The following is a 68,225-nucleotide window of genomic DNA, read 5'->3' on the forward strand; positions in this document are numbered from 1 at the left end:
ATTATTGCTCAATATACTGTAGTAGTGTAGTAGGAAACCTAGGCAAGCAGTTGCCTTGAATGGTTGAGAAATAAGTAGCAATTTGCTGTTATGATTTTATTAGTCAGTTTCTCAATGTTTGTGCATAAACATGTAGGTTGAAGATGATATTGAAGAATTCTCAAGTAGCTCACAGGTAATATCTAGTTGACTTGTTTATATAATTTGGAATTCCTTGAATCAATGATGATGGAATTATTATTGCTGTAGTAATGTGCTGCACTCACATGAATGCGATAACTATGATCATATTCATCTAGTGCTGTGGTTGGCAATAACATGCCATTTCTTTTTTTTCCTTTCCCCTCTTTCTTCTATGTGGAAGTGACTTTATGCATTTTGTAGGATACTGATTGTAGTGATGAAGAGTGGGCTGCTTGAGATCGTAGTGACACGGTTGATACAAGATGGAGGATATGGAAAGAGTTTGATCTTAATCTTTATTGGGGGCACTTGTAGGTAGTCATGTAGTATGTTTTAAGTTTTTGAATTTCGATGTAACATTTGAATAAATAAGTTCTTTGACAGAAAAACAGGGGAAAAATAAAGGGGCTACTAGATTATTCAACTCATCTCAAGCTTTTCTTTCTTCTTTCTTCACATTGCACAACGAAAAACATTAAATCAACATCATCAGTTCCATGATCGAACGAGCTTTGATATCATGAAAAAGCAATTTGGGATTTACAATCAAAACCAATTGACAAGCGAGACTCAAATCTTTATAAACTCGGCATTCTCAACAGATAGCCTTGCTAGCGCCCACACATGAAATTTTATAAAAAGTGTACAGTTCTTTATGAAAATGACACATTCATAATTTGTCTGAGAATTTTTGCCGAGTATGTGTTCTTATCCCACGGGGTACAATAACACAATGTTTCATAGTTTCGTACACAGGTTAACAAGGATAAGTAAAAGTAAATTAACCAGGGTGCAGCAGCTAGCTAACATTTGATCCTGGACGATGGACTTAATTCGCACCTAATGATCATATATTTACTACTGATGAGGCAGCCTTAGGATCCCTTTAAGAATTTATCAACCCTAGTATTATCTGCCCTTGACAAGAACTTCATGCAAATTGGTGGCTTGACCCCTGCAAGGGCGAGTATTGAAGCAGGCAAAGTCCAAATCCCATCCCCACAGATCATACCAGAAGCCACTGCAGGTACAAAAGCATCTGCCTTGGCCTTGTTTATCTTCTCCCACACAAACTTGATCACGCTCCCAAGGCACATATCAATCGCAAAATATGGCCCTATATAGAAAGGTATAGCCATTGCCATTGGTAGTGGAATGAAGCGTGCCTTCTTCTTACCAATGCAATCCTTTATCAGGTTTATAAGAATGGCTGCACCAAAGAACACGCCACAAAGCAAGAGGCAATTCTTAGGCAGATAATCGAGACCTTCTACTGCCAAAATAGCCATGTTACGGTACACAACAGCATAGGGAGCAGGATATGCACTGTTGGGTTTGCCCATGTCAGGGAAGGCCTTATAGAAGAGCCAAAACACACTAGGAGAAATCACACAACCCATTGCTGTCCCAATAATTTGGCTTACAAACATTGATCGGGGAGAAGCCAAGGTTAGGTAGCCGGTCTTGAAATCTTGGGTTAAATCAGAAGCTGTTGAAACGATGTTCATCATGACTCCACAAGCTGCTAGTCCTGCAATAACACCACCGTGGGAGGAACCTGCCCATGCCCCAATGGTAAAGATGGCGACCTTTCCATATGTGGATGCCAGGGACCAATCAGTGAGCCCACACCCATATGCATTACAGAAAGCCAAGGTGGGTGCAATGAGGTAGATGACCAATACATAATACCACTTAAGTTGGGGAAATATGTGTGGTACAGTGGCTATGGAGATGGCAGCAATTCCAACATAGCCCGCAGCAGCAAACCATGCTGGAATTTGGTCTTTGAGAAAGAGTTGGGTTCGGCGCTGGTCATCATAAGAGAGCTGCTCCAAGCTTACAGAAGAGGCTTGATCTGCCACTGGAAGAATGCCGCTCACATCTTTTTGTCGGAGTTGAACATACAAGGCAGAGAGAGTTCGACCTAGCACCTTGAAGAAGTTGTATAGTCCGTCACCAAGGATCATGGCAATGGCAATGAAGACCTATGTATAAAAGTTAATCCAAGGTCAGTTTGATTGCTAGCACAGTGGCATGTAGTATTGAATATATATGGAAAGTTAATGAATGTGGAGTTAACTTGCCTTGTAAGCTTGAAGGCCATTCATGCTTGTTGGGCTAAGCTCTGCTTTATACCAATCACCCCTCTTATTCCATATGAGAGGCCACATCAAACCCCAAGAAATAATGCCTCCAAGAAGCACCGATATGTTTACAATGTAGGGGCAAATCATCCCTACTCCAACATATGTTGCTGAGAAGTCGAAGTAAAACCTGGATGGAAGGCAACATAATTGGTGAAAGTACCGTACGTTAACAAATAACCTTATCCATAAACTGAAAGTATATATTATATACTAAGTAAAGTAGAGATTTAGATGCAATAATTAGAATATCATTAATTGTTGCCAGAAAAGAAAAATGAAGGTGGATCGGTTGGGTTGACATTGTAGTACGTACTTATTCTGATATGCTTTAAGACCGAGTGAAGGGAAGTTTGAAAATCCGCAGTCACCTTCGCCAGTATAGAACCATTGAAAGAAACCCCACAAGAAACTGAAAGAGAAGAATTTTCCCAACTCCTTGACTTGTTTCCTGAAAGAAGAGAGAAGCCAATCCATGAGATGGAACCATTAACAATAATAAGTTTGTAGGTGATGGATCTCCATTACACATACTTTGCTAGCTTGGCTCCTGCAGGAGTGTGGAAACTGTTGATGAGAAGAGCAGTTGCAGTACCACTGGGATATGTCAATTTGAAGTCTATGATCATAATCTGATACCAAATAATTAAGAGGTCCATGTTAGAATTGAATCCAGCAAGGGCACACAGAGCAGTAGAGCACTAGGCTTTGAAGAAGAGAGAGAATACGTGTTCACCTTTCGAAGAGGCACGACTGAGAAGAGGCCGAGGAAGCTGACAACAAAGAGAAAGCCAATAATCCACAGCAAACCTGGGTTCTTGGTATCACCGGTGTCACTAGATTGGGCTGCGATTCGATCACTCAAACCAAAGAGATAGCTGCCGAAACCTCCGCTGAAGGCGATGCCGGAGGAAGCAACGATGCAGGTCTGGATGACGGTGTTCTCTTGCCTGGTGAAGGGCAGGGTCAAGAAGCCTGCTTTGCTCAGGATCTTGGTCCAAGTGCTCACGAAGAAGAAACCCAACAGCCCCGCCGACACGTTCAGAGATGGTATGATACCGGTCGTCAGGTTCAGCTTCATCACTATCACGCTGAACAGCACACTCAGCAGGCCGCTTATTATGAATGCTCGGAACGTCAGCTGCCTCGTCCATGACGGCACTTCTTGCTTTGCGAACAGCCTTTCCACCGATATCACCTCTCCTTCTTCCTCCTCCTCCTCCTCCTCCTCATGATCTTCCTTGCCGCGCTTCCTCTTCTGGTTCGGATCCTCGTCTACTTGTTCAGGTTTTTGGTACTCTTGAGACATTTCGATTCTATGTTACTTCCTAGCTAGCTGCTTGGAATCTGGATTACATATATATATAGTGGTCGATGATCAGTATCTAATTAAATGCCTTTGGCGTCTGTGCATACAACTTTCTCTATCAAGAAAGCAAAGCAATGGTTGTTTTTGTGTTGTCTTGTCTAATTCGGTTGGTGTTTCCGATGGATGAGATAGGGATGAGCTGTAATCTTGGAATATAATTATGAGCCTTAGCTAGAGTTCAGCAAGTTGATATCACCCCACTTCAACATCGACGTGAACGTGAACGTGAAGAAGAAATACAAGTTGAGGTTGACTATGTGATATCATATGATTCCTACCGCCCGGCCCGGCCGGAATCATATAATATCACATAACAGTACTACTGTAAAATCTCTAGTGATGGGCTGTAAATTTAAATTTATCACTCATCGATGTGATCTACATCTACTAGCTAGGCTTGGAAATTGGAATGGCTGGACGACGAATATGATGAATTCTGTCTTTAGTGTGTGGACTGTGGACGATGCTAATTGCTAAGCTAGACTTTTCCTTTTTCACACTCTTTGGACAAAAATTGAAAGGGACTAGGGACAAGTGGACAACGTCTTCGTCCGGCGCTGCTAACCTATACCTTTATTTACAGCCTCCTTGCTTTCATCCAGTCGAATGCTCATTTGTATATATATTATTTATATCTATGTCACTACCTCGTCATGCTTGGCTAATTACTAATCAATCATATACATGCATGATTGATTGTGAAAACAAAGTCATTTCAATTTAAAAATCTGCATTCTCTTGTTCATATAAAAGTCCCCGTAGACTTGTTGCTTATCAAATATATAAATCGGAGTAAGTATTACGGTACATTGTATCATTGTATGGATTAAGTCAATGTATTGATATGAACCACTATCCTTAAAATTCATTCAACTCATTTAGTCTTTTTTTTTTTTTTTTTTTAAATGAATAAAGATAAAGTTATTGGTTCAATTCATTTAACACCACCATTATTGGTTCATTTTCACAATTTGTTTCACATTTTCACCATGGGAGTAGGAATGAAATCTTTTGATCCTCTTTTGAAACATAAAATATATATATATATATATATATATATATATATATATCCCTTAATTTGTTCAGACCAAAAATTAGAATAAACTGCCTAGTTAGTTTGAAGTTCATCCCATGTTTCCAATATTCAATATCGGCTACTGACTAGCACTACGCACTTCAGTGAAATACTAGTCAAGACGCTCACTCTTGGACTTCCATGAAAAATTGGCCTACATGTTTACTACTAATGTTAACAATAATCAAGGACCTGTACTCGCGTGGGACATGCACAGCCCACACCAGTAGACTGACTTTGTTGTACAAGAGCATACAGAGTGGACTTTCTTCTTTGATGGATTGTTTTGAAAGATCGCACTTCACGGTTCACGCATTCACATGGGAATAGCCTATAATTATATGTGTGTACGTGTATGAATGATATACATTATATTACAGATTTGTACTCCTCATGTTCGATTGTCAAAGATACTTAAAATCTTCTTACTTGGAAGATTCAAATAGAATATCCCCCAGGATTTTTTATTAATCTCGACACCATATTATATTTTTTATTCAATCATAGCAGAGCAAGTCGGAACACACTATATTCTTGTATTTCTTCTACAAATATAAATTAATTATTAATATGTCATATCTAGTTGTTTGAGCCCAAAAGTAATTGGGTGCGGCTATTGCCACCCTACTATTTTCTTTATTCACCATACTTGCTCATTACACCATACATTTTAATTTCAATTATTAAATTTACTTATCTAACCCATTTCTCTTTCTAAGAATATCCTTATATGGATCTAATATTCTATCAGATATCTAGCTAGGCTCTCTCCCCTCGAAAACCCTAAGGCTACGCCGTTCAATTTCTCGATCTCGTCCGGCGGCGCCCGGCTGTTGGGATAGCCTCTGGCCTCCCGCCGTCATGGGGTTGCTGCCGGACGGGAGAACTACTGCCCATGGTGACTTCGTCGGAGGAGGAATAAGCTCTGGGTTTTTCAGTTTGGTTCGGCTGGGATGGTTTGATGGTGGTGGTCGGACTGTATGGGCTTCCTGGATCGCAGACGTCAGGGATCTCGATCGATGGCGGTGGGGTTTTGGGCAGCCTGGATCGGGGATTTGTTTGGTCCGTAGTGATGCAGGTCGTGGCGGCGGAGCTTGGGCGACGTGGTGCTACAGGTCGTGGCAGTGACGTGGATCAGGAGGTCGTGGCTGCGATGGTGGATCAGGCGATGGGGGTCGGACGGATCTTGGACGACGATGCAGTGCGGCGGGGATGGGAGAAGCAGGACTGGCCCGAACCGGTTGATGGACCGGGGCGAATTTCCTTGAAGACTACCATGTTGGGCTGCAAATTGTTGGGCTAGGTTTCTGCCCTAGTTCAATGTTTATTTGGGCTAGGGTTTGGGGCCTAGGCCCAATCCTATGTTTTTTTAGTTTATCTAAATTACAATAATTCCTTGTATTAGGAAACTAAGCACCAATGTGCACTCTATGTCTCTTTAGCGTCTCTGGAGTAGTACCGAAGGAGGATATCCGCTATCTCTACGATCTGAAATGTATAATGAGTGGGTCTATTTCTATGTACCATTGTGGGTACTACCACTACCTTCTTGTCTGTCTATGTCCTTAAATGACAGCGGAAGGGTATGTAATGGCCTATTCTGGCTTGTGATGAATATACTATTTCGCCCTGTGGGCTTGATTCAAAAAAAAGAATATCCTTATATGACATATCCAATTGAAAAAAATGTTTTTAACGAAAATCTCTCATTTAATTTATACCAATAAAAAAACTAAAATATATTAAAATTTCCTAATAAAATCATAATCTATTTCAAAAAATTAAATCATAATCTAATGTACCTTCATTTTTGTTATAAAGTAGAGAGAAAATAAATAGAGAATAGTTGGGAGGAAATAGAAGTGTTCTCATTCAGTCTCATTAGCCTCCTTTATATAGAGGTAGGGTTTACATCGAAGTACATAACTAATGAGTATTTACATGGACATCCACATAGATAATAATATTTACAACACTCCCCCTTGGATGTCCACCAATGAATGATGGCGTTGGACGCGCTTATTGTTGCCTCGTTAAAAAACCTTGCCAGGTAACAAAAATCCAGTGGGAGAAAAATAACCCTGTTCGAATGACAAAAAGAGCACAACGCGCATATGTCTTAGGTAGCATGCTTCTGGATGCTCCCCCTGATGAGAATCTCCCCCTGATTGTTGCAAGCCTCATTTATGTATGCGATAAGCTATATATACCATGTATAGTGGTTTGATGTGTTTATCACTGAAGTGAGACCATGTGTGCTTTGCATATAGGGGTTCATCACAAAATTTCATACCTGCAAAGTTTAAGCAATACCAACAAAGCTAGACGATTTTCAATATAAGGTAAGGCATATGATAAGGTTAGAAACAATCTCATATGCTCAAATTCATACACAAAGTAATAGTTAAACAATATAAAGAAATTGACACATTTAACTTTGTATAGTTTAAAACATTGAAAAATCATCATGGCATACATAGCCATACATTGCACATCAATATCTTTGTGTATTGATATGTCTCATACAAGCTCTTCAAAAGCTCTAAGTAATTCATAACTTCGCGAAAGTTAAAATATGTTGCAACACAATAATCATAATTCGAAATCGATAGTAGTCTCGTCATAGTACTCATTAAGACAATTTAGATCTCGTTGACTAGAACGAAATGAGTACATATGAGCTAGCTTTAGACTCTTTGATTCCATGAGTGAGCTTTAGGCTCTTTCAACCTTTCATGGACTTGCATTTGAATCATTCATGTATTTGAATTCCTTGAGGATTGATAAGCAATACGCTTATAATGACACTTTACTTTGGAGATTTTGCTTTTAGCAATGTGTCTTTAAGATCTTCATAATATACAATGACAACGTGCCATAAATCTCTCGTCAATATAACAGATATATGTAACATTGTACTTATAGAAAAATGTCATTTGTATAAGGGAAGGTATTCATAATCTCATGTCTCTATAAATAGACATTGTGTCATAGTGATTTATCTTCACTTTAGTAAATACCCTTTTGTACCATGTAGGGTTAAAGGTCCAAGTATTTTATCACGTTTCAATTATTCAATTTCATTGGAATTGCATCTTTCCAATTTGGCCAATAATATACTTTGTCGACATTCATGGTGAAACGTGGTATAGCATCCATACAGCCCTTAAAGATTTTTTGGTAGCTACCAAATGTAAATTATCATCGATGATCAACAATCATAGATCCCACACATTCTTATATGCATGCATTAGCTATAATAAGCTTATTGATATTGGGTACCCATGCCACTTCTGGGGCATACATTGTCGTTTCTTGGACAATCATCTCTCATAGATGAATTATGTAGCGAATGTGGATCTTTTTACTTATAATCTCATATAGAGCACTATAAGGCTTGTATGATCTTCCCTTTTTGGGAGGTTAAAACTTTAGACCTGGTGGATATAATGCACACAAATTCACGCCGTTATTCAAATGACAGTAGTCTTTCCTCCTGTTTGGACCCAAAATGAACATTTTGGCCTGACAAGGCGTGTCTTGGAGAGATTGAGCCAATGTCAGTGGCTCAAGCTATATATTGTCGACAAGCTCGAAATATATATTTAGAGGCTAAATAAAGCCTACTATGGAAGTATGACAAGTCAACTTTAGCATATTTTCCTACTTCGGCTAGAAAAAACCGAGCTAGACAAGGAAGGAGGGGTGGCAGACTAACCAAATGAAATCAAAATGTGCTGAAACTTTCCAGATCCATTCTAGACAGCCCAAGGATCATTTCTTATGAAGAGTGCAAGAGTTTTTTTTGAGTGGAAGGCCTTCAAACAATCAGCCCAATTTTCTACAGAAGCAAAACTGGAAAACTGGACCTGTAAGAGGTCCAGCAGCGTTTTCGGCCCAACCACTATACCAAAAATTCTGAAATTTTGCCAGGGTGATCTACACTCATAATGGAACATTTTTTATGAAGAGGTCATAGTGAAATTCGGAATGCTTGTTGGAGAAATAATTGAAGGAATAAAGAGGCAGAAACTGACCTAAAACCAGCTCAATATTCACATGTTCATGTTTCCTACCCACATGAAGAAAGCTAGATGCTTTTCTTCTTTTCCTTGGATATATTTTTCAAGACAATCTTTTTAATAGATCATCATCACTTCCATGTTGTTGCACCTTCATGCCTTGCTTTCATTTCATCATTTCTCTATCTTTTCCACATTTTACAAATCACTTTCATATTCCACTTTCATTATTTTTCTTCCACTCATCATTTCACTCTTCTTTTTCTTCCCTATATAAACACCTTCTCTTCTCATTCTAAAACACACATTCACATTCAACAACAACATCTCTAAGATGATCTAAGTTCTCTCTAGAGCAAACTTCTCTAAGAGCAACTCCTTTCCTTCTCTTTCTCTTAGCGGTGATCACACTCCTAGTCCTAGTCTTCTCAGAAGCCGACATTCAGTGCCACCAAACCCTCTGTCAACGTGCTTCGGTCCTAGTCTCCTCGGGAGCCGACGGTAGTGCCGCGACCACAACGGTTACAGAACCAGCCAAGCAAGGGTAACGCCCTAGCAACCCAGCCAAGCTAAAGTCACGCTTTAGCAAGATCTCAACATTTTCCGGTGATGTCGCTCTGCTCTATCTACAATATTGAGTATCGATTGTGTTAACAAGAAGCTCAGCAAAAGTCCTCGCCACGAGGCACAAAGAATCCCACGACGAGGTTGGTGCTCTCCTCGTCCACAATTGCTTGAAAGAAGTCAGGTCAAGGGACACCCCCGACGACCGCACCCGAACGGTGCTGGCACGCCCGCGCAGAAAAGAGACTGTTGACCAGCTGCAGCAAAATTGGAGCCAAACACCTCCTCCTAACGGCGGGAACATTGGCGGAGCCAGTTCAGGCCGAGTGGGGGCCACTGCCCCCACTGAGATTATGAATTTTGTGTACTGAGCTGCTTTTTTCCCCCATAGGTGTAGACTAACTTAGCTTCTTTTAGCCCCCAGAGCTATAGATTAGACATATATTAATAGGAGACAATGATTCGTGACAAAACTAGCTCTCAAACTTTTTTTATCAACTATGGCCATTCACATAGCCACACGTATCCTCCACGGCTCCACCTACTCTCTCTTATCCCAGCTCCTCTTCAGCTCCTCTTCTCCGCCTCCTTCTCTCTCATCTCCTCCACCCAACTGCCTTCAGCCTTCCTCAGGCCGTCCCTCCTCCGACTCTCATCCCTAAGCTTCCTCTCCTCCACGCCGTCGTTCACCGCTCGCGGCGGTCCATTCCGGCACGAAAACCTCGCTCAAACAGGAGTTGTGGCCTCGTCCAATCTTTGCATTCATATCAAGCGAAGTGTCCTCTGTGGCTGGATGTGAATAAGGACCAAAAAATTTTGAGATTTAATTTATGAAATTGGTTTTGGCGTGGTGTGATGGAGATTTTGATGATAATCCACTTTTTTTTTTTTGCTGAGATTTTGTTCTTTTGGTTTGAGTCTGCAATTTGAAGATATAGATGAATTTTATTCAAATCAAAGCTCGAAGAGACTAGAAATTAGATGTTTGGGAAAGAAAGATTGATGTGGATTCGAAACTGAGGAAGAATGGATAGAACGGAATAAAAACCATGAGAGAGAGATCTTTCTGAGTTCACGGGTAAAGAAGAGGCAGGAAAGGAAAGAATTTTTTTTGCCCCCTTTCATATATATTCCTGCCTCCCCCGCTGGGCGGGAAGACTGTCTTATTTTGACCATGCTCAAAAAATGCGTTCAAAAATCTATCACTTTCTTTGGAGTGAAGATGTTCATTGGTTGGTGGCAAACCCAAACCAAGATTTAAGTCAAAACATGCTTTGTTCATTAGCATCAACCATATTGATTTATTATTGTATCACCAAGACATCATTTCCTAATGGCGTACCTACACCCTTTGTATGTGTAGCCATATTAGGAGATGTGATATTGTTTAATGACATTCTCTTCAGGAGAATCATGTCAATTGGATACACTTGCATCCCACAAATCAAATGGAGTCTACATTGTTTGTATTAATATGGTTGGTCTCTGGGACTTTAACCCAGGCAGATGCCTTTGCATTTAGCATATAATTTTGTCACTTTCTTTTATCAATTCACTAGTTTTGATATTTCTCGAAGTCAAAATGAGACGGTGGATAAATATCTCACACCAATTCATGTCGTTCTTCAGGAACACTCTTTCTCCTCCTCATGGCAGGAGGATTGTCTCATTAAAGTGACAACTCGCAAATATGCGGTAAATAAACAATTTCCTTGTGTGTAAGGTTAGCAGTCATCAAAACTTGTAAATGATTCCACGCAACATGGTAGACAAAAGATGACGCAACTTCACATGCCAAAATAGTGTATTTGATTCAATGAACTTCTGGTTCATGACATTATATGCCTCAATTTACTATACAAATTTGACATGAGAGAGCAAATAGTATTCTCTAACCACATTGGAGACACTTAGTGCGACAATTCTTCAAATTAGGTAACATGATAGTAGTTCATTCGGAGCCACAAAACAAGATCTACAACTCCTGATATGAGCGTTACCTTAACTTTAGTAAACATCAATTGTGAAATATCAACAATTGCAATGGACCAAATTTATTTTGAACTGCTGGCCAAAATGATATACTCGAAATTTCGAGTTGAAGACTACAATCCATAATAACAAGTAACTTTATCATGTGGAGAACCTCAAGTTCTGCGTCACATATAAATGTGTAGTCATAAAGAGGAGGGACTTCAGGCCCTCATATAATTGGAGATCCAAGAAACTTGAGGTTTCAATTTTTTTCAATTTATAACAACCTCTTAAGGTGCATCAGGTTCCTAGATAATCGGATTAAGAAACATTTAGTTTCAATGGGAACTCAAGAAGTTACAATAAATCTGAGGAATAACACATTAATAGTGCTTTCAACTTTGCTTATTGTAAGCAAAAGACGTCAGGGATGTGTGATAATCTCAATGTTCTTACTAGTCAATGCAATTTAATTTGACTAGTGCCATTTTGAAAATGACTTGATAAACATCCACCATATAGTGTACCATAGATGACACACGTGCAATTTTTAATTTCCTCACATGTGTGGATATTAGGGCAGTATTTACATTGACTCCTGGTTTCTCTCTTGCCATGATCCACTTCTGGTGGCATTTCATGGTATAGCCATGTAAACCGACTTTCTAACTATAGAATGAGACCATGAGAGGGCTAGATTATACATCTTTGATGATAATATTATGTGCTCTTCTAGAGCCATCAATCAGATATATAAGATCTGAGATTGATTATTATATTAGCTTCATGACCATAGCTTATGAGTGAAGGACTTTAGATGGTCATCTAGTTAGTATGATCATTGAGGAACTTCAGGTCCTCATGTAATTAAGGATCAAGGAACTACAGGTTCTGATATCTTATAATTACAAAATCCACGATCACAAATTTGTTTAGTGGATCATTTTCACAAAACTTAAGATAAGGAAAAATTTGATATTGACGTAATTAAATTAATGAAATGACGTACCTGAATTCAAAGGGTATACTCATACTCATTCGTCATAAATCAATGGTTGAATATTTGCTTACGTATAAATTGGTGTCAATATAATTCCCTCAAAGCTTCAGGTTTGAGGTTGACCCAGATTAAAACTTAATCATAACTTATAAATGAGGGATTTTAGATTAAACAAATACACAAAAATATTGAAAAACAAATCAATAGTTCAAAGTCTCAAAGGATTCGCAAATTATGTTGTTTTGAGAATAGATTTCAATACAAGAAACTCATAGATCGTGAGAGATAGTCAGAAGCAATAAAGTTAATTGCACCATAAGACTCATAGATCATCATGGAGTGATAAGAAAATAGAGCAAGCGTGCTGATAACGTGTTATAAAGTAGAGAGAAGATAGATAGAGAATAGTTGGGAGGAAGTAAGATAGATAGAGAATAGTTGGGAGGAAGTAGAAGTGTTCTCATTCAGTCTCATTAGCATCCTTTATATAGAGGTAGGGTTTACATCGAAGTACATAACTAATGAGTATTTACATGGACATCCACATAGATAATAATATTTACAACAATTTTTTTAATTTTTTTTTTTCAATTATTAAATTTACTTATCTAACCCATTTCTCTTTCCAAGAATATTCTTATATGACATATCCAATTGAAAAAAAATGTTTTTAACGAAAATCTCTCATTTAATTTATACCAATAAAAAAACTAAAATATATTAAAATTTCCTAATAAAATCATAATCTATTTCAAAAAATTAAATCATAATCTAATTTACCTTCATTTTTTTAATTTTTTTTTTTTCAATTTCAGTGTTCTCTATTTCAATCCATGTAAAAAGATTAGTACGTTTCTTCAAAAAAAAAAAAAATTAGTTAGTCTAGAACTATGAGCAATGAAGATGATATTGATTTTTTTTTTTTTTTGTGTTTTAAATTTTTAATTTCGGTGTTCACAAATGGTATTACAAAGATTTTGATAAAGTTAACACTAATGGTTTTGTGAATTGAATAACGAATTAACGATGAAGAGGCAACAAAAAGACAAAAAAAAAGTAATAAATTCAAATTTGGGTGGAGAAGATAAAGATTAATGTTATCCAATGAGAAATTAAGTAATCTTTGTATTTAATTAATTACTTATGTATTTATTTTTCCTCACATTTTTGGATTTTAGAAAATTAGTGTACTTATTAGTCATTTTGCACTTGGGTAATATAGTTTTTCAATAATTCAAATATTTGTAGGGTGAATTAAGAAAATGGGGGTGACAATAGCCGCGCCCAAGTAATTTTGGCAAGATCCTTAAGAAGGTTTAGCTTGCTAGGCCGATACATGCGGTCTAAAAATAAGTCTACTATTATTTTGGGTTACAGCTTCGCCCATACCAGGATCCATAAGGAAAACGAGTCCTTATGCGGTTCAAGTAGCGAAGAGTTGAAGACCAATTAGGAATCCATCATTCAATAATCCTTCTACAGCAAGGAACTGCTGAAACCCTAGGTATATATACTAGGTTTCAAGGGAAAGAAAGACACAACCTCTCAATCAACTAATCATACAGATTGATAAAGTAATCTGGGGTTCACATCCAAAACCAATTGGCAATGGATGGAGTGGCCCAAACCCTTATAAACTCATAGGCAATGTCCCATTTTTCCCATGTGGGATGTATATATTCTCAACACGCCCCCGCACGTGTGGCGAATTTTCAAGCCATACACGTGGACAACTTTGGGTGACGTGGAGCCCGTGTGGCCGTTAGACATGCACACGTGGGTAACCCGCTTTGATACCAGGATAAAGTAATCTGGGGTTCACATCTAAAACCAATTGGCAATGGATGGAGTGGCCCAAACCCTTATAAATTCATAGGCAATGTCCCATTTTTTCCATGTGGGATGTATATATTCTCAACACAGATTACCCAAAGTCTCTCCGGAGCAATCTTCAACTTGAAACCAGCGAAGCTAAGGTTACACCTCAACAAACTAGTGAAGCTAAAGTCACGCTTTAGCAAAACCTGTGTTTTCTCCTCTTTCCCGGTGATTGCTCTGCTCAACCTATAACGTTGAGTATCGATTCGGTGACACAATAGATCACATCAAAAGTCTTTATCCGTAAGGCAGAAGAACCTTGTGACGAGGTTAGTGCTCCCCTCGTCCACAAGCTTGAAGACAGAAGTCAGGTCAGGGACATCCCAAACGATTGCACCCCACGGTGCTGGCACGTCGCGCACATTAAAAAAGAGACTGTTTACTAGCTTTGCTTGGTCGCAGCTGCCAAACACTAGTCTCTACCTATATTTCTAATTCACAAACATTTCAAGTTATTAGGTTTACGAATGTCATCACATGATGAATAGTCCATTCATGTTTATTAGAGCAAATGCACCCCAAGAGTCTATAGGCAAGGGCAAAAGGCAAAGTTTTGCCTCTCATTTGTGCACTATTCACTAATATTGTCTTTGCCTCCTAATTTTTTCATGCACCCCAAATAGGCAAAGTCAATGCCTCTCAATTATTCACTATTTAATCCAATGGTTCTTATTCTTTTAGATGTAATCCATTGGTTCCATGTGATCCAATCATTCACTAGTATTCCACCATGTTTAACTACAAGACAAAAACTATCAAAAGCAATTAACTTACATCAGCTTCCATGTGAAGCCATGTGCCATATTGGTCGACCAAGACAAAGTCCAAGACTTGCCATTGAGCTTGGTCGGGAAGGCCTCTGGTCGTCCAACAAGTTTGGCGTGCATGCATCTTTTTTGGTTTTTTGCCATTTTGGCTGGTCTTGGACGTCCAAGATGTATGGGGTGCATTTGCTCTTAGGGGCAAGCCTGCAAAAGAAAATTTTTCATTCTTACATTTGCTAATACATAAGAAGATGATTCTTTTTTTTAAAATGTATGGTCTTTCTTTCTTTTTTTTTTTTTTTTTTTTTGGCAAAGAAATAGAGATTTCATTCAATCACAGGGTCAGAACGACACGTATGGAGTCTCTCAAAAAAAAAACCCAACACTTATAAAGATAATCTCCATATACTTGTGCCATAAATCAGTGGTCAAGCAAGTAAGGGAAAAAATATATCATCCACTAATAAGTTTTCGCTCAAATATTCAAGAGGCTACAGAACTACAAATCTCAGCTTGCACTAAGAAAATTACCATGAATCTCTCTTTGTCATTGCACTCAATTGTGGTAATCCAAAAAATTCATTAACTTTGTGTAAAAAGAAACAATAGTAGTGTAGACTTACGCTCTCTACACTAGCAAGCCCAGAAAACTAGGGTGCACAAAAGTGCATAGCTCTCCCTAAAAAACTAGGGAATTATTGAAACTTAGAAAAATCTTTTAATTAAGATAGTAACAGCCTAGTGAAGCCCAACAAGAAAGAGCCTAAGCCCAAAGCCTGATAAAAACTTATCCAAACTTAGGCCCAGCCAGAACTCCCTCAGCACAGCCACTTCCCTACCACTGCCCAAACCAGGACTCCTGCAACCATCTTCAAATCCGGACACTTGTCGGCGTCTACAAACCCGGACGCCTGCCGCCGCCAATCCAAGAAGACGTCGACCACCACCCAATCAACCAAACGCCGCAAAACCATCCAGAGTCGGCGACGCACAAGGAATCGGTGAAGGCTAAGAACCCAGATGTCAAAGCAATTAGGCACAACACTTCCAATCCAAGCCACCACCGAGCACTAGCACCAAAGAAACACCCGTCCGGCAGCAAACCACTAACGTCAGCAAGGCCAGAAGCCAACCCGGATGTCAGGCCGCCACCGAACGAGCAAGATCTCGCAAATGAACGACTCTAGTCTTAGATCGGCTAGGGTTTTTTTTTTAATTATTTGACCCTAACTTGGGTATAGAATAGTAAAAAAAATGGCTACTTCATGTAACACAATTTGAGCGTCGACTAGTCTATAATAAAGAAAAATACTTCGCCTTGTAGGCAATCTATTCTACTTGATAAGCATAATAAATTATATTGAGTCATTATAAAGAAAAAAAAAACTAATTTTAAATAGTGAGATTTTTTCATTTCGACTCAGATAGAGCCAAATTTGAAATTGAAGCCAAAACACAATTTCTTTGGAAAATGAGATTCTGAGGCTTATATAAAACCACTGAAACATTTCTCAACCATCGAAAATCCTCCCATTATGTGGAAAGGGGAGATGGAGATGGTGGGTGCTAGTGCCACGTACGAGCACCCTTTTTTGGATCCAGATTGGATCGGAGATGCAGTGAACGTAAGCCAAGGGCAAGCCTTGGCGGCACTTCGCGAGAGAGAACCGCAGTCATTCAGACAATAATGACAACAACGAATCATTTATCTCCGAAATTTCTTTAGTAGACTAGCAGAAACTGTGTTGAAACTTGAAAGTGAACTACACATTTACATTTGCATTAACAGATAAAATTTCATGATCTTCTAAAGCACTCGAGAGAGTTGCATTATTTTTTATTTTAGTCACTCAAATGCTGGAAGGAAAAGCTTTATGTACATATGGAACTAGCTTATAACTTATAATTAAAGGTACATAAATTACCTGTCTCCCTGCATGAGGTTTGATGCTATCCCAATATAGCATATCTCAGTAGGAAATTGAATACCACTGAATGATTTGTTAAAACGAAGATCTGCACTGCCACCAGCTAGCGACGCCTAGAAAGGAAGAACTCATAGTCTGGATGCCTGTTTACAGATGTCATACTTCCTTTCTTCACAACAGCTCTTGCCATAAGAGATGCCGTTTCCTCAAGTGTTCTCAAACGCTCCTCCAAGACTCCATTATAACAGTTTAAGCCTGGCCCTGGTGTTACAGTTGTCTGCCTCCGTCCCGAGTGCCTTGGCTGGAACCAGCATTCATCCTGTTCATGTGCCATATTAGATTACGCCTCAACACACCATACAGCATGCATAATTACATGTCAAATCCACATAAAAGCTACATGATATTTCTGCAATCAATGCAGTATTAGGCATGACTACCTGAGCATTGTAACTCTGAAGACCCACAACTGGAGATACTATACATGCATCCACACTTGGAGACTCAAAATTGGCACTTCTACAGACCAAATGACCAAGAGAATGGTAAGTCAAGAAGGCCGCACGCAAGTTTCCATGAGGTATCCTGTAAATAGGATACCATGCCACTGAATACCTGAAAATGGTGGCCCTTGAAAGTTAAGTACAATGTAGAATTCACTGGATACTTACAATTGTATTTGTTCAAGAGTATATGAATGGTGTGAAACACAGAGATATTAGTTTTACTTCATCATATGATATTAACAAGGATATATTACATTCTCACAAAAAAAAAAAAGGATATATTGCAAACACATTTCAATTTTTAAAAAGTTGGAATCGTGTTTCATTACTAACCAGGATCTGGGATGGAGATCATTTAGATTTATCGTTTCTAGAGTAGTTGGATCTCCATAAACATTTGAATATGATGGTTGATCACCTCTAATCAGTTCCTTTATCCTGAAACAGGGAGAAACATAGATTTCCAGGCCAAATTAAGTTCCATAGGAGTACTTTAGAGCTGCAAAGAGTTGCACAATCACAAATATACTAACTGATAAAGCAATTAACTTCTTTTTCGCAACACAGAAGATATATCACCTTTGGCTCACTTTCTTACTAATTGATAAAGCAATTAGCTTCTTTCTTTCCTGTGTTTAGCAACCAACAGAAACAAAGTAAAATAAATACATAATATCCTTTGTGCTCGCTATCTTATACGGGAGGGATAATAAAATCAATCAGTTGGCCTATGCTGTTTTTCCTATAGGGTATGACATTAATAGGCAGATGTGCCATGGTCATATCAGCCAATATGATATACACAGTTACAAACTACAATGATGTACTTTTAGAAACAGATTCAAGATTTAGGGTTGCATTGGCTTGAAGGAGGTGACTTGCATAAATCAGTTTCCACTATTTATCGATGAATATTGATACAATATATGCATCAGTATTTGGATTGCGGATTGTAATGCAATAGTGCATTACAGAAATTTAACCTACAACCTCGGGTTTATGTCTTTAGCAAAGACTAATTAAGATATGACCAAATCATGATCAGCTTTCATGTTTGTAGAATTCAATAACCAGAACTTTCAGCAGCATGTATAAAGCATACTTACTTGTCATACAAAGGTTGTCTCTGCTGAGGCTGTTCAGACTCAAAATATTCAAAAAGCAGCTCCAAGTCACTTGACCTCGTTGTATCAGTTAACTGGACAGGATTGTTGGCTGGAGCTGAAGATTGTTTCGAAATACACAGCTCGTTTATAGAGACTGCATTACAGACTGAATCACTCCTACAGCTCCGGAAAAGCTGAATCGCTGACAAGTAAGGAGCAAAATAAGCATGAAATGCACAACGATCAGCACCCAGTCCCTTTGAATTTCCAAATTCCTCTGCCCTTATTTCCAATCCATAACTCCCACTTCTCTGATACCACTTCCATAGGCATCCTAAAGAGATGTTAGTTGTCTCATGTCTGCAAACTGGCAATCTTGGTACCTGGTTCCGTGAGCAAGTTTGACACCTTATAAAATTGGGTGATTCATGAACAACTGGGGATGAATGATAAAGAAGTCTTTCAAATTCAGCAATTGGACCACCAGTGAACATTTGAACAGCTTCAGATGCCAGTTGTGCCCTGCATGCATTATTCACTGCTTCTATTATTCTGTTTGACTCAGGTTCAACTGCATTCAGATCTTTAGATTCAAAATTCATGCATTTAGCTGCATTAAGCTTGTCTTTTAGCTCTTCAATTGTGCTTGCATCCTGATACCCTAATTTTAGAAGCATGTCCTCAGTTTTATCGGAATTACAAGTTACGTCTCCAGAACTCTGACCGACACAGACTACTGCTTCTTCAGAACTATTATTTTCAGTAATCCCTTTAGCAGCATCTGTGGGAGTCCATCTCTTATCAGCTGGCTTATCCGAATGTACATCAGCTAAACTGGAAGTAGAGCTTGTCACTGGATCCTTTAACTCAATGGGCACCAACTTGTGGTTTAGAGATCCAGAACTGGGATTTACCCTGCTGCTTTCGGCAAGTGAGGTTTCTTTCTGTACTTGAATTCCTGCCTTACAAAGTAAATGAGGAAGGTACTGCACCTGAAGCAGATTTGATTCACCTTCTCTTTCTAACTCCTTGGAAACCCTATCTTTTAGTTCCATTTTATCCGCTCTCTTTGGAATACCATGCCTGGTTCTCTCACTACTGTCATGGATTTTTACAACATCATTCAACAAGCTTTGACAGGAAAAATATCCCTTTCTGGAACTGAAACCTGATGGTTCATATAATCTGTGAATTTCCTTCTCAGCATGTTTTTCATCATGACCATCACTGTCATTATCATCACAGTTTGAACCAACTGAAATTGAATCCGAAACAAAAGAGTCATGCATATCAGAGTAACCTCCGGTATGGAGATCATTACAATGACTCATTTGTATACGAGGGATACTCCCTACCCAATCTTCGATGGGAAACTCAGAATCTTGGAGTACACTCTGATGTCCCAAATAACCCACAGAAGGTATATACACTTCCAGCTCATCTTGATGAGAGATGCATGATTTTGGGGATTCATTCTTGACCCCACTCTCAGGCAATGAAACTTCTGGGGTAGTTGAAAGTGATACTGGCCCACAGTGCCCACTCCCGCCACTGTTACCACAGGTTTCGGAAGCTGAACTTTCATCAGCACATTCTACTGACAGCATGTGAGGTCCAGTGGAGCTACTGGTGCCTGAAAGCTTCTTGCCCTTTTTCCCCTTCTTTCTTGATTTTCTCTTTACATTGTCAACTTTTTCGCTACCACCAACTGTATCTGACAAGTTGTTAGAATTAGAACCAGTTGCAATCATACTTGAGGAAGCACTGCAGGTCAATGACTTCTGACAAGATTCCCTGGAAAGCTCATTCGATTTAGTAGCTTCATATGCCAATTCTTTATTTCGAGATTGGTGTCTCACAGTTGAGACAGCAAAGCGGCTATTCGTAAATGATTTGCCACAATAAGAACCAGCAAGCGGAGAACCTTGCTGCACCTTTGGACTAATAACCTTCACTCCTTTTGTATAGAACAGACGCAAACTATCCATATTCACCCGAGCACCAGATCCTGAGAAATTCGTACTGACCGGGCAATGCAATGGTAGTGCAACAATCCTCAAACTGTCGTCAGGTTCAAGGGAAAGCAATGTAAGGAAAGCAGACCTAAAGAGTCAAAATAGGAGATAGATTAACAATCATTTGCAGTCATGCATAAGAGAAGTATTAATCATCTCAAAAATGTCCATAAAAAATGAATTTATTGTCTGTTAATCAGGTATGCAGAATATCAAATGGTTAGACCGTTAGACACTTCATAGCAACCACTAATTGCACGTTTATTACAAAACAATTATTTCTGGGCATACACTACCCTGCTCCCAATTCGCTGAATTAGGACTGTTAACTCAACTTGGGTCAAGATTATGAGAGTGAAGTACTCTTTCTCAAATGTTCATAAGTCTGCCCAAAGAGATGGCACAAAAGAAAAGCTGGAAGCATGATAATTTTAAGCTTGAGATATATAATACCAACTAAAAGCGAACTTGTTCACCACCAAGTTCCAGTGACAGTACGAATTCTCCCAGCCCGTCAACCCAATTTGTGAATGAGAACATATACCAGATGACTATATCATGCATTGAAATGGATACGAAATGATAGCATCGCCAACATGATGATTATATAATCATGTCACAAAAGGGTGCCATGTGAAAGCAGGGCAGACCCACCTTAGGACCAGGATAGGAATCGGCCCGTCCTGGATCCTTTTTTTTTTTTTATAGATATACATATGCAAGCAGACACACATTTTCACCAGTGTATCTGTAATGCATAGTACATGCCTATGCATTTGAACTACGCATAGCTCGCAAGCAGGATATATCAACCAATCGTGATAAGGGGGAAAAGAGGAGATACCTCACGATTGATAAATATGCAAAACATTTAAGAAACAGAGGTACAGTCATCCATAATGTAACAGCTACCTCATAAGACAGAAAACATTAAACTAATATATGTAATTTTATAATACCAAAAACTTCCCAAAACCCACTTTATAGACCTGGGCTCAAATCTGGGGCCTTCTGCCGAACCCTAGAATCTTTAGGAGGCAAGAAACCCCAGCAAATGACAAGTTGGGTAGGTGGTTTTCTTGGTGCAGCTCTGAGAAAAGAAGCTATCAGTCAATGGCAACTGAAACAACTTTTACCTATGGTTAAAGTTCCTCCGTGCGACAGAAGCCGCTTCCCAATCCTGAAAAAAAAAAAAAAAAACACATTCCAAGATAACTAGTCGGAAGAGAATATTCAAGTCATGGCATTATAAGTAACGTACATCCAAATAATTTTGTAAAAGAAACAGATATTACCTCTAAGGATGTCCGCAAACTATTCTTTTCTTTAAATTTTCTTCTGATTGATAATTTTTGGCTATCATTATTGGTTCTTCCTAGGCAACGATGCATCTTTTCTGTTGCCTGTCCACATAGATAGCAGAAAATATAAGAACAGTTAATGCTGCTCTAATGCAAATTAGAAGGTGTGAAACAAATAGTAGAGCACTTCACAGTAGAAACAGAATGAATTTTACAGTTGATGAGTTGCTAAAGGTGCCAAAAAAAGGTCACCATACAAGTTATATATGTAATTACTAAACATACATTTATACGTTACAAGAAAATTGTGATGTGAAGATTACAAGGAAATGTATAAGTAGGAATTAAACCAGGTAGATGTGTGAACTGTCGAAATTGGTAACTTTATTTAGGTAACAAGTAACAACCAAAGAATTCAAATGTTCTTTCTGTTTGGAAATGGCAAGAACATGTCAGCAAACATTCCCTTGGATTTTATTTTGTTTTACAAATTACTTTCTTATCAACAGAAAGTGTCAATCGGTTGGATCACATCCATAATCCATACATCACAAAGAATATTCCTAACACAATGACTCGATATGATCAAGCTGCGACAACAAATACATTAATGACAAAAGAAAACGGTAATACCTGAACTAACGGTTTCTTAGACCAATAAGAATCAATGGAGAAAATTAATCACGGAAATGACAAACGTCAATTGAACTTTACCGAATAACTAAGACAAAAGCAGGGAATTCCCAAGATAAAGGAACATGATTGTAAATCTACAGATATGCCTAGTCAAAGACAAAAGGAGTAAACTGCAAAAACAACACGAAGCAGGGTGCCTCAAAAAGCTTTTTATATGAAGGTCCAGAAACACAACCCTAAGAATCCCTTTAGACCCTTACACAAATGAAAGCTATTGCTCCGAAACACACAAGCTCAAAATGAAACACAGAGCAGCTCACTACTTGAGCAATTGTGTGAGTGAATGTCTGATTAACAAAAGGAGTGAAATTGAAAGAAAGAAGAGAGAATGCTTAGCTGACGATCCAAGAGAGTAAAAGATAGAATTCCACCATACAATTACATGATTGATGTTGAGAGAAAATTGCTGTCTAGCTAGCTAAACACAGTGATCACATTTAACAAGAACAGTTGCGTGGAAATCGAACAACGGGACGGTTGATTAGGAATCCAGTGCTGAATTGCATGAATCGATCACCCAAAAATATAGAAAATTAAGCTGTGAGATGATCCAAGATAACAAGAATATCTAAAGTTACTTACACTGGCTTAGAATTAACAAGCTGAAATTCAGAAGCGAATAGATACCTAGTTTGAATTCTAGAGGAATCAGCTAGCAGCAAATTAGCAGAGAGAAGAAATGATAGGATTTTAAAGGGAGGAGAGGAGAGGAGCTAACCATAACGATTAAAGAAGAGGTGAGCTGCTGCTTCGGTTGGCTTCTCTTCTCTTCTATTCCATTCTAAGCCCAGAGAGAGAGAGAGAGGCGTTACAGCTTTGCAGTTGAGAAGTGACGACTGCTGACTGACAATTGACACAAGACGACGAGCTCTGTGCGGAGGCGTTACTTGCCTCCATTTTCATTTTTTTTCTTTTTTTGACTCCACTGCTTCCTAACCAGCTCTTTGCTATTTATATAATCATTAGCTTTTTTACCTTACTAGTCACACGACTACAGTACAGCACACAGCAATTGGAATTTTACCAATTTACAAGTTTATCTTTTTATTTCTTTAGTGTTTAGCTTTTTCATCTAAAAGAACTAATTAAACTCTTTAATCCATCCATAAATTATCTACTTCCGGTTAATGGTTTACTAGATTGATAACTTGGTTTCGCAACCAATTTGAATTTCAAATTTGGTTTTTGCTTATTCCGAAAGAATCAACCTAGTTGAATCTAGTGGAGTTTGATTAGTAGGATGATTCAAAAATAAGTTATAAATATCAATTATTAGACTGAAAAATCTTACCTTCATACAGGCCCGTGTGCTCCAAAATTTCTTTTATATTTAATAGTCTAATTGATTATTTGACCTTTCAAAAGTTAAATTTACCTTCAAAGATCATCGCTAATCATCTACTCATTCAATAGCAACAAACAAATGAATAGTTATAGTGAAACTGTGAAAGTTAACGGTGTCATGATTAACTATTTAATGCAATCGAACGAGTTCTAATTACATTGATATGTTGCAGAGATCACTTTTATAGAAGTGATTTAACTTCCCCGATCAAAAAAAAAATTTGATTTAACTTTTGAACGGTTAAATCATGAACTTAGAGTGCCAAATATATGCAAATAAGAGAAGTTTAGATACACAAGTTCATACTAGTATAGACTTAAATAATTTTCATATCAGACTATCAGTCGGTCGAACTTCCACCCATTTTTAGAATTTTGACAATTGACAAATATGTTGCACAAATTAATTTGTATAACCGAAATTTACCCTTTTTTATGTACACGAACTTTGAAATCTTTTGAGATTATAAAGTTTAGAGAGTTGACAGAGAGAATTTATATCGATAATTAATTTTAGAAAAAAAAAAAACTAACTCTTTTTATTTTTGGGTGAGATTAAAAACCAAAGTGTTACCATACAGGAAACATTACTCATACATGTAAAACGTAATAAGAAAACCAAAGAAACCTTAAGCCTAGGGTTTCGTGATTAGCGCTGGCCTTGCTCAATCGCACCCAACGCCGATTGCTGCTAGGTGAGACAGTTGGCGGCTTGATTGGCCTGCAATTTCCGGTGCAGCGGCCATGTTTCTATTAGGTTCTAGAGTTGTGGCCTAGACTAAAATTGGGCCTGAATCTGAATCAGCCCAAGTCCAGATTCAGGCCCAAGTCAGGTGCTTGTAAGGAGGGGAGGTTTATTACTTAGTGAAGTGGACCTTCTTGAGTATTCTGGGTCAACAAATGGTCTTCACGTGCTAGTGTATCTGGATCATGACTTCTTAAGGAATTGGTAACTATCTTGAATGTAACTGGTATTATATTACTGTCTTTTCAAGTCTAGTATGCATACGGATAGCTTCAAGGAGCTCTCTAAGATATTTCTAGTCTTCATTTTGTACCGCAAGTGCGTGCTGACAGGTGAAGTTTAGATACCAATTTCTTCTTAGGCGAGGTTATTCTTACTCATATTGGGCTTGTAATTATGCCAGCATAGAGTTGCAGTGCCTTAAATGGAAGGTTGGTTATTTCTTTGTCAATTTTCTTATTTAAGTGTCTGTAGATTCTAGTTGTTTTGACTGGTGATATAATTATAACCAACTTCTATTTAAAAAGTGATAATAAAAAAATTAAAAAATTGGACCCATACAATGAGGCATGGTTTCACTCGATGAAATATATGAAGAGTAAATGATGTCATGAACTGGCCGAAGAGAAGCATGCCTTAAACGTGTCCTCCATGCGCTGCAGCCCTGGTTGGAAACGCACACGTCTCGAAAGTCGAAACTAACAGTTGCACGAGTAAGAATTCGCCAACTCGAAGCCCAAGCCAGTCTCTGAAATGCTAGTTAAGACCTGAGAAGAGCAATTGGGCAGTAGGATTGGTCGTGTTCCCTCACTTAAAGCTTCATACTCTGATCTGCTGTTCAAACTTCATACAAGCTTAAAGTCCTCTCCATATTTTAACAAGCAAAGAAAAACGCTAACATACAATCCTCACTCTCATATAATATGTTCATGTAATTTGCACAACATAATTATCATCCCAAGGTGGCCAATGCATATTTCATAGACTATATTACCATTACATAATCAGTCAGTCCTAAATGATTACAGATTACACACGAGCACCCATTACATTGAGAAACCAGTTCAAGAGATTATCAGACTATATAGTTCCAATTGGCACAAACAGACCAAAGCAGAAAAAGATTACGTTGCTAAACCACGACACTTGCCCTTATTCGGTTTTGCAATGCCCATCCTCTGCAGGGTTTCTTCAGCGTGCCTCATACTGAACAACTGCAAGAGCCAAATTTATATAGTTCAATATTGTGATACAGAGTGTGATAGATTGGTTGACATAATCAGCGGAGGAGCAAAAAGGCCCAAGTTAAACACTTGGACCAGGAACTTGTACTCAAAAGTGCAGAGAAGGCATTTAAGATGCTAATTAGGAGGCATTCATAGTGTGTCTTTCTCTTTCCAAATTGGTGAATACTGGAATTCACAATTGGAAGAGGGCCAACTTGTCTATGATAATTGCGTTGATAGTGTAGTATTGGAGATTTCTTTATGACAAACACATGATGATGGAGGCCAGCATAACATGACATGATGCTAACTGGAACAAACAATATTATCCATAAAACTACAAGGAGATTATCCCTACCAATCAATTGCAAACATGAAGGCCCCATGAGAGTAAAATAGTGCCAAAAGAACAAACCAACAAGGGTTTCCGCTCTCGGTTTTATGTTTTAATTGGGCAACTAGTAAGAACTGCCTTCAAAAGAGATGATTAACCCTCAAGTCTACTCAAGCTCCAGGCTCATGATAACCACTTATCAGATTTGTTCAAGTTCCAAATTATAAAGCTAACATTCAATGACGGCATCCTCATCATAATCAAGGAACCAGATGTCATAGCAATTAATCGAGAGTCAGACTTGACAATTGGCCGTACCATTCCTACTAACTTAACAACAACAATTCATGGTCGGCCCGTTAGGCAAGAGTAGTATCCAGCCATATATGAATGAGAAGAAACAGAAGGTAGAAAGATTTAAAAAAAAACTTACTGCGACGAGTGCGCTTCTTGTATAAGATGCGGTAACCGCACTCGCGGCACTGTATCACATCGTTTGGCTTCAAAGGGATCTCCATGCCGCAATCTGCAACACCACAAACAAACAAACAAACAAACAAGGTTTTAGTTTCGCAAATTGAATTTTCTCAAACGAAACCCAAGGGAAGATCGAGTACCTCCACAAATGTAGTACACTGGCTCTGCTGGCTGCTGGGGATCCATGGGTCTCTGCTCTCTTCTCTAGCCTCTAGGGTTTTTAATTTCTCTCGAACAAAATAGGTTGGAATTCTGGGGAGGCCGGCGGGGGTTCTTCCAGCAATTTATACATAGAAATAATCTCGGGTCGGGTTCTTAAACTTCAAGCCGAATATAGTTATTTGGACACAACTGTTGTAAATTGACATTGGGCTTTTCATTTATTCGTTGTTGCTTTACATGGGTGGACCAAGTGTCATTGGGCTGGTATTTTGTTTGTCATTTACTTGTCGGGGCCAGTTCGATTCCGGTTGGTTGACCATTTTGGAGATATTGTTGTCATTTTTTTTTTTTTATTGGGCTGAGGTAGCAAACAACTTTAGCTACGTTAACGAGAATTAGTAATACAACCACCCATTCAGTATTCGGACTGAGGTCCACGAGACACGAGAGTATATCAGCAAAGCAAGACTAATCCCCTGCCGCAGGCGCATGGATCCAAAGGCCCCTCAAACCTGCTGGCTACAAACTTGTGGGAGTTGAGACTCGAATGCCAGATGTGGAGGTTTCATGCTAGGCCGGTCGATCAACTTTACCACACTAAGTGATTGGAGATATTACTTTCTGACAAAATAAAAAGAGTAATCTGACAATTAGGGTTGAGATTTATCTCTGCCAAATTGGAAGGAGTGTTTGATCATTTGGGGTTAGGGTTAAGGGATCAGGGAGTTGGAATTTTTATTTGGGAATCAAAATATTTTATGGGTTATGATAAATATGTAGGATGATGATAGTGTGTTTCTATTAGTATCACTTTTCAATTAAACCTTTTGACCCTAAACACTTTTCAAAGGCCCCTCAAACTTGCTGTGCTATTTGTATTGATGCTTCTTCGTTATAGAGTTATCTTTCCGGTATATCACCACTATGTCAAAGCAAATGGAGTAGTCATTCGTGTACTCTTTGTTAATTGGTGCTTGTTAGAATACATAGATTTTGTGGAGAATCCTGGTATTATTTCAGGATATTCTCTTTATGCTTATTGTAATATGAAGTTCATGCCCCATTTGTATTCTGCAATTTCATTAATGGGCAGCCGCACCAGCCCATCTCAAAAAAAAAAAAAAAAAAAAAAAAAAAAAAACACTTTATCACGCTGGATCGAAGTGTTAATTGTTTAGAATTAAAGCAATGAAGAAAAGGTGGTCACACACTATACAGGTAGTCAAGATATATAGGGGAAAAAAAGGTGGCGTCCGAATCAGCCAGCTTTTGTTGACTTGGAGGAATTGGAAAGCGAAGCAACTTTCCATCCATTTTCGTAGCTCGGTGATTGCCTTGCCAGGAAAGTGGATCATGTTCTGGAAGTTGTGTCAAAGAAAAGCCACTCGCTCTTAAATCATTATAATTAAATAATTAATTTGTTCAAAATATTGTTCAATTTCAACGCCACAAAGGGAATCTTTGAAAGTCGTTCAGTGCTTGGTTCCTGTCTACCTCGCTCACTCGCTCAGTCTTTGGCTTTTTTGTCAGGATGATTATTATATCTCGTAGTTAGTAAAACTGTGATTATATAATGCAAGTAGATGGAGTAGCACGATAAGCAGGACAGCTATTTGTTTGCGAGAGAGAGAGAGAGAGAGAGGAGAGAACCCATCTTTGATCGAGAGAGAGAAGCTACATACGGATTAATATGAGGGAGAGATTTGGAGACGAATTTGTTGCGAGTCCATATATGAACTCATATGACACTACCCCAGAGAGAGAAGGGCTGCAGCAGCAGCACTCTTCTCTATCCGAACCTGTGAGCTTGTGGCACAGCCCATCATCTTCTTCAGTTTCAGAGGGCTCTTCCTCCTTCAAAACCAGTAAGTTTTGTACTGAATTCATATAAGAACCAACTCTTCGTCTGTCTGTGCTGACGACCAAGTACGTAATGATGGATCAGGTGGTGATTCAAGTTCAAGGAAAGGCCTCAAGAAAAAATTTGGTGACAGGAAAAGCAGCAGTTTTGCATACAGGATCCGCGAGCACGGTGAGTTTCTTCCTCCTCCAACTCAAACTCAAACTCAAACTCAGACTCGAACTAGATCTTGATTAAGTTGTTAACCAACCAGCAAGTAAAGTACTTCAATTGATCTCTAGTATTACAAGGTTATTAACCAGAAAGTGCATATATAGATAAGAATAAGATTAATTGAATTGGATGAATGATATTGATGTTAATTTGCGTTTGCAGTGAAACTTGGGCCAAAGTTGTCTGAAACTGTCAAGGGAAAGTTGAGTTTGGGGAAGAGAATTATTCAAGAAGGTGGAAGGGGAAATATATTTAAACAGATATTTGGTGTGAATGAAGGTGAAGAGCTGTTGAAGGCCTCACAGTGCTACCTCTCAACAACTGCTGGTCCTATTTCTGGCCTCCTTTTCATTTCTACTGAAAAGCTTGCTTTCTGCAGTGAAAGATCCATCACTGTCCCTTCTGCAACTAATACCAACCAACTTATCAGAACTCCTTACAAGGTAAAACTCTAGCTTGCATGTTTTTTTTTTTCTCGCAAGTTCACAACACAATCAGTCAGAGTCATCCTTTTTGAATCACAAACTCGTGTGTATATACATGTATGTACTACATTGAACCAATTTGTGTATGATTGCAGGTTGTGATACCTATAACAAAGATCAAAATAGCTAGCCAGAGTGAGAATGTGGACAAACCACAACAGAAGTACATAGAGATAGTTACTGATGATGATTTCGAGTTCTGGTTTATGGGATTCTTACGGTATGAAAAAGCTTTGAGAAATCTTCAGAAGGCCATTTCTATGAGTATGAGCAATCAAGATTGAGTAGAAAGTTAATAGAGGGGAACGCCCCACAAAACGTGTTTTTTGAGATAGATTGATGGGATTCTAGAATCAGCAACTGTTGTGTATTCATATATAATCCGAATGACCTTTATATGTGTGTGTAACATATTTTTATCAAGTTCACCCTTCTTTCCCGGTTATATGTTTTGACTATTGATGCTTTCATTTTCGACGAATTACCCTTGGTCACACTTACTTCTCATGAAAATTAAAGCTGAAAGATGATGAACGAAAAAAAAAAACCCTATTTCTGTTCTAATAAGGTAGAGTAATGGAACCTGCAGCAAATCTGTTTCTTAATCGAACGAAGTTGTTTACCCTGAAGGTTTGGCAATTTAGTTGTCAAGCCATCTGTATTTTTTTGGAAGCAAGCATTTAACAAATGAAAATATATTCATATATAGATGGGAGACATGATTGACCCTTAGCTTGCACTCTTCAATATTAAAATTTAGATTCTCAACAGAATCAGTATAATGATCCAAGCATAGATAGATTGGTTAACAGCAACAGTTGCAGCTGTCTTATTTATTAGTCAACTGAAATTCAAGTACAAAAGCATCTGATCTGAGTCAGCTTATACTCTCTTGAACATGACTTTAATTGGTACATCACTTAGAGCCAGACGCCTAATCCCCATCTTCAAGATAAATGCCAACATCTCTGCATAGAACCTTGCAGAAATTACAGACAGTGGGGCAGAAAACGAGCTTGTAGTCATCATCATATTTCTCAATCTTAAACCAGTTGCTTATAGTTTTAGGACCCGGGTTGCCTTCAACGCCGCCACTCGTGACAAACCATTGCCCTGCTGATTCATCAAAATTGTCTAACTTCCAAACCTTTGAAGTCTCCAGACAGATTGTTACAGCTGCAGAAGTAGAGAACTTAATGTTAAGATCAGTGGATAGGTGAACAACGCCTTTCTTCAAGTTCACAGGCGATAATGTGAGTGGAAGACCATTGGATACCTCGTGTTGCTCTTGAACAACATTAAGTGGGCAGTTAGTTTTATTTCTGTTGCCAGCGGTGGGCAGAGTTAGCCCCCCACCTCTCCCACGGATGACCGGCAGGATCCAATACTCCACTCCACTTCGGAGATTATCATCTTTGATGTCAAGCACTGGAGCAGGAGCAGCATCAGATAAAGGCTAGTGATGCCAATGCGCAGGGTCTCATAGCTGCAATGAACAGAGAAACATGAAGGGTTGGCTTTTATTTATAGCAGTGTTATGCCTAATTGCCAACAATCTTGCCAAACATGTTATAGTTGGCAGAGAAGTTCTTAACTTCTTATCCCATTAGTCATAAAACCATCACTAGCCAAGTCCTTGAAATAAAAAAGGAAGTCAAATGTCAAAATATCCATATTCCAAGTTCAAGTTTTCGCCTACACGAGCGTGATATCATGAACAAACGCATATTAAATTGGTGGCACTGAAGTAACTATATATATAGGCCGGTGAGGTAGTGCCAGTTTCAGTTCTTAATACACAAGCACAAGACTTTGACACCACGGATTAATATATTTCTTCAGTCGATATCAATTTCCTAATGGAACACCCAAAATATAATGCTTTAATATCTTAACTCTCGATGCAAATATTGCCTAAAACAGCAATCCAACCAGGATTTAGAAAATAGTAAAACTAGATTTAAACCAAAGGATAAAAGATAACTATCCAGTGTATCACAAGAGAGGTCGAATCAAACATGGTCAGACTTAACAATGTAAAGGAAAAATCAAAAAACTTTCACATTGAAAGTATATAAATAACATAATCCAAGGCAGTTGATTCTCCTAAGAAGCTTGACTCTCCTCCTTCTTATCCTTCTCCTCGGCAGCAGCTTCAAAGGTCTCCCCAGCAACAAGCTCTGGGACCTCATCATCATCATCCTCTGGGGCAGTGGCTCCACCAACACCAGCACCAGGGGATTGCTTTTGAAACTGCTCTGCTAGTTTCTTCAAGTTGTCCAAGTTATCTGGCCCTGAAAATAATGAAATGTGTCATTATGAGCTCCAGAGTCATCCTCAAAGGGACTGAAGAACATGAGCAACGATAAAAAAAAGAGTAAAGGAGCACAAGCACACTTACCCAAGTGGCTGATAATACTAGGTAGAATATCCTGCAACTCTACAAGAGAGAAGACCATATGTTTAGTCACATACCAATACGAAGTTGAAAAGAAAAATGATTAGAAAAGAGAACAGTTGGTGAGTGAAGAAAAGAGAAAGCTAAAAAAAAAGGGCGCTTAGCAGCTTATACACAAGTTTCCAAAAGAAACGGTTTACTAGCTTAAACAAAATTCAAGTATAAATGCACATTAGCTTGAAAGGAAAACAGTCAAAAAAATGATTGCAAAAGAAAGATGCACAAACTCTCACACAAAACCAAACTTGAATTACAGTAAAATTGACAACTTAAAAAGAAGGTGCCATAACCTAATCATACACAAAGACATGATGAAAATTAGAAACGAAAACTGATCATACAAGCAAAAACTACAAGGTAATCATCAGATGATAACTAACCACAGGTTAAACACCGGATCAAATCTAAAATATATAGAAGAATGGAAGCATACTCTTTGTTTGAGGAGAACCACTAACAACCCAAGTGTTGGCAGCAATAGAAGCTTGAACTGAAATATAAAAGAAAAATTATTAGATATAATGGAGGGAATGAAAAACAAAATATTAGTTTAAAAGAACCAAGTCACTGCTAGGTTGGCTTCACCTTTAGGATTTATGAACTGAATAACTACATCATCCTTAAAAATGTTGACCTCCTCGATTGCAGGAATAGCATTCACCCCTATTCTCTTGAGGGTGCTCTGAAGTCTTTTGTCATCTGTGGTGGTTGTCTTGTGAACAGCCTTCTTCTTTCTGTAGTTAAGAGCAAATTTGAAGGAACCAAATCAGGTACAAAAAATATAAACATAATAAAGATATGATAATTACAAAATAGGTCGTTTCCCCATATTGCTCCTCCGACATGATAGTATAGGAGTTTAACTTTCAAGTTACAAGCAATTTACCTATGTGTTTTGTCAAAACCACAACCATAATAAAAGTACACAAACAGCCTTGTGAGTTCACTAGGTGTATAATATAAAAGTTTCAAAATGAAAAGTATCCCACCTCCTCATGCTACCCTTTCCACCAGTGCGAACAGCACCAGCCATCTTCATAAGTTTCTCCCGATTCATCTGCATAAAAAGAGAATAAAGTAAGACGACGAACTAAATTTCAACTGCAACCTACAATTAAAAAAAAAACCTAGCATGTCAAGTAGCCCTAAATTTGAACCTGACAATACCATACAAGAACGCAACCACACAAACATAAATATTGTCACTTGAGCTATTAATTTACACTACTTGGTAAGTAAGTTCTTTCAAAATCTATTTCAAACCAGCTGGCAAATAAAATTTTGCATCTTTGAACTACATTTCTGAATTGTAAAGGCAACTCACTCAGTTCTAAAATCAGATGTCTTGCATCTCAAAACTTTCAAAGCGGAAAACTAAAAATCAACATTACAACTAAACAGGGGGTGGGCATTTATAACCATATATGAGTCGGTGGATGTATATACAAAAGAAAGTATTCCAACTGACCTAAAATTACACAACTTTTAAACCAGATATACACAAAGACAGTCATAGTGGAATCCCAGGCAAAGGGTAAAAAAAAAACAAGATAAGACGCTTTTAAAGTGATAGCAAGAGCATATGTAAACAATCGGAGCCCAACTATAGCAGAATCGCAATCCCATTGAATAAACATGTGAGGCAGACTCCTCCCAGAGAGTTGAGAAAACACAAGGATACAGGTCTAAAGTACAAAACTTGGTGCAGAATTGCAATACCCACCAGGCAAAAGATGAATTTTAGATTAGGAAAAAAGTAGGATAGATTAGAAACTGAATCTATCGCACTTGGATTAATGATCAAAGATTAATCCCTCCGAATTAAACAAGCATAAACGAACCCAGAATCAGAATCAGCCGAAAACGCAGACAGTCTAGCAAGTTAGAGAAGAAAGCAAGTACCTTTGGGTTTTGGAGTTCTTAGGGTTTTTGTGAGTGAGATAAGAGGAGATAGAGTGTTAAGAAGCGAAGACCTCAGACGGCGCATAGGTTAGGTTTTCTCCGCTATAAAAGCCCCCTCTCGCCTCTCCCCCACATCTGACGGTCACCAAACCACCTCGCTTACCACGTGGCACTCTATGATCCCAAGGAAAGAAACAAAAACCTTTTTATTTATTTTCTTCTTTTTTGCTCGCAGCTTTATCTTTATTTTCAAAAGACTTTTTTTTTCTTTTTTTGAATAAATTTTCAATAGACTTTTGTTACACAAATATTTTTATGATTGGTTAGTCTTGGCATTTGTATATATGGTTAGTCATTTAACTTCTCAAAAAAACATGATATAAGTCTAGACAGGTTGTAAATCTATTCGAAACTTTTATAGTGAAGCGTGTGATATGTTTGTAGATTTATTTTGTTATTTAATATAATATTCAGGAGTTTGTCGATTTTTATCTTATAACTGGTGAATGGTTTTTTGTCGGTTTCGTTGTTCATAATAACCACAAAGTATGTAATATCTAAATTTTGGTCCTAAGACTTTTGTACTTAAAACTAATTTGGAGTCTGCATTCGATGACATCCTCTTTGTGTAATGTTTTCGCTCGCAACAATTGTTGAGCTTTATTTTTTTATTTTTAAAGAGGATGGACTAATGGATTATACTGATAATGATTTGTTTATCAATTCTAATTGTTGGGTCTAAGCACTATTTTCCCTGGTTGTATTCTTCTTTCATCAATAATATGGATGTGGAGAAGAGTCACCAGCTTAATTATATAACTCCATTTTTCTTAAATCAACTATTTAAAATGCTTACCGCACTTTCTTAAAATACAGGAGCTGAAATGACTTTCACGTCATTAATTACATTTTCCGGTACAATACCAATACATCTTTGATAGATTAGATTTTTGCAATGGTAGATATGTCCCTTCCTAATCTACCACTACAAATGTTCTACTTGTTAAGGGTCAAGTATAACTATAGATTAGTTATATAGTCCTTTAAAAATGTGACAAATGTAACTCGTTCAATTAGTTCGAGGCATGGGACTACAGAACTAATCTAACTAATCACATTTTATGAGTTTAAATACTTTAGAGCATTATAGAACTATCCTATATGGTATTGCATGTTTTTCATTGACATCCTAATTAACATTCGCCACTTCCCACCATAGTAACTTCAAACCCAATAGGCGTCATCTGCCGGCATCAGCAAGACGGCAACCCTCCTTGTCCCTTCCCCTCTTTCGTCTTTCGGAACCACCTCCTTTAACAATTGGGCCCCGTTTGGATGGCAGGAAATCATGGTATGGAATGGGAATTAATTTAATTTTCCATTCAGATGTTCCGTTTGGTTGTAATTAAAGATTGGAAATGAAATAAAAAATAAGATTTGACTGGAAATTGACTCCCTCATAAAGCCTGAATAGAATTACCTAGTCAGGGGTGGTATTCTATTTCCATTTCCCACTGTCAAAGGCAAAATTACATTAATTATCCCTCTAAAAATTTATATTCCCCACCAATATTTCTTATAAATTGCTGTACTTTAATTAGTAAAAGGGCGTTATTGAAAATTATAATTTCATATTCCATTCTTATGACTTACCAAATACTACAATAGAAATGAAAAATTAATTCCAAAATTTAATTTCTAGTAATATTCCAAACACTCAAATGGAAATACCAAAACATATTCCATTCCATATCCATCTGGAAAGGAAAATAAATCCTTTTCCAATTTTGACATTCCTGCGAACCAAACGGGGTCTTGCTGTGCTGAACCTTAGCTTACAATTCTCTATTATTTTTATTTAACAGTTAAAAAATTGGTAGAGGGGTATATGGGAAATGAGGAAGGATTGGAAAATTTATTTATAGTCAGAGATTAGAATGAGGGAGAGCAACCAAAGCTTTCAGAAATGACAAGACAAGCCACAGTGCTGTGGTCATAACCAAGAACCATAATCTTCAATGAGTATACAGCAAGGAGTAATACAATCTGCTAAATAGAATAAATATAAGCCAAATACATGAGCAAATGGTGTAGAAACGGGCAGTACAACCACAGTTGCTCCCACAAAGTCAACATTTTCGCAAGTTGAAGGAAACACTAATTGTAGCACAAATTTAAACCTTCCAGTTCGATGCTTTCTCTAGATCTCACCATAGATGCCTGAAATTATAACAGAAGAAAAGTTAAAACTACAGTTTAAGTTTAACCATGAAAGGTCCATAACCACCTGATAGACCAACTGAAAGGACTTAACATGCATCACACTGCATATTAGTGCAGTTCTTACACTGATTACTTGTACTGAAAAACTGGCAAAGAACTCAGCAAGACAAAAATATCCAAGTCCAAAAGCATCCCTTTTATCCAGCTACTAAATGTAACCTACAACCTATAATTAGTGTTCTAGACAAATGCTTGGGGTACTCTACCGACTCAAAAGTCACCTCTGGAATTTAGGCTAGTCTTTTTGGTCAAGTGGATTTCACCTTTCATGGCAGCCCAACCTCAGTAAGTATTTAGATTTTAACCAACAGATTTCCAGAACACGAAGTGAAGGCTATAAAAATCACAGACATTGTGTGATGGGAGGTGGTATAGACCGCCCCCTTTAGTATGTTCAGGTGTTGAGAACTTTATAAAGGAGGATCAAGTGGCTGAACGGAACTTCAGTTTTGCAAAAATAGATATTTAGATTACAGAGGAGGTATACCAAAATCTTAACATCCAAACTAGTCGAAGAACCTCAATGCCACAAGCCCACAACAACAAAAAATTTAGGGCTGGAAACAATAGTCGTAAGTTGTAACATGATTCCTTTCTACATGGCATTGAACTACATATCATCATATATATCTTCAGTCAGCTGTACTATCAAATCCAAGTACATCACTAACGACACATCCCTAAGTTCTGGTATAATAATAGGATTATGAACCTTGTAATATTCAAAAGATAAAAAGGTTTGAATGCTACCTCTTGCAAAATTCTGTTAAATACCGCGAGCTATTGTAAAAGATGAACCACATCAACACCAGGACCAACGTATCTGTCAAGATTAAGGAATTCACAAGTGCAATACTATAACAGCTCAGAGGAAATGAGAGAACTCCTTTCTAAATTTGATCAAGCATTGTGGGAGACAAAGTATATAAAGTTCCAACCTAAAACACTTGCAGATCTATCTGCTTTCACAACTACAAAAGACATACGTAAAGCAAATTGGTGGAAAAAAAAATGTGTAAAGAGGATACTGAAAAGATAACGCTCCCACCAATCCAACATATAGAGCCCAAAAGTGACATTGTATAGATAGATCTTACGTTGAACCCAATTCATGGCTCCAGGACCTACAAACAGAAATCACAAACGTTGGTCCAACTATAGTTTGCTTAGCTGGAGAAGGTGAATCTAAGATTCTAGATAAGCTGAACAAGAAAATCTAACCCAACACCCCCAAAACAACCTAAAACCACATGTATATGCTTTTACATATTCTGAAAATCAGCATAAAGCAGAGAACTTGACAATATATTGCACCAAAGAACAGCTGCAATCAAATAAACCTGATCCCCAATATCAAAATAACTGAAAACCCACAAAAATTCCACTAAACCCATATCAATTCATGCAAAAGGGTATCACAAAATCCAATCCAATCCAAACATAGAAAGCATCAAAATTTAATCCTCTAGCAACCGAAACAATCAAATCCAGAAGCTTTTGCATACCTTCTTCAAGTAAATAGCTTGACTATCAGAGAGAGAGAGAGAGAGTTGGAGAACCGTGTGTATTTGTTAAAACTTAAAAGTGGTTTGAACCTCGAATCAGAGGAGGTTGAGATTGAGGGGAAGGGTTGTGAGGCTTTATATTCTTGGCGGTGCCGGATTGGAGGCGAGGGCCGGATTCGATGAGACGGGGGGAGAGAGAGAGAGAGAGACGAAATGGAATTTGGCGCTGAGAAACCGAGTCAATTTTGGCGCTGACTAATAAAAAACAAAAACAAAAAAAAAGGCCCCACCGGCCAAGCTCATACGCTGCCGAAGAGCCGAACGCTTACCAGCATTATCTTCTAGTCTATAATCGGATCGGGGAGGCCACGCCCAGCATTTTTAGATTACCAGCTAAAACATATATGGGCTATCAGTTAATGAAGTATTAGAACTTGAGTTGATTGCGTCGTATCAGAGAAAAAATTTTGAGTTGATTGCGCCCCAAGTGGGCAAATTAAGGACGAGTTGGCGGAATGAATATAACTTGTTTAGGGTCAAGTAAGACATCAATTTCCGGGATGGTTTATTTTAAGACGACATTCTGCCTCAAGCATTTCTACGAGATGCATGTATTACATTCACAATCGGTCTCGTTCTCGTTTCAGTACAACGTTTCACGGTGACCCAAAGTCCGCAACACTCTTTCTGCCTCGGACGGACTACGGAAACGGATTGACCAAAAGGCAAAAATATACAGCATACATGGTATTCACTAGCATATATATATATCCACATTACAACAAACCAAAGGAATCCCTTGTGGTCTAATTGGAAATATAAATAACCACCCGATCTCTAGAATGAAGCAGCGAAGCAACTTGATACAGCAAGACTCTTCACAGTTTCCTTTCCAACACAACTGCCAAAGGGTCTTGAGCAAGAAACTTTATTGCTGGAACGGATCATCCCTCAGATGCTTCCACCTTTTGGTCTGAAACAGTCAGATGCTTGAGCTTTGATAGAACTGAGTCCAAATTTGGCACTTTCTTGACGCTGCATCGCAATTAGACAAACGTAATCGACATAAATCCAAATGACAAGAAAGAAGCATCACACGCAGCTCCATATCTGGATTTAAAAACATGCAGTATACAGCGTGCATAGGAAAAACTCCAAAAAAAACAATTATCCAGAGGACGTTTATCACTTTACCCCCTCATTTCCTCCTCCTGCTTAATTGAGTTTATCTCAAATTCTTAATTTTCAACTCAAATGTGGCCCAAAACAGACTACATCTGCACTAGTACGTGCCGCACCAGAAACATCCCATAAAAATACAAACCAAAGCATATACTCTGATTCCTAACCTGGATTGGAAAAATCAAATGCAAATTCACCAAGAAGAAACCTATAATTTGAAATGAAACTAGAAAACCTTGACTTAATCTGATTATGAAAAAGCCTACACATATCAGAAGCAAATCAACTTCTGTAATCAATTTTGGATGGTCTCAATTGGCTTGAAAAACAACCTTGTCTGATTTTATTTATTCGTTAACCCAACCAAAAATAGAAAAGAGAAAACCTAACCCTATACTGCACACTGGGTCCGTATGAGTAGCTGATGCTACTGGACCTAAGATTCATCAGGATTGACCTTGTGCAACTCTAAGGGCATAGTTATAACACTAATGACCATGCACGCACCAGAATTAGTTTTCAGGCACAAAGATCAGAATGCTGAATTAATGAAATGATGGAAAAAAAAACTCACGTGTACATAATATCCCCACTAGAAAGCAACTTGCTCTGGATCCAATCTGGAACATGCCTTTCAAGAAGCCCAAACTGTTCTTCAACTTCTTCTGCAAAGAAAACAAAATATAGTCACCAATCATCAAACTTACATATGAAATCAAAACACATATCACTATTAAAGACATCGATACGCACTTCTTTCAGTAATATCAAGACTATTCATAATTATCTTGTGCACAAGCTCCTCTTTGGTGATAGGAGACCAGTTAAAAGACTTCAATACACCATAAATTAGAGTAACCATGTCAGCTAGGCGAGTAGACATCTGCAGGCGCATCAATGAGCTTGTTTGAGTCTTCTTGCAATCCTCATTAGAGCAACCAAGGACCCGTTCTACCTATAGAGACAAACAGGTAAACCATAAAGGATAAAAAAGAAACTTGACAACTTCACCACTATGAGCAAAAATAATGCACGCAGCAAAATTTAGCTTAACAGTAGATCATATGAAAGATATATCTACTTGGCCAAAAGAAATATCATTACATTTCATAATGTCATAAAATGCAATTGAAAGCTGATAGTAAAAGCCTTCTTCAATAGTATACAAATTAGCATACATGTTACACATACCAGAGTTTTGATGCTAGTGAATCTGGTTTATCTTATCATGAAACTTGAGCTAGTAATTTTATTTGGCACATTTAGAATTGCCCCAAGTCAATAAAGAGCCTCAACGAAAACAGCATAAATAGAATGCAAGTCCAAGAAAACAGTAAACAATTAGATTCAAAATATGACAATGCCACAATTAATAAAATAATTAATAACAGGCAGAACAAGCATACCTCTTGCCTTGCTGGAGAACAAGTGAGGTATCTATCTCCGACAGTTTTTCCTATAGCTTTAGGGATGTCTTGGTGTACAATATTGTAGCATCCTGACTCATCTGCAGTGTAGTCCAATGCACTTTTATCACCTTCTAGGTCAGAGAAGTCTAGAACTCTTTTTGCAGGCTTATAACAAGATGTTGATTTTTGGGTGTTCAAGGTCTCATGCTTGGCATCACAACTGCGCATCGATCTCCTTGGTGTCAATGGTTGAGGAGTTTCTATCATCAAACTATTGGCGGATGAGGTGAGCTTCACAAGAGGGCTATCAGGTATGCTGGAACCAAAAGAAGGCTGAGGGTGATTCAGATGTATTGAGTGGTCAATAATACTGGATTTGGAGCATGATTCTTTCCGCTGCCAATTTTTGATGTCTTGCTCAGGATCGTAAGACACAACAAGAAACTCTTTCTGCAGCCCACTTTTAATACTTTGGTTATTCATACCATCAGCCGATGGCAGAGGTAGTGGAGATGATAAGACTTGGGTTTTTTCTGTTTTAGCAATAACATTATTCCGCGAAAAGTGTCTACTGATATATGGATATGGACAGACTTTTTCTGACAACAGCTCAGTTTCAATTGAAGTTGGTTTAGGTTCCATCGAAAAATCTGTAGACAATTGCTTCAGGACAGGTATCTGACTTCTTTTGCTAAAAGGCTCTGGCAATATGGCCTCCGGAACATCAGAAGCCTTGACCCCAGAAATGCAAACAAGTGAGTTCATTTCTTTTATCATCCAATATGAAATGCCACCTAACTACATAAATATTGGCTAAACTAATCAAATGCATGATGCAAAGAGCTAAGCCTGAGGAAACAAAATAAAATCACTCTGTTGAAATCAACTTAATCCATTTGGTATACATTTGATACAAAATGGGATTATCATCTATCAGTTAACCAAACTTTACATCTGAAAGGTTTCATCTCCTAGGTCGCACCAAAGAGCTAACCCCAAACCACCCAAATATAATCAGTAAGTAGAAGCCAGCTCAATAGAATGACTTTACATTTTATATACCATAGAACTGTCTGACCATCATATGCCAATTACTTGATGAAAAAAAACATTTGATAAGTAGTTTGTTTAACTCCTACATGCTAATTCATCTAGCCTCTAATCTAGGTATCAATTCATATCCATATCTCCTGTTTTATTTAATCAAATTATCCCCTACCAAAATAAGACTAACAACTAAGGAATCCCTGAAAATTTGTATCATTTTATGAGGCCCAACCAAGGAGGTTGCAACAGTCTTTCAAGTTGTTCTAAGACACTAAACTTTCTAATGAAGGTTTTTCTCCTTTTCTTTTATGTTCTTCTGACAATTGGGTGGATACCCATAATTATCATTTTCATGATTGTTTCCCATAGTGAAACTAGGATGATCTTGCACAGCTTCAAAAAAAAAAAAAAAAACAATACTGACAAAAATATGGAGCAGTACCTCAGGATGCATTGCAAAGAAACTCATAAGCCTAGAAGCAAAAACTTGGCGCAAAGCTGTAAAATCAGATATCTCACGGTGACCTTTTACAATATCAAATAGCAAGCTGATGTTTATATCCGGCTTCATGAATTGAGTTTCCTTGTCAGACACCAAAACCCAATCTATCTTTATGGCTTCAGGAAGTATAAATTTTATCTGAGCAAGATGCCTGTATAAGAACTTTCTGCAAAAGAAAAACAATAACAGTTTGGTACGCTACTTAGTAATAGGCTCGTGAGAGAAAGAAAAAACTATAGGTTAAATAATGAAAACCAGTTCAGACTGTTACTAGTTTCTTAGGATAGAAGATAAGGAAGTGCAGCCAATCAGGAGGAGCACATACAGTCCTCCCATTAAAAAGCACTTGGAGCAATTTTTTACAGAATAAAAAGAGACATGGTCAGGTATCATCTATTCCAGCAGTAGAACTTACCCACATGCCTTAACAATGAAAAGTAGTTTCAAATGGGGCTCCAACAACTTTATAGCCAGACCCAAGTCCCAAGTGTTGGCCAAAGGATATCCACATTATCAGTTAACGAAACAAGCATGGGTAAAGCCGTAAAGGGTATGATATTGGGCAGTGGACAGTGGACAGTTAAAGATAGTAAAAATCTCATGAAAAACAGGTGGAGATGATGTTTATGCAGTTATGATGATAGTTTCATGATCCTTGATATTGGAGAACCAAAACTATATAAGCCATTCTAATTTAGTGGGAAATCTTTGATTAAGGTACAAATTGCCACTGTATATATGTGTGTATTACAGCATTGAGTTGTACTATCAGATGACTGAATAGAAAGAAACCATTAATATCGATCAGTATATGTGTGAAAGAGCCTAATCTCAATGACAGTCCTCTTGTTCCGCCAATTTGATAAGGTCCTCAATCATTAATGTTTTCAATAACAAATATCTGAGGCATAACGTATTATAATTCCTCCATTAGACCAAAAAGAGTGAAAGACCTTCAAAGACGCTATGTCTGAACCAATTAGCATTACCTTTTTGCCAGGATTTCCACCTGAGTAGATATATTCCGGAACGTAGTTGACTTTTTATGCAGACGAAGCAACCTTAACGAACAATTCATATGATCAAGGAAATCTGCTGCACTCCTGTAACTCAAAAGACGATTAATTTTAGATTTAAACAATCACATTTTAAAATGAAACGAAAAAAAAAAAAAGATCGAAGTTACTTGTCCGGACGTTGGAGCTGTCCCTGCTGTAAATTGGTGGGCAAAGGGTCACCTATCTTCTCTGGCGTCGGACATTCACATTCAACTGCTGGGATTTTCACCGGAGCAGGAGACGGACAAGCTGATTTCTCAACTCCAGTAGCAATCTTGAAATCCATTAAGCCCGGACCGGGATGATGATGAAAACCAACCCAATTTCTTTTGCGATTGCTGCGTGTTATTTAGGGTTTCCGTTTCCCACAGCTTTTCGGAGGGAAGCATGTGTTATGCATTTTGAATCTGGCTACTTTTTTTCTGGAAAAGACCAACTGGCCTCCATAACTTGGACCGTTGGGCGCTGCAATTTGGGTTGGGCCAATCATAACCCACTCTGCCCATTTTGTTTTTTTCCTTGTTTCTTTAGACCATAGGGTTCTAAGTTCTAACATAACTCATAAATCATAATTCCTCATCCTCCTTTACTAGTTGCGCTAACCTCAAGAGAAAAGCCACTATAACTTTTTTTTTTTGAGATAAATACTGTTTAGTCCTTGAGCTTTTGACCATAAAACACTTCAGTCCCTGACCTTCTAATTTCACACGTTTAGTCCCTATACTTCAAAATTTCAAACCAATAGGTCCTTGCCGTCTAAAAGTCGCGACGAAATGTCTATTATGCCCTCAGTTAATTTTTTTTTTAATAAATTTATTCCTTTCTCTTTTTTTTTTTATTTTTTTTTATTTTTTTTATTTATTCTTTTTTTTTTCAAACAGAAAGAAAGAAAAGAAAAAAAAATCCTTTTCCAAAAAAATAAAATAATTAATTAATTAAAAAAAAAAGAACTGAGGGCATAATAGACATTTCACCGCGACTTTTAGAAGGCAAGGACCTATTGGTTTGAAATTTTGAAGTACAGGGACTAAACGTGTGAAATTAGAAGGTCAGGGACTGAAGTGTTTTATAGTCAAAAGCTCAAGGACTAAACAGTATTTAGTCCTTTTTTTTTTTTTTTTTTTTTTCGACTAGGCAAAATAAAACTACAACACAAAATCCCAAATACAACCACAACCCAAATTATCAAAATGGAAGGCTTGACTAGCTGACAAAGGTAAAGAGTGGCTCCATGATTGAACTCCAAGATGATGACCACATTTGGCTATAGCATCCGCAAGAAAGTTTGCTTTATGTTTGACATTCTTGAATGTGATATTCGCCACTCTATCCACCAAAATTCTAATATCCTGTAAAAGAGATTGTAACTTCCAAGGGGTTTGACAAGCACCCGAATATTTTAGAGTCTCCCTCCACCTCCAGATTAGTAAAACCATGTAACCAAGCCGCAATTAAACCAGTCCTAAGTGCAGAAGCTTCAGTAGTGAGAACATCAGTATCTATTAAGGAGATGATATTTATACACCTTTTCCCTCTAAAAATACTAATCACAAATTTTGTTGTGTTCTAATTAACACACAAAAAGGGTGTGTATGGTTGGTTGTTTTTTTTTTTTGAAAGGGGTGTGGTTAGTAATTCAACACAAAAGATATGCAAATGTCACCTCCCATATATTATTATTCGAATGGTACTTTTATGCATTGGACGCATTTTGCATACATCTTACATCATAATGTTGGGATCAAACGATTCACTTCTTAAATCGCTCTACATAGACTCTAAACCTCCCAATGATAAAAATAGCAATTCTTTGTGATAGGTTCATAATTTCATACATTTTTATACCCTTAAATGTAGGATTCTAGGCTTAGAACTTGTCATCTTTGAGTCATGTACTTTGTCTTTGTGTTTCACTGTTTTGTAGGTTAAATTGGAGAAAAGAAGGATTTGGAGCTTAAAGTCAAATGCAGGATTGAAAGGGTGCTTGCTATCCTGAGCCCAGAATTGTCTCTGCTGTGCGTCAACTTTGAGGATTAAATTGTACCTTCTCACAAGGAATTAGCAGGCGAGCCATATACCATTGGAAAGATACGGATGTTAGCTTTCTGAGCAATTTTACGGAAGTGGATTCGCATTCTTCTGGAGGAAGTAATGATGATTTAAGTGAACCTAGTTCGGGAAGGCAGATTCTGACGGATTTTGCATATATTTTCGGAATCTGACTTGTGAGGCCCAAGTCCGTTGATCTTAGCACTTGAATGGAACAAGACTGAACGTGTCTGACATATTTGGAGTAATTTCTTGTGTTGACTATAATAACCTTTGTTTTTCTTTAGAGAGAATAAATCTTTTCCAAGTTGGACTAGAAGACCTAAGAAGCCCAAGTCAAGTAGCTAGTAGGAATTAAAGAGAGACATATTAGGCAGAAAGGGAGGACGTCTAGAGAGAGGAGGCGGCCTGGAGAGCAGATTGGGACGCAACAAGAGCAAGAGGAGTCACCTCCATCTTTATTCCTCCTTTACTATGTTTTTCTTAGTTATTTTTATCGTTTCTTTTTGCTAAACTTCTAAGTTAGGGCTGAGATGAAGCCCCTAGTATGACTATTCTATTTGTTTAGTTGGTTTACTATTGAATTTCTGATTTCTATGTTAAACTCTTAATCACCGTTTCAATAGAACTTTTATTCAAAATCTTTGCTCGGGATCAATAAGACCTAGGTTTTGTTTATGAGTTATTTGGTTGGAGAACATGATGCTTGATCAAATAGTAGATGTTTTCTAGGGTGCCAAAAGATAATTCAATCTTGTGATTAAAGAGTTGTGAATTGAGAATACAAGTGCTTGATCATAGTCGATATTCTTGTTTGCATGATTTTCTAGTTCTTTTGTGCTTAATGGAGTTGAACATGTTTGCTTGAACCTGATCATTAAGTGAAGTAAATTATAGTTTGGCTACTTGAGTTCTATACGGGGTCAATAAGTTAGAATTCATAAGTTAGAAGAACTTTGGCATATGTCCGGGATCAATAAGGCTTATGTACAGGAATCATTAGCATAAAATCTAGGGAATTTAATGGTTGTCAGCTAGCAATAGAGTAGACGTACTAGGTGGTGGATTCAAAGTCTTAGCATTCAACTCTCATATTTTTCAACCTTCTAAAAAACCCTTCTCTCAATTCTTTTGTTTCTATTCTTAGTTGTTTAGTTATAATTTCAATCATCACAATCTTCCCAAATGTTTGTTTATTTTTGTGTTCAATTGGTTATTTGAGTTAGAATCAATTCAAGTTTCAATCCTTGTTGGAACGACCTCGTGCTTGCACTAACTATACTACAATCGATTCGTGCGCTTGCAAGTAATCATTTAAAACACAACACTTTGTTTATTCAATAAAACTTAATGTCTAAATGATTTTTAAAAGATAATTTAAAAAAATAATTGGTCTCAATCACAATGTTGTACATCGTAGGGTAAGATATAGGAGGGAGGAGACTCGAAAGTCTTTTATTAATAGTATTCTCATAAGGGATCAGTTTTAAGACTATAAAAGCAAGTTCACCCGTTGGGTCAATAGATCAGGGTCACTGGGTCAAGACACTGGACATGTGTTTCCACCGGTTTTGTTTCTTGACCGGTCAGTTACTGTTCATTTAATATTTTATTAATTTATTTATTGTAAAATTGAAATATATTTGATTATCGTTTATTACTGTTATATATAAATACAGAGATATTAATTAAATACTCGGGAATATTTATTCAAATTTTTCACAAGGTGAAATCGGTAATTTGTGGACTTGATAATAAAGTACGCAATGCAATGAGTCCGTGAGAATTTTCGGGGAATTTTTTGAATATCCAAACTAATTTCTACGCATTTTGGAACTTTTGAAATTTTGAAAAACATTTAATCGAAAAAGAAAATAGGTGAGGTGCGATCAGGACAGTAAATTTTCTACTGATTCATCTGAGCCACCCAAAATTAATTGAAGAAAGGCTATAAATATGGTCAGATCGAGTCAAACTCACTAGAAGTTTCTTGACTCGATGACCCAAGAGAAGACCCTACCAGAAATTTCTTTTCCAACGACTAAACGACGGCGGACCACTGGCGTTGGGTTCATCTTGTCATCGCGGACTTCTTCCCGGTCACGGCTCAGCCATACGTGGATAAAGGAGGGAGAATCGAGCGCCAAAAGTCACGATACTTCCGACGATGTTTATGCTTTTTCGGCGACTTCGGTCAGCTTTGTCGATGCATGAGGTATCGAAATCGATTTTCTCTTTGTTGTGAAATTTTAATTAAAACTCGCAAGCGCACGAATCGTCATTAGTATAGTGTGCAAGTACAAGGTCATTCCAACTGAGGATTGATAATCAATTTAAATCCTAACCTAATTAATCCAAACACAAAAACACATAAACAATCAAACTAAAGAAGATATGGTTTTGAGGTTTTCGACTAAACAAATAATGTGAAAATTAAAGAAAGAAAGAAAGAAACAAATAATGATAAAACCTAAGGTTTAGCAAAATATAACTAAATAAAACATAGAAAAAACATAAAAATAATGGAAGGGAAAAGATGGGGAAGATGGATGAGTCGTCTCTGCTCCTTAGGCGTCTTCAATGTGCTCCGAGACTTCCTTCTCTTATGAAATTCGTGCTCCCTTATATAGGGAATATTTCTACACATCTTTGGCTTCAAATTTCCTTGTTAGACTTGGGATCAGATTCCTTTCTTCATTTGGAATGAGAAAAACCTTGAAATATCTTTCGTAGAAGTAGGAATACATGTGTGCTTTGCATCCTCATCTGAATCAACTTCCTTGAAACATTAGGATTGATGATCTTGTGCCACGGTACATGAGTTCTCCATAAATGGTTGTAAATTCCCGAGCAGATTTTCTGTTTTGACCTATCTTCATTCAAACAATCATAACTTGCTCCAGAAGTATTGAAATCGAGTTCCGTAAAATTCTACAGAAAGTAGACATCCGTAGCTTTCCATTGATAAAAGACTCATTGTCTGATTTGAACTGATACTTTCCCAGTAACTCGGCGAAGTTGGATGTTCTGCATAGGCAGATTCTGGGACTTGAGATTGCAGAGCATGTTTCAATCATAGTTAGCTCATTTTAGCTTCTCAGAGTTAGCTCATTTTAGCTTATTTTCTTCTTTCTATGGAATAAACCTACAAAATCACTAAAAGATGTAAATGAATCATAAATAAGGAGAACTAAACATAAATGTCAATATTAAGAGGCATAGAAATATAGGATAATATGAGTACATTACTATTCACACTCTACACATATACTTCAATTATAGTCGAGTTTTGATGGAATTGATGTTTTGGGTGGTATCAGCTTGTAGGAGGTTTTGTTTCCGGCGTCTTTTCCGCTATGCGACAAAAGAATGGCATCCACGCGCAGAGATCTTTCGGCAGACTTGCTGACGTCAGCCACGATCTGGAGCTGGGGCCGAGCTGGCAACTGGCAAGCTTGGGTCAAGAAATTGGTCAGGGGCTTGGCCTTTTTTTTTTTTGCCTGGGTCACCAAAGTTCATGCTGATGTTGGTTAATTCCCCACCGATGGAACCAATTTTTTCTTCCATGGAAGTCACTACCTCAGTTTGCCCAGGTGGAGGCCGGTCAAGAGAGGATCGGTGAACTTGTTATAGGAAATAAGTGAATCTGACGGCTGAAAATAAATGTACAGTTTTAAGTTGTTATAATTTCACCTTTTAAATTTAAAAGATGTTGGTGAGATGCATTTATCCCCACAAAGAGTTATTTAGATGAGCTTCGTATTAGTTTCCACCATCTCAAATTTCAAACTGAACCCAGTCCCAAATCCCAATCCAAATTTAAATTTGAACCTAGATAGAAAATTGGAAATGTAGGTTGAGCGTGATATTGCACCCCTAGTCATAGACCAAAATGGACCGGAGACCCAAATTGCCCGCCCCAAAACGTCATGAAATTGTCCTTTTGCGGCTGAATCAGACCGTCCTTGTTAGCTGTGATTTTGATTCTGCCAAAGGCAGACAATATTAGCACGTGGCACACATTTAATGATCTTTTCTTTGCGTGCACTTAATTCTCTATTTCTCTAGCAGCCGCATACCAACCAAACACTGCCACAACCTTACCCGAAAAGGCGAAAACTTCCGGGCTGCCACGTGTTGGATTTCCTCATACATCAATTTTAAAATCAGATATTTCCTCCCCTATTTTCATCCTAGTCACCGGCCTCGGCAAATCAGAGAGTGGACATAGATAATGATGAGGAGTGACGACATGCTTCGGCGACGCCACGTATGCATGAACGTGGAAGCCATAGAGCTCTTGGACGGTGGGCTTATGGAGCTGCCTTCCTGTGGGCCTCTGCCTGTCTCGTCTCACTGTCACTAGTTTTGCGCCCACATCCCCAAAGTCCAGAATCAAACTGCAACAGAAGACGACCGAAAAGGAAACGAATACTTGGAATCACTAGAAAGAGATAAGCAAATAACCCCAAAAGCTTCAAAGCTTGAAGAGCATATAATGTATATGAATGATTCTCATAAGATGAAACACAAACGAAATATATGTCTAATTGAGTCTTAAAATTGATATTGAAATTTGTTTAATGAGAGATACGTATCTAATTGAGTATCAAAACATAAATCATTCAAATAATATACGAACATATGTGATGCTCTCAACGTGTAACTATAGGTGTGTAACCATGTAAGGTGTTTTGTGGAATGAGTTGCATATCCAGAAGGAAACTTGATCTTTTTTTGCACTAACTATATGAATCAAATACTTTTGAATGCTAATGACAGCTGCTATATATGTAGAAATTTGGCGACGACTAAGGTCCTATATATCAGTTCATGTCCTTTTTGAGTGTCTTATTCATATGTTATGACACAATAGTCATGTCTTAGTCAACTAAAAGTCTAAAACTAGATACATATGCAAACTACTACCCATACCAATCACACCTCTTAATTTATCAACATTTTTTCTTTTTTAAAAACGATCAACAATTTTTTTTTTGATGCACTTAACTTATCAACATTAGCATGTCCAATTCATGTGTTTTAATATACTAACAGTGAGTTTTATTCACAGTTAGCACGTACACATGCTATTGGCCAAGTAGTGTTCTAGTCAAATTTCTACATTAACCAAAATTTTTGGGAACGATTTTGCTCACCACCAAATTGTTGTGCGGAAGCGTAACAAACACAATATTGATATGAAACTAGATGAGCAACCGAACAACGAAAAAGAAAGCAAACACAAGAACACAAGAATTTATAGTGACTCAATCAATGTGATTGAGCTACGTCCACTTTCGGAGCCGGCGAGAAATTCCACTATAATCAATTGGAGATAATACAATTAGAGCTTAAGAATAAACCCTACCCAAAATCCAAATACACCAATAACCTAGTTAACTCTCTCTATCTATCATACTAGCGGCAGCAGCAGCAGCATATATATATATATCCTAGTTAACCTAGGCATGCATATATATCCTAATTAACATAGGTTTCTTGCCAACGTCACCTTCACAATGGGCTTCTCAACTTTTTGTTCACCTATTCAATTAAAGCCAAATTCAATAATCTCCACCTTAGCTTTACTTGATGTAAATTCTCCAAAGTAGAACTTCAAAACCAATCATTGCTCCAACATCCCCGTAGGGAATTTCAAATTCTACAAATACCAATCAAGTTCAAGCAACGCTTGAACTTGCTCAATGGAACCGACTTTGTCAACATATCAACAGGATTATCTGCAGTTCCAATTTTGAGGAGTTGAACATCACCATCCTCCACCATCTGACGAATCTTGTGAAATTTGACATTGATATGTTTAGTACGAGCATGAGTAACTTGGTTCTCTGCTAAATGAATAGCACTTTGACTGTCACAAAAAATATCCACATATTCTTGAATAATTCCCAAGTCCTCAAGCAAACCACGAAGCCAAACTGCTTCTTTTGCACCCTCTGTTACCGCCATGTATTCAGCTTATGTAGTCGACATAGCAATTGTAGATTGCAAATTTGACTTCCAACTCACCGGTCCACTAGCAAGAGTAAACACATAAGCTGTAGTAGATCGGCACTTATCCAAATCACCTGCGAAATCAGAGTCCACATATCCAACAACACATTGACTCGTCTTATCCTGCTGAAAAACCAATCCAACATCCACAGTACCAAGAATATACTGTAGAATCCACTTCATTGCTTGCCAATGACCTTTACCTCAATTATGCATATATCTGCTCACCACACTTAAAGCCTGTGAAATATCCGGTCTAGTACACACCATACAATACATCAAGCTACCAACAGCACTAGCATAAGGAACTTTGGCCATATATTTCATATCATCATCTGTGCTAGGAGACATAGTAGATTTAAGCTTAAAGTGAGAGGCAAGAGGTGTACTTACATGTTTAGATTTATCATTCATGCCAAACCGATGCGGTACCTTCTTCAAATATTGCTTTTGTGACAAACAAACTTTGCCTCTTGATTTATCTCTTTCAATTTCCATGCCCAAAATCTTTTTAGCTTCTCCCAAGTCCTTCATCTCAAATTCACCACTCAATTGTGATTTTAATTTATTTATCTCCACCTTGCTCTTAGATGCAATTAACATATCATCAACATATAAGAGCAAATAAATGAAAGTCCCATCCTGTAGCTTACGAAAATAAACACATGGATCATAAAGACTCCGAGTGTACTTCTGACCGAACATAAATTTATCAAACCGCTTGTACCACTGCCTTGGAGATTGTTTCAAACCATACAATGATTTATGCAGTTTGCAGACCCAATTTTCTTTACCAGTAATTTTAAATCCTTCTGGCTGAGTCATATATATCTCTTCTTTTAATTCACCATATAAGAAAGCAGTTTTTACATCAAGCTGTGCTAACTCAAGATCAAACTGTGCAACCAAGGCCAATAAAATACGAATAGAATAATGCTTAACAACAGGAGAAAATACCTCATTGTAGTCAATTCCTTCTTTTTGTGCATAGCCTTTAGCTACCAACCTAGCCTTGTATCGTGATCCTTCCTTTTTAGCAAACACCCACTTGCAACCAATTGATCTCTTCCCATGCGGTAACTGAACCAACTCCCATGTTTTATTATTGTGAAGAGACTTCATCTCCTCACCCATAGCTTTTTCTCACTCTACACAATCTGCATGTATGACAGCTTCTTCATAAGTAGTAGAAATTTCTTCTTCAGTAACTAGAAGTGCATAAGTCACCATATAATTAAGCCAAGCTGGCTTTTGAGCATTCATTTTTCCCTTTGTAGTTGCAATTGGTCCATCTTGCGGTGTAGGATCTTGGGTTGGAGCCTCTACTTCAACACTCATGTCCTCAATATTTAAATCATCTGAATCAACAATAGGACTCACTGGATCAATTGGAGTTTCAACAATTTTTTTCTTTAACTCCACCTGCTGCAAACTCTCTACGGTCATTCTTTGCTCTTCAGAATTTTTCTGCTTATTCTGATCAACCATAATAGCCTCATCAAAAGTCACATCTCTGCTTCCAACAACTTTCTTCACATCTGGACACCAAAGCTTAAATCCCTTAACACCCTCATTAAATCCCAAGAATATAGCTTTCTTGGCCCTTGGATCAAGCTTGCTTTCCCTGACATAAAAATAAGCAGGACAACCAAAAATATGTAAATAATGATAATCAGTAGTAGGTTTACCAGACCATACCTCCATGAGAGTTTTTCTCTCAAGTGCAGCAGTAGGTAACCGATTAATGAGATGGCTTGCATACACAACTGCCTCAGCCCAAAATTCTTTGCTTAATCCAGCATTAGACAACATACACTGAATTTTCTCCAATAAAGTTCGATTCATGCACTCTGCCACCCCATTCTGTTGTGGTGTCTCTCTAACTGTGAAGTGTCTCACAATGCCCTCATCTTGACATAGTTTTAAGAACGGATCAGATTTGTATTCACCACCATTATCTGACCTAAGCCTCTTAATTTTTCGACCGGTTTGAGTCTCAATCATCTTCTTCCACTTCACAAATATATCTAAGACTTCATCTTTATGTTTCATGGTGTACACCCATACTTTTCTAGAGAAGTCATCAACAAAAGAGACATAATAATGCTTACCTCCCAAAGATGCAGTTTTGGTAGGTCCCCATACATCAGTGTGAACATAATCTAGAGTACCTTTAGTCTGATGAACTGCGGTGCCAAATTTAATTCTAGTTTGTTTACTCAAGACACAATGTTCACAAAATTCTAATTTTTCTGTCTTTGCACCTTTCAATAGACCTTGCTTCACTAATCCCTGCATTGCTTTCTCACCAGAATGTCCAAGACGCATATGCCATAATTTTGTATTGTCTGCATCATCATCATCTGTAGTCTCAGATAGTGTTGTTTCACCTGTCACTGTGCTCTCTTGTAGAAAATACAAATTTCTGAATCTTTCACCTCTCATCATCACAAGCGAACCAGAGACAACTTTAGCAACTCCATTTTTCAATGTAATTATGTGCCCTTTTGATTCTAAAGTTCCCAAAGAGATAAGATTTTTCTTCAAATTTGGAACATACCTGACATTAGTTAACTCTCTGACTACTCCATCATGCATCTTGAGACGAATTGTACCAATCCCTCTTGTTCTGCAAGGACTATTGTCTCCCATCAAAACTACTCCACCATTCAACTCCTTGAAAGTAGAGAACCATTCCCTATTAGGGCACATATGATGTGAACAACCTGAATCCATAATCCACTTGTCAGAATAACCAACTGCAGATGAACTAGCCAAAGCAAACTCAATCTCATCTTCTTCAAAATCTTCAAAAGCTGATGAACAACTCAAAGCAAAATCAAAGTGGTCATCTTCATCATCTCTTACAACATTCACTTCAGAACCCTTCTTGCCTCTGTTCTTCAACTTAGGACAATCTTTCTTCCAATGACCTTTGTTGCGACAAAAAGCACACTCATCTTTTGCAGGAAATTTACTTCTTGACTTGGAACGAGATTTACCTCTTTTTCCAGTAGGTTTTCTCTCATCAGATCTGCCCCTTACTACAAGTGTTTCACCTGACACATTGTGAAGTTGCTTCTCTTTCTTTCGGCACTCATTATTTATCAATGAATTACACACATCATCAAATTTCACATCATTCTTTCCATGCAACAAAGTTGTAATCAAATGCTCATACTCGTCAGGAAGAGAATTTAGCAAACACAAAGCTTTATCCTAAATCACTAATTTGCACATCCAAATTAGCCAAATCTGCAAGTATCTTATTGAAATCACTGACGTGTTCAGACACAGAAACACCCTGTCGATAATTAAATCGAAAAAGCCTCATCCTCAGGTGAAACCGATTTTCAGCACTCTTGATCATATATTGGTCTTCTAATTTCTTCCACAACTCTTTTGCAGAAGTTTCTTTCATGACAAAAAATTTCTGATTTGTAGCAAGGCACATTCTGATAGAACCACAAGCCCACTTGTTAATTCTCGCCCACTCCACATCATCTATGTCTGCAGGTTTATCTTCCAGAGCTATATCCAATTCTTGTTGACACAAGACATCCATCATCTCACACTGCCACATGCCAAAATTGTTGGTGCCATTAAACTTTTCAACTTCAAATTTGGCATTACCAATTGATGGCCTGGAAGTCGACCAACGCGAAGAACCTGAAGACTCAGCCCCTTTGTTTTTCTCGTCAACCATGATTTCCAATCAATGAATCAATTCCCAATTCAGAACCAGAGCTCTGATGCCAGTTTGTTGTGCGGAAGCGTAACAAACACAATATTGATATGGAACTAGATGAGCAACCGAACAACGAAAAAGAAAGCAAACACAAGAACACAAGAATTTATAGTGGTTCACTCAATCAATGTGATTGAGCTACGTCCACTTTCGGAGCCGGCGAGAAATTCCACTATAATCAATTGGAGAGAATACAATTAGAGCTTGAGAATAAACCCTACCCAAAATCCCAATACACCAATAACGTAGTTAACTCTCTCTATCTATCATACTGGCGGCAGCAGCATATATATATTAACAAATTACATATAAGTTATTGACAAAAAATGACTTAACAAATACATCCATTAAAGATTGATTTAAACATATAAGGACTAAATCTCACAAATAAGGACAATATGCTCTCCACTTGCCACATGTCATGATTTAATTTACTTTTTTACCCTTAACTTCTTCTTTTGAGTTCTAATTCCTTTACAAGGATTATTAAATCTTACAAATAAGGACAATCTGCTCTCCACTTGCCACATGTCATGATTTAATTTACTTTTTTACCTTTAACTATTGCTTTTGACTTCTAATTCCTTTACCCCTTTTTTTTTAGAATAATCCTTTTATCTTTTTTTTTTTTTTTTTTTGTGATCAGGTAGTTAGCTGTTAGTAACTCACACACTCATGCAGTGGTATCCCAGCGTCAGGACACCTGCACCAACATTGCTGCAAAAGCCAGACTAATCCACTGCATCGCAGACGCACGAATCCAAAGGATCCCTCAAATCTGCTGGCCACGGGATGAAGCTGGGATTCAAACGCTAGACCTGGGGGTTCCAGACTAGGCCGTTCGACCAACACACCACACCACGTGGTTAATAATCCTTTTATCTTACTTTTTTTTTTCTTGAGAATAATCATTTTACGTTACTTTTTTTTTTTTTTAGAATAATCCGTTTATGTTACTTTTTTTTTTTGGAATAATCCGTTTATGTTATTATTATTATTTTTTCTTTTAGAACAATCCGTTTATGTTACTCTTTTTTTTTTCTTGAGAATAATCAATTTATGTTACTTCACAAAACCTCATTCTCCTACTACTCTCATCTCATTGCCTAATTCTGCTACTGCACTTGTACTCGTGTTCTGCTACTGCACTCGTGATTGCCTAATCCTGCTACTGCACTCATACTTGTCCAGTTCTGCTACTGCACTCGTCATCGCCTAATCCTGCTACTGCACTCATCCAATCCTGCTACTGCACTCGTTGTACTCATACTCATCAAGTTCTCGCTGCACTCATACTCGTCCAATTATGCTAGTGCACTTCTACTCGTGTTCTGCTACTGCACTCATCATCGCCTAATCCTGCTACTGCAATCGTCCAATCCTGCTACTGCTACTGCACTCGTCCAATCCTGCTACTGCGCTCGCTGCACTCATACTCGTCCAGTTATGCTACTGCACTTGTACTCGTGTTCTGCTTCTGCACTCGACATTGTCTAATCCTGCAACTGCACTCGCTGCACTCATAATCATATTGCACTTGTATTGGCAATATGATTGTTTCTGGTCCTTGCCTTTGTTTCTTGCTCCATTGTTGTCTTCTTCTTCCTCCTCCTCTACTTCATTGTCCTCTTCTCCCCCGTCTTGTTCCTTCTCATCTTCTTCCTCCTCTTCTTCATCCTCTTCTTCTTCCCTTTCTTGTTCCACTTCTTTCTGCTTTGGTCTCTTTACTCTTGTGCTTGGAAACTTTTTTCTACGTGCCCGAGCTTTTCTTCTCACCGATTTTGTTGTGCCATCTCCCTTTTGCACCTATACACAGTAGCAGATCAAATCATTAACATAAACAATAAACTATAAAGTTGCAGATCATTTCAATTTGAACAGTAGCAGATCAAATCATATTATGTATGCAATGCACCTTAGATATATAGTACCTATGGTTCTTATTTAAACACATCTGTTTGTTTGAACTTTATTTACCTACCTTGATCACATTCACATGGTTTCACCTTCTATATATACCATATCCTAGCTTCTCTGGAAAAAGCACCGCATCAATTGATAACCAAAGACGTACAGAAAGTAATGAAATTTTATAGAAATTGAGATAGAAGCTCACATAGCTTACGTGGTATACTTGGAGCCATGTAAGAACTATATTGCATTTGTAACAATCTTTCCATAACAACATTAATGTCAATCGGTCGTTCAAATATTGTGAAATATTGAAAGTACAAGATCATGATGTTCTAGACATAATGCAGAAACAAGCACCAAAACAGAGTCGAACTGAGATTAGCTCATATAAAAAATTATCTCTGTTACTATAAAATATATTTTTCCAATCTGTCTCATACAATGTACTAAACCAAGCCATGTAAAATCATGTGCTACTCAAACTCTCAGTACCAGACAAAATTTTGAATTGCAAAGGAAACAATAGACTCAGTGGTAACAACTCCAAATAAGCACAAACACACAGCAGCATCAAAATTCCTCCAACTCTTTCACGTCGTTAATGCGGTAATGTATATAACAAACTAATCCAAACCAAGCAATTACTCCAATTTTTCCAAGCCAGTGACTGTGAAGTTGCTTCGAAAATGACAGACATAATTCTAAATCTCCCTACTCACTATCAACTATGATATTCCGATATTCAAGCTCAATAATCCACAATACCAGATGTTGAGAAACAAATCAAATTTGAAGATTAAAGCCAAAGGATGACGAACCTGAGCAAGAACTAGTTTGGGCAAATTGGCGCCCTGAAAGGAAGCGACGACCTCAGCTCCGCTGATCCTGCCATCTCCGTCCAAATCCGCTCTCCTAAGGTAAGCCATTTGTCTCCGATTTCACACGGATCACATCCAAAACCCCAAACTGAATCAAATCCGGTTTGAATCTCAGGCGACAATGGCGAATCGAATTGTGCCTGCATGGGATCGAGGGATTGGATCGATAAGAGGTGAGAGGGAGAGAGAAATTGGGTTGGATCCGTCGAAATTGAAGAAAACCTTACGTTGCTACTGCGTTGGATCCGTCGGTGGAGGTTTTAGGGTTTCTGATTAGGTTTTGGGATTTTTTGGTTGTTGCGTATTATGTCAGTGGCATGCGCGTAAATTGTGATGAAAACTGAGCAATTTGGTCATTTTCCATTAACATTCGGAGCCAGGCCTGTTTTATTAGGTTTTGGGCCTGGGCTTGTGTCCTTATTTGTATAAAACTATTTGAAGGTGGGTTTTCTGTGTTTATATCTTTGGTCTGGTGCTACTGTGTAATTTTCTATATATATATATATATATCCTAGTTAACCTAAGCATGCATATATATCCTAATTAACATAGGTTTCTTGCCAACGTCACCTTCACAATGGGCTTCTCAACTTTTTGTCCACCTATTCAATTAAAGTCAAATTCAATACAAATATCATTATATTACCTGTATTCGAAAATGAAAAACTTATCCAGTTAATAAAATAACTTGCACACAGACTATGTACATTATTCTTGCACATCATCTCACTTGCTGTGTTGAAGCTGGTCGTTCTCCGGCCGAGAGGAGAATGAATGAATGGACTTGCTTGGAATTTAGAATACTATATCGAGCCCAAGAGATTAATGTCGGTTTGCGTTTAATTGAAGATATAGGGACGGACACAGCTCCCCATAATTGGAACCAAAGTGTGTGCGTTGCCCCCCAATAATGAGGAGTTGTTGACACTTGTTGATCAATAGTCATCACGTTTGTCAAGAAAGAAAGAAAGAAAGAGGGAGGTGGTTGATTCGAAAAGGGAAAGAAGAGAAGGCGGACAGTTGGTTGATAATTTTTAATTCATATTTCTAGATTCGGAAGGTGGTAAAATCTCGAGTCTTTTTGGGAGTGAAAAAGGGTAGTAAAACACGAAGAAATGACAAGAATAACAGACACTTGGTGTTGACGTAGGATTCAGGCGCCATTCAAACGCTATTGTTTATTTAACAAAAGGAAATATAAAAAATTTAAAATTGAGAGAGAAAAGAAAAGAAAGGAAAGCGACCTGCTGAGGATGCCGATATATACAATACATCTAGTTCCACTTCCACCGATTTGTGTATATACCCAACCCAATAATAATAATAATAATAGTAATGTTATGCTGTCGAGTGTTGAGGTCGATCGAATAAGCTTAAAGCAATTTCCAATAACAAAGAATTTCCAATCCCCCCCCCCCCCCCCCCCCGGTAATGGTATTAGAGTTTTTTTCCAATACCCTCTGATTAGTACCAACCATAAAAAAGAAAGAAAACAATTTTACTTTTGGTTTACTCGTTTTTTTCAACTCTGCGATCTTGCTAGTTGATACCATACCATACCGCCGGGATGATTGTGGGCCGTACGGTTGGTTTTTCTTCAGACCTTTGATGCCCACAACTTGGAGTTGTATCTCTTTCTGTTATCTATCCGGTGAGTCCAATTCTACTCTTTGCTTGCTCTTCTGATCGATTATCTTGCTTTGCATTTTCTGATATATATATTTCAATCAATCTGGTATTACTTCCAAGTAATTGTATGCTGTGGGTTGCTTGTTTCTTTTACTCATCAATCATATAATCTGGAGCTCGAGAAAAGGGTTTACAAATGCCAATTCAGTACACACATTTCAACGTATCTGCACGAGAATTCACCGTCTTTTTATTAAGTTTGGACACCACTTTTTCTTTCCAACTCTTCTCCAACGTCATGGCTCATGCCATTCTTGTGATTCTTTTGCCTTTAAAAGAAAATTATAACATACTTTTCTGAATGCATGATTCTTGCTTCACCGTCTTCACTCAGAGACGACGAGGTGGGGGTTCGTTCAATTTTTGACAATCGCGTCACTTCAAACTAGTCTAGTTCTAGTTTTTACTTTTGGAAATGGAGAGATTTCCTCCTAATTTCCTATTCTAACACTAGCTAGTAATTTTCAAGGAGAGTTCTAGTCAGAGCCATTTCGGTGTTGCTCGTGAGCAAAACCTAATACTTGTGTACTTTGTTGGTTGACATTTAATTACCGTTTATGCTCCACCTTCCTTGTGACATATACCTGCATTCCTTGCACCATTGTATTTGAACTTTCATTTCTCTTTCGTATGGGAGTCTATTACCTGCATTCTGTTCTCATCACCACTCTTCCGTCTGAAGAGGTTTTACATATCCATACACAAGTAGATGGCATGTGCATATACAGCTTCAATTTCAATGGTGCTGGTGCTGGTGCTGATCGACTAAATTTCATTTGAGCTGGCAGATATAACAATACAAGGACATGGGATGCCTGGTGTCAACACCGAAAGATACAGTTGGAAATAGGAGGAGGCCATCAAACATCGGTGATGTTTCTGTTTATGTTCCTGGTCTGCGAATACCTAAACCCGTTGATTTCTCTCAGTCACTTGGTGATCATTTGTCCAAGAGTTTAGTAGAACGTCTATCTGCTTTAAGAACTCGTATAGTTGTAATGGCTGGCCAAGAAGGTCCTACAATCACAAGAACAAGGAGAAGAACCCAACACGGTTAGTCATAAACACAATTTGTTGTTTCATCCAAATAACATGTCAACTTAGGTATCTCAATATCTGAATCAGTTCTTCTCCTCAGGTGGTTCAACATTAGCTGATCTCCAGCAGGCTCTCGAGGATTACTTACCTGTTCTTTTGGGATTAATGAAAGATGGTAAATTTTCTGCCTTATTCATCTCATAAAACTGTGTCCACATGTTTAGATAAATCCTTAAGTGTGTTTCTTATGTCTCTTGTGAAGGAAGCCAGCTACAACACAAGGTTCAATTTGTGTGGGTAAATCAAGAGGATGATGCAGAGGTGGGCATGTTGGAGATCGACATATCATACTGATTTTTATTTTTTTTCTTTTCTTTTCTTTGCTCTTTTGCTCTTTTTTTAAATAGGGTTGAGATTCCATTATCTTGTCACAGGAAACCTGGCTTTATTTGAATGAACCATTTTTCAGGAAACAGCTATGTCTAATGGATGGTACGAGGTGATGTCAATTTTGCATTTAATGGCAATGCTATCATTATCACAAGCTAACTTATTACTTCTTCCGAGAACATCTGCTGACGGTCACCAGCCAAAAGTATCAGAAGGTAGATATCATTGAATGAGACTGAGCCATAGGCAATTTAATCATGTCTTTTTTCATTTTATCATCTCATTTGTTGTCTTAATGTTGCTTGTTATGCCAATGGAGGAAAGTAGTATTGCTGGATCTTTCTACAGTTAGCTCGGACCTTTAATAGTAACAAAGTCTTCTCTTTGTTGAGAATTTTCTAAGAAAGCTGCAGTGTATAGCATGAAACAGTTTTCTGAGATTAGAATGAGAGTGCAGTAAGCTGTTCTGCTGATTATATAGAGTGTTTAAAGAAATCTATCCTGTGGACAGATTCATGTAGCAGATACTGAGCATTAGTCCTCATTCTCAGTCATACAAGCAATACCTTTTTTATTTGTATTTATATCCACAGCAGGTTTCACATGGTTTTTATTTGCGTATGTTATTCCACTTATCCTATTTGATATAAAATATAGAGCTTTGAATGAAGTTGTAGCAAGATTATATTCATCTAATTTTCTTGTCTTCCATCTACATGGTTCAATCTGCTGATGGTCATTCTTAAGTATCAGATTTGATTGAAACCTAGTATGGATGACATGAGAACCAATGACAAATAGGTAAAAGCTATAGTTATGGAGTACACTAAGCTCATGAGAGTCTTCAAACCCGTAAAAACAGAATCCTGATATCTTAAAAAGAGATCCCCGAAACAACTGAAAGGTCTCCTGTTTATGTTATGTTGTGGTGTTTTTGCTTAGTTTTGACTTGTACAAGCAGTAGTTAGTCATCAGTCAACTTATTAGTCAATGCTGTTTGCGCCCGGCATGATTTCATTTGTTTGCTGGTCCTAATTTGAAGGTTTCATTGTTTGTGGTTTTGTCACAGAGAGTAGACGAGCTTCTGTTGATATATTCCTGAAGGCTGCAGGACACCTTGACTGTGCTGTCCGACATGTTCTCCCACAGTTGCCTTCTGAGCTCAAGTTCGTATCAACAAAAGATTTACGTTGAATCTTGCATCCATGTGGTTATCATGATCTTCTTATGCTGTCATTACTAAGACTATTGCTTGATGCAGGAGAAACCTTCCAGTCGATCTAGCAGAGGGAGTTCTTCGAGCTCTTTGCTTACAAGCACTAGGACAGGTAGTAACTTCCTTTGAATGGACAAATCCGACAAACATTGTGTAATTGATCAGCCATCTAACTGTGTAGTATACTAGTAAAACACAATATCCTGCTTGCTAACTGTGGTTACAATATTTTTTTTTTTTTTGTTAAATCTACATCTTTCACTGTAGACTTAAAAAAAAAACAGGAATTGACCCTGAATCTAGATATCTTTCCTACTATAAAACTCAATACTGGAATCTCAAATATGAAATTATGTTCGGAATGTATGTCTCTTCATCTATGATATTTCATGATTGTTACTCTCTTTCTTGTTTGCTTTGATTTTTTGGGACTTACTCTTTCTAATTTCTAATGTAGGGTGTTGATATTCAACTTGGAATGGCAATTGATAGTACAAAAGCCACTCTTGCAGTGAAGCGAAGGCTTGCATGTGAGATGGTAAAGTATTGGCAGCAGGTAAGAAATTCTTGTCATTGTTGATGTGCCATTATTGATTATAAAAGTCATCAAAGTATGGGATATTTGTAGTAATTTTCTATGTTTCCCTTGTTCATCCCCTTTTTCTTCATGTTCTTTTGCTGTACATATTTATTGCCAACTTGGCTTCACATCTTTTAAGAATGTGCACTTTCAACTATTTGTCAGTTGAAAAGAGGAACATCACACCTACAGAACTACTTTATCCAGATTACATCATTGTAGGGCCTGAATCTGGAGGAGTCTTGCAGAGATACCAAAACCTCCTCATGGGATCTATTCCAATGCAGTGAAAACCAAATCAAAAATTTTACAAGCACCACCTTTAGAAAGCATTGATAACAAAGATTATACCCTCTGCTTTACTGATCCTTGAGAAGACTACCCATTTCAACATGTCTGCTCTATTTACTACTGAGTGTGTGTTTGGTTCTAGATACTATCTTTTGCTGTGATCAGTGTTATTTTGTAATGTCACTTTGACTTAGGGGTTATGCATCTTCATGCCTGTATAATGCATGAATATGCATGCCCATTATGCTGGAAATCTGCCACGAGCCCTAATCAGTGTTATTTTGTAATGTCGCTTTGACTTGGGTTATGCATCTTCATGCCTGTATAATGCATGAATATGCATGCCCATTGTGCTTTTATGAAGTCGATGAGATTTATATTCAAATATTTCTTCTTAGAACTTATTGATTTGACCCCATAAGCGGGACCACCACCCCATAGCATGTGGACATCTGCCACGAGCCCACACTCCCCCGGACCTAATTGTATTTGGTTCTTTTTGTCTAGAACAATTGTCATCTCTATAATTCTTCTTATTTTGTCATTATTTTTCCTAGATTTCCAAATTTTCCTCTTTCCTTTACTGACATCGAGTTATTATAGCTGTTTTCATCCACTGTATGTTGTGAGGAGTTTTTATTTATTCCGTATCAGTTACATGCCGTATTTTAGAAGTTAATTCTAATGGTTCACTATTTTCCTGATGATTGTATCTATCATCTCAGTACATTATATGTCTGTTGATCATGTCATGGTTGGTGAATCATTCTTTCTTTATGCCATATGCTTTACAGGCTCAAGATAACATTATGAATCTTCCATTATTAAATGGTTGGGGTGAAAAGCATAAACTCTTTGTGAAGTGGAAATATGTTGAGGCAAAGGTATGCAGCAGTTTCTTGTTTATGCTCTCATTGTATTTTCTCCTTGCTTATTATTGTCTCTCCTGAATTTTTCTTTCACTACAAGGATAGTATTTCCCAGGTTCTCGTTATAAGGAAATCAAAATCATAATTTACATGAAGCTTTCGCTTTTTTTTTTTTTTTTGGATTTCTTTTACTTAAAATGATTCGTTTACACTATTGGCTTGTTTGACAGTGTATTCTGAAAGATTATCAACCCGGTCCCTGTTTCTATTTTTAATGTGGTTTGTCTTACCTTATGTCAGATTTTGTCATGTAGATTCTGATTTTTGTCAAGTAGAAGTATAGAAGATTACCACGATAGGTTCTTTCAGTAAAGTTATTACTTTCCATCAGAACTTTCGAATAACGATCAAGTATTTATTTGATTTCTAAGCTTGATATCTAGTTTAAAATTACATATAAGCTTGAAAAACTCAACTACTCATGCAAGAGTCTTGTATGCTCATTGATTACCTAGGTTGATTGAGCTGATAGAGATCTACCACTATTTTAGTATTTGATTTCATTATGATAATTGAAGTTTATAATTTGCACAGCTGCAAGAAGCTCATCTTTTTCCTCAAATAATAAACAGGCTGCAGCATATTATTATCATGGTTTAATCCTCGATGAGGGTAACACAGAAAAATTTCATGGAATGGCTGTAGCTGCTTTGCAAGCAGCAGACGAGTATTTTAAAGAAAGTAAGAAGGCATGTGAGGCATTTAATGCTGCTTCTCCTTTGTCCAGGTAGGTAGAGGCGGGGTTTACTTGTAAGTTTAAGCTGATAGATGAATCATTTATCTTGATCTGATTATCTGCTTAATCTTGGAAAAGTGGTCAAACAAGCAGTTAATTTCACAGCAATAAGTTTGCGAAATTCCAATTGCCATGAAAGTTTTCTCCTAAGATAACTGTTTAATTAATGTTGTGAAATAAGCAAACTGGTATACTAGTGAAGATTATTTCACAACTCCCTTCTTGAAGTTAGTGTTCATGTGTGTGTGTGTGAAGGTCTATTGTCTTGCAGCTAGCAATGGTAATTATAAGATTGATTTTTCTTAGTTAGATATGCTTCCTTCTTTCACAATCCTTTTTTCAATCAGCAATTGTGCTTAATTAGTAAACACCATGCAGAAACCCACCACTTTGGGGAACCATGAAATATCTATCTGAGAAAATCCCAAAAGATACTTCAAGCAAAGTGCGAATAAACCGTGATCTGTACTCTCATGCAAAGTAAGTCCAGCTTAAGAATATTATGCCAAATTTAACTTCTTTTTCACTCTTGGGACCCAATTGCGATCTCAGTGTTGTATATCGATAGTTTAATTTTGGGTGTCTTGACTACAGAATCATGGAGACGGCACCGACATTGCCTGACTTTGCTCTGGCCTTGAAACCCGACGAATATCAACTTCCTCCAGTGGATCCCTCTTGGAACATGGAGCACACAAATAGGGGACCTACAGCTTCCAACCAGCTCAGGAATGACAGGAAATAAGTCGATGTATGATAATTTTCTGCATTACAGAAGTAGAGGGGTCAATGAATGACCATTCAAAATCAGGTGGATTATGTAATGTAAAAGGTGGCATTTTGTTCCCTTCTACTTTTTCTTTATAAATTTGTTTTCTTCTTCCTCCCATTCATTATGAGCTGTATGTCTGCAAAATTGTAAATTGGCTGCTTCGGGGGACAGAAGAATGATTTACTTGCAAATTCCCGGTCATTGATATGCCAGTACAAAGAGTCGAACACAATTCTCTGTCACTGTTTAGCCTTTAATTTAGATTTAACTACATGAGGGGTTTGAAAGATAATAGAAGGATTTCAAGCAGTAAACAATTAGGTTCTAGCACCAAGAAATTTCGTATTATCGTACCAAACATATTTTACCATGTTTTCAGTTTTACACGAAAGAAACGCTGTAAACCAACAGCTTTTCACATAAGCATTGCTTACAATGGTCATCTCAAAGTTCAGACTGCTTAGAACAGGACGCTCATCCATCAAATATCTAATAGGAGTTTCAATTTACTTCAACTAATACAATATAACTCTACTCCACTAGTTCAGACTCGAATCAAGTTCATTCTTCATTGGTACTGGCCTCCTCTTTTATGTGTAAAGTAAACTCTTGAACTTCTAACACTAGTCCCCTGCACCATTGATGCTGTCTTCATCCAGTTGCCTCTGCTTTTCTTGTTCTACCAAAAAAAAAAGGTCAAGTGAGTTTTACATCCAATCTATGACACAGAGCACCAGATGAAGCATTTGATGACTGAATTGTAAAACTGAGAGGTAACGAACATGTTGGTAACAGACAAGAATAAGAACTTCAATTGATTTTCCTAAAAAAAAGAAAAGAAAAAAGAAGTATAGGACTGAAAATATAATTGAAAAGCATATAATAGAGGACTTGCAAGATGTTTAAACCGAACAAAATAAATATAATTATATATCTGTTTACCAGATAAAATTCTTATGCAAATAGGATATAGGATGCAATGTATGCAGTTCGTCCAACCATGTTCCCCAACCTGCTCTTTCGTGTACTGTTAGTCTGTCTAGTCTGTGACAAGCAGATAAACAAAGAACTAGATATTGATTGATGCAGAGGCACCTCAAACTCATGGTTTTTTTTTTTTTTTAAAAAAAAAAAAAAAAAAAAAAAACCTACACAATGCAACAGGATCCAAGAGGCCACCAGTTGAAGTTCAATAAAATAGTTCACTATGACAGACATTAACAACCAAGTAAGTTTGGTGAGAAATAAGTCAATAATAACTGAAAATATAAAAAGAGCTCAATATCAAAGAAGATTAGAAGACAAATGAAAGATCAAATACTCTGTTTCTCGTTAAAAAAAAAAAAAAAAAAAAAAGGAGGAGGAGGAGAAGAAGAAGAAGAAAAAAAATGCTAGAACAGCATTCACGCTATAAAAACCAATTCAACCGTCCCCTAGACAACCAATAAATCCATTTAAGTTTTCAACAGAGGAAAAGTATTAATAAGATAATGGTGTTACTTACCCATAAGTTTACACATTGCCTTCTGGGTTCGCCTTTCAAGCTTATCAAGCTTCTTCTGCACATCCCTACGAAGTTCCCAGTTTGGTTTTTTAGGAGCAATATTCACGAATGGGTCCTGAACACAGATTGAGATTCAAAACATGTCAACATAAGGGATAATTTTTGGAACAGAAATGCATAGAAGCTAGTCATTAAGTAATGAGGCACCTCTTTCTTCTCTGATGGAGGAGGCACTGCTGCAACAGGGTCTTCAAACTTGGATGGTTTTGGTGGATCTAGCTTCCCTTCCTGAAGCTTCTTATCATGAGGAACATAATTTCGGAATTTCATGTTGGTACTAGTGCAAAAATCAACAATTAAATGTCAAGGCATTATTGTAGAAATACCATCGACAATAATTTTACAGGCAACGAAGAACAGTGCATATCCTATAAAACGTGTAACCGAAAACATGCTAAAAATAACTTGTAAGATAATTCACAGTCAAGTATCTCATGAGAAAAGACAAATTATAACTAAAAATACATGAAAACAAGTGAAGACGTAGCTTTTCAAACAAAGAAAATCAAAGAAGAAGTCTCTTTTGTGTATGGTATTGACAAGATCTACTCTTTTGTCAAACACAACTCCTGTACTTGTGATAATAGTATGCAATCTATGGTTATAGTAGCCCAAATTCCACAAAAATTCCAGAAATCACACGCATTCATTGGCAGTGCCTCAAAACTTTAATCATAAAGAAAAACGTTGGAGTGATGGATGTATGCATAAAGAAAAAGCGAGGTGATTTAGGTAAGTGATGTGCTCACGTTTCATCAGAAAAAAATCATGAAAAGCAAAAAAACAAGAGGATGTGCTCACGTTTCATCCCCATCAGGAGTTTCATTGCTCTTTTCCTGGTCATCGTTAGTGTTACTTTCAAGTTGAGCAGAGTCCTCATCTGGAGTGTTTAACAGTTGCTGTGCAGCTTTGAGGGCTCTGAGCCTCTCCTTTCGTGCCGCAACGATTTCTTCGAGGGAGTCCTCTTCCGCAGCCATTTGCCTAAACGAGATACTAGACAAACGGAAACATCAATAACAATTTGCAACGTTCAAAACAATGACAATGACAATGACATGATGAATATGAAATAAAGCAAAGCAGCCCTAATTGTGCAAGCCCCTTCCAATTTCCCCTCACATATCATCAAAACAACAAATTGATACAAGGCGAGGAGTACCTAAATCGCAGACTGCAGCAGGAGGAGGAGGATGCGAGAGACTGGAGACACCAAATTAGGGCAGCTGCTGTTTTGTCTTCCTTTTATTTATATCGGAAACGACGACGTATGCTTCATGTTTTTGATATAACCTGTCTCCTCCTTTAAAAAAAAAAAAAAAAAGGTCTCTATAAATAGGTTCTAGAAAGAGAGAGAGAGAGGGGAGAATTTGGGAAACGAGGAGAGCGAGTGTGAGAGAGATGGAATTGGGAGATGCGAAGAAGAGATGCGGAGATGTAATAGAGAGAATAGAGAGATTGACCAAAATCACTGCTTCTTGCAAACGCACTCTCCTCAAGTTGGCTCGCTCTGAACTCACTTTCCTCTCCCGCGTCAGCTCCAGCTCCACCTCCTCCTCCTCCTCCTCCACTCCCCTCAGGTAAGTAAACAAACAAACCAACCCAGTAACCCACCCTTGAATTATATGTGATAGTGTAATTTGTAATCTGGCAGTGTCAATATCGGCCACCTCGAGGCAGTTGTTCACATTCTCC

At 37.7% G+C, this 68,225-nt stretch overlaps 10 protein-coding genes and 1 pseudogene across 16 annotated transcripts in view; 4 read left to right on the forward strand and 7 right to left on the reverse strand.

Annotated features, from left to right (window-relative positions):
• Positions 1–611, forward strand: part of LOC133707193 (DNA-binding protein RHL1) — a 4,997-nt gene extending 4,386 nt beyond the window's left edge. For both annotated transcript variants that reach the window (XM_062132751.1, XM_062132752.1), the window contains exons 11-12: positions 137–175; positions 385–611. In XM_062132751.1, the coding sequence (XP_061988735.1) occupies positions 137–175; positions 385–420 (75 nt within the window). In that variant the 3' untranslated portion in view covers positions 421–611. The remainder of the gene's footprint in view (positions 1–136; positions 176–384) is intronic.
• A 248-nt stretch (positions 612–859) lies between these two features.
• Positions 860–3,747, reverse strand: LOC133707191 (probable metal-nicotianamine transporter YSL7). The gene is made up of 5 exons (XM_062132750.1): positions 3,067–3,747; positions 2,865–2,962; positions 2,647–2,781; positions 2,271–2,460; positions 860–2,171 (listed from the first exon to the last, which is right to left on the reverse strand). Exons 1-5 carry the CDS (start codon positions 3,637–3,639, stop codon positions 1,059–1,061), a joined length of 2,109 nt encoding a protein of 702 aa, XP_061988734.1. The 5' UTR covers positions 3,640–3,747; the 3' UTR covers positions 860–1,058.
• A 12,930-nt stretch (positions 3,748–16,677) lies between these two features.
• Positions 16,678–23,448, reverse strand: LOC133742563 (uncharacterized). Of its 2 annotated transcripts, none has more exons than XM_062170247.1 (7): positions 23,247–23,448; positions 21,827–21,934; positions 21,668–21,711; positions 18,517–20,577; positions 17,744–17,848; positions 17,345–17,519; positions 16,678–17,223 (listed from the first exon to the last, which is right to left on the reverse strand). In XM_062170247.1, exons 1-7 carry the CDS (start codon positions 23,247–23,249, stop codon positions 17,008–17,010), a joined length of 2,712 nt encoding a protein of 903 aa, XP_062026231.1. In that variant the 5' UTR covers positions 23,250–23,448; the 3' UTR covers positions 16,678–17,007. The 2 variants fall into 2 exon arrangements, with proteins under 2 accessions (XP_062026231.1, XP_062026230.1); XM_062170246.1 differs by having other exon boundaries at positions 18,517–20,619.
• A 2,118-nt stretch (positions 23,449–25,566) lies between these two features.
• LOC133742565 (DNA-directed RNA polymerases II, IV and V subunit 12) lies at positions 25,567–26,946 on the reverse strand. The gene is made up of 3 exons (XM_062170248.1): positions 26,795–26,946; positions 26,611–26,703; positions 25,567–25,831 (listed from the first exon to the last, which is right to left on the reverse strand). The coding sequence occupies exons 1-3, from the start codon at positions 26,838–26,840 to the stop codon at positions 25,809–25,811; spliced, it is 162 nt and encodes a 53-aa protein (XP_062026232.1). The 5' UTR covers positions 26,841–26,946; the 3' UTR covers positions 25,567–25,808.
• Positions 26,947–28,328: 1,382 nt separating this feature from the next.
• LOC133743209 (GEM-like protein 4) lies at positions 28,329–29,820 on the forward strand. The gene is made up of 4 exons (XM_062171072.1): positions 28,329–28,681; positions 28,762–28,848; positions 29,053–29,333; positions 29,471–29,820. The coding sequence occupies exons 1-4, from the start codon at positions 28,507–28,509 to the stop codon at positions 29,657–29,659; spliced, it is 732 nt and encodes a 243-aa protein (XP_062027056.1). The 5' UTR covers positions 28,329–28,506; the 3' UTR covers positions 29,660–29,820.
• Positions 29,821–30,174: 354 nt separating this feature from the next.
• On the reverse strand, positions 30,175–30,943 carry LOC133745105 (kunitz trypsin inhibitor 5-like; annotated as a pseudogene).
• A 369-nt stretch (positions 30,944–31,312) lies between these two features.
• Positions 31,313–33,875, reverse strand: LOC133743210 (basic transcription factor 3). Of its 2 annotated transcripts, XM_062171074.1 has the most exons (6): positions 33,736–33,875; positions 32,823–32,890; positions 32,419–32,567; positions 32,267–32,323; positions 31,777–31,815; positions 31,313–31,669 (listed from the first exon to the last, which is right to left on the reverse strand). In XM_062171074.1, the coding sequence occupies exons 2-6, from the start codon at positions 32,888–32,890 to the stop codon at positions 31,482–31,484; spliced, it is 501 nt and encodes a 166-aa protein (XP_062027058.1). In that variant the 5' UTR covers positions 33,736–33,875; the 3' UTR covers positions 31,313–31,481. The 2 variants fall into 2 exon arrangements, with proteins under 2 accessions (XP_062027058.1, XP_062027057.1); XM_062171073.1 differs by lacking the exon at positions 33,736–33,875 and having other exon boundaries at positions 32,823–32,896.
• Positions 33,876–35,624: 1,749 nt separating this feature from the next.
• Positions 35,625–43,127, reverse strand: LOC133745770 (CDT1-like protein a, chloroplastic). Of its 2 annotated transcripts, none has more exons than XM_062173889.1 (9): positions 42,850–43,127; positions 42,653–42,766; positions 41,604–41,829; positions 40,112–40,846; positions 39,459–39,660; positions 39,280–39,370; positions 37,524–38,558; positions 36,769–36,841; positions 35,625–35,955 (listed from the first exon to the last, which is right to left on the reverse strand). In XM_062173889.1, exons 1-7 carry the CDS (start codon positions 43,005–43,007, stop codon positions 38,468–38,470), a joined length of 1,617 nt encoding a protein of 538 aa, XP_062029873.1. In that variant the 5' UTR covers positions 43,008–43,127; the 3' UTR covers positions 35,625–35,955; positions 36,769–36,841; positions 37,524–38,467. The 2 variants fall into 2 exon arrangements, with proteins under 2 accessions (XP_062029873.1, XP_062029872.1); XM_062173888.1 differs by having other exon boundaries at positions 42,653–42,772.
• Positions 43,128–58,738: 15,611 nt separating this feature from the next.
• LOC133706654 (uncharacterized) lies at positions 58,739–65,090 on the forward strand. Its single transcript, XM_062132195.1, has 12 exons — positions 58,739–58,979; positions 59,806–60,070; positions 60,156–60,230; positions 60,318–60,376; positions 60,525–60,660; positions 61,515–61,611; positions 61,707–61,773; positions 62,119–62,217; positions 63,327–63,416; positions 64,034–64,188; positions 64,576–64,677; positions 64,792–65,090. The coding sequence occupies exons 2-12, from the start codon at positions 59,824–59,826 to the stop codon at positions 64,940–64,942; spliced, it is 1,278 nt and encodes a 425-aa protein (XP_061988179.1). The 5' UTR covers positions 58,739–58,979; positions 59,806–59,823; the 3' UTR covers positions 64,943–65,090.
• A 179-nt stretch (positions 65,091–65,269) lies between these two features.
• Positions 65,270–67,838, reverse strand: LOC133706656 (uncharacterized). 3 transcript variants are annotated; one of them, XM_062132200.1, is made up of 5 exons: positions 67,693–67,834; positions 67,335–67,526; positions 66,681–66,810; positions 66,474–66,588; positions 65,270–65,648 (listed from the first exon to the last, which is right to left on the reverse strand). In XM_062132200.1, exons 2-5 carry the CDS (start codon positions 67,508–67,510, stop codon positions 65,593–65,595), a joined length of 477 nt encoding a protein of 158 aa, XP_061988184.1. In that variant the 5' UTR covers positions 67,511–67,526; positions 67,693–67,834; the 3' UTR covers positions 65,270–65,592. The 3 variants fall into 3 exon arrangements, with proteins under 3 accessions (XP_061988184.1, XP_061988182.1, XP_061988183.1); XM_062132198.1 differs by lacking the exon at positions 65,270–65,648 and adding an exon at positions 65,893–65,981 and having other exon boundaries at positions 67,693–67,838; XM_062132199.1 differs by lacking the exon at positions 65,270–65,648 and adding an exon at positions 65,893–65,981 and having other exon boundaries at positions 67,335–67,514; positions 67,693–67,823.
• A 14-nt stretch (positions 67,839–67,852) lies between these two features.
• Positions 67,853–68,225, forward strand: part of LOC133706653 (uncharacterized) — a 2,890-nt gene continuing 2,517 nt past the window's right edge. Inside the window, exons 1-2 of the mRNA XM_062132194.1 lie at positions 67,853–68,110; positions 68,185–68,225. The exon at positions 68,185–68,225 is cut by the window's right edge and continues 698 nt beyond it. Of these exons, the coding sequence (XP_061988178.1) occupies positions 67,932–68,110; positions 68,185–68,225 (220 nt within the window). The 5' untranslated portion in view covers positions 67,853–67,931. The remainder of the gene's footprint in view (positions 68,111–68,184) is intronic.

This window comes from Rosa rugosa, chromosome 4 (genome assembly GCF_958449725.1).
Source record: "Rosa rugosa chromosome 4, drRosRugo1.1, whole genome shotgun sequence".
Taxonomy (NCBI): domain Eukaryota; kingdom Viridiplantae; phylum Streptophyta; class Magnoliopsida; order Rosales; family Rosaceae; genus Rosa; species Rosa rugosa.

Coding starts and splice junctions, on each gene's coding strand:
- LOC133742563 (XM_062170246.1), bottom strand. Junction 20,620..21,667: donor CGGAGGAACTTTAACCATAG/GTAAAAGTTGTT, acceptor TTGACTCTTTAG/GTCTGCTTTCCTTACATTGC. Junction 17,520..17,743: donor GATCTCCATCCCAGATCCTG/GTTAGTAATGAA, acceptor CACCATTTTCAG/GTATTCAGTGGCATGGTATC.
- LOC133707191 (XM_062132750.1), bottom strand. CDS start 3,639: ATGTCTCAAGAGTACCAAAAACCTGAACAAGTAGACGAGGATCCGAAC. Junction 2,963..3,066: donor CAGTCGTGCCTCTTCGAAAG/GTGAACACGTAT, acceptor ATTTGGTATCAG/ATTATGATCATAGACTTCAA. Junction 2,461..2,646: donor CTTAAAGCATATCAGAATAA/GTACGTACTACA, acceptor CCTTCCATCCAG/GTTTTACTTCGACTTCTCAG.
- LOC133706656 (XM_062132198.1), bottom strand. CDS start 67,510: ATGGCTGCGGAAGAGGACTCCCTCGAAGAAATCGTTGCGGCACGAAAG. Junction 66,589..66,680: donor CTCCATCAGAGAAGAAAGAG/GTGCCTCATTAC, acceptor ATCTGTGTTCAG/GACCCATTCGTGAATATTGC. Junction 65,982..66,473: donor GGCAATGTGTAAACTTATGG/GTAAGTAACACC, acceptor ACGAAAGAGCAG/GTTGGGGAACATGGTTGGAC.
- LOC133706654 (XM_062132195.1), top strand. CDS start 59,824: ATGGGATGCCTGGTGTCAACACCGAAAGATACAGTTGGAAATAGGAGG. Junction 61,612..61,706: donor CAGTTGCCTTCTGAGCTCAA/GTTCGTATCAAC, acceptor TGCTTGATGCAG/GAGAAACCTTCCAGTCGATC. Junction 62,218..63,326: donor TGGTAAAGTATTGGCAGCAG/GTAAGAAATTCT, acceptor TATGCTTTACAG/GCTCAAGATAACATTATGAA.
- LOC133743210 (XM_062171073.1), bottom strand. CDS start 32,896: ATGCAGATGAATCGGGAGAAACTTATGAAGATGGCTGGTGCTGTTCGC. Junction 32,568..32,822: donor GGAAAGGGTAGCATGAGGAG/GTGGGATACTTT, acceptor TCTTAACTACAG/AAAGAAGAAGGCTGTTCACA. Junction 31,670..31,776: donor TAGTATTATCAGCCACTTGG/GTAAGTGTGCTT, acceptor CATTATTTTCAG/GGCCAGATAACTTGGACAAC.
- LOC133742565 (XM_062170248.1), bottom strand. CDS start 26,840: ATGGATCCCCAGCAGCCAGCAGAGCCAGTGTACTACATTTGTGGAG. Junction 26,704..26,794: donor AGTGTACTACATTTGTGGAG/GTACTCGATCTT, acceptor GTGGTGTTGCAG/ATTGCGGCATGGAGATCCCT. Junction 25,832..26,610: donor CAAGAAGCGCACTCGTCGCA/GTAAGTTTTTTT, acceptor TGGCTCTTGCAG/TTGTTCAGTATGAGGCACGC.
- LOC133745770 (XM_062173888.1), bottom strand. CDS start 43,007: ATGGATTTCAAGATTGCTACTGGAGTTGAGAAATCAGCTTGTCCGTCT. Junction 41,830..42,652: donor GTGGAAATCCTGGCAAAAAG/GTAATGCTAATT, acceptor TTTCTTTTGCAG/AAAGTTCTTATACAGGCATC. Junction 38,559..39,279: donor AGTGGGGATATTATGTACAC/GTGAGTTTTTTT, acceptor ATTGCGATGCAG/CGTCAAGAAAGTGCCAAATT.
- LOC133743209 (XM_062171072.1), top strand. CDS start 28,507: ATGAGGGAGAGATTTGGAGACGAATTTGTTGCGAGTCCATATATGAAC. Junction 28,849..29,052: donor ATACAGGATCCGCGAGCACG/GTGAGTTTCTTC, acceptor TTGCGTTTGCAG/TGAAACTTGGGCCAAAGTTG. Junction 29,334..29,470: donor TTATCAGAACTCCTTACAAG/GTAAAACTCTAG, acceptor GTATGATTGCAG/GTTGTGATACCTATAACAAA.